We start from the raw sequence: 72,089 nt of genomic DNA on the forward strand, positions 1-72,089 counted from the left end.
TCGATGTTATTGTATAGATCTAGGTATTGGTTTATATTGTTGCTATGTTATTTGTATTGATAAACTTAGACGATACGGGGCTAATATTGGAATTATTTGGTTCTTTGTTTTAAAATGTGGTTAGTTTGAAGCTTTGAGCAAAATCCAATTCTTAATTGAACCATTTGTTTTGGATTTCGATGCTGGGGCTTAGTGAGTTCATGGCGGGCATTATGCAGCGTAAGCAGATTTATGTTTATGGTAGAGGAGCGGGCTCATTATCCCAGAGGTCTGAAGGCTGCTGTTTTGTCCTAAGGCTTGGCCCTAGACTGAAAAAAGAAAAACAAAAAACGAAAGTAGATTTAGGTTTAATCGGCATTTGATCTCTTGGTCATCTCAGATATTGCTAATGTGTTATATGTAGCATTTAAATACCAATGAAGAGCTCATACCCTCAAATTGTGCTGACGGTACAATAGAACCCACAAGCCATAACAGTTGGATGGAACCTTTGATTGTGGAGTTCGAGATTGCTTGTGGTTGGTCTAACTCTGGAGTTAATGTTTAAATTGTATTGTAAGCAGAAAACTTTCTGCAAAAGATTTTGAGCATTCTCACAACTGTAAACATCAATTTTTGCTTAAAGTACAAGTTTGCATAAATAACATGGCCAAATCATTAGTTAGTAATCGGTCTTTACTGTAGAAAGAAACATTCTTTCTAATGTCATTGTCTTAGAAAAGCTTTTGTCGAACCAAGGGAAGAGTCTACACTATTACTTCTTTGATGAGGGAAAGCGCACCACCATGCATATCATCATTTATAACTCCTCTGGTGTCTGTTGTTGCTTCAGAAGCATCTCCTTTTCTGTGCTCACATCACAAAAAGAAGTCTCCTTGCACTTATCCTATTTCTTGAAATTCCTGTACTGGATCTTGGAAGCAGCACTGTTCAGGTTATTGCACTGCTCTAGTGTTAATATGTCCCTAGAAATCTATGCTTAAGTGAATTTACAGTTTCTCCTCATGAAAGGCCTTTGATGCCTTGGTATTCCTTCACAATTTATGACCTTACATTGATCAGACTTGATAACTTCTCCTGGTTGGGACTTGATGAGCAGTCATCTATTGCCTGGGGTAATTAATATGAACTGTAAAAGCACTTGGGCATCGGTCAAGCTCAAACTGTGATGTCAAAGAGATCATCTCCCATGGGCTTACACTTGAGAGTTGATATCTTCCTTCTGTTGTAGAGAAAAAATGACATCTCCAGTGATTGTTTTAGGCGCTTTACCAGACTTTGAATGTTATCTTTTGTCTATTTGACATACCCTTCTGCACAACAACCTCCAACACCTTCTACTCTTGCACAACCTTCTCAACCTTACACCGCAAGCACCTATTTTTCGAGTTAATGGTCTCATCCATACCCTTATCTTCATTACAAGCCCTTAACTCATTACAAGGGTGCTACATCTGGTGGATCAGGGATGGAGCGATGTCTCTGGTAGAATGATTCAATTGAAATAGCCAGAAAAACTCACTAAAGCACCTTTATATGAATCTTCTGCCTTTGGCATATGGGCACAAGGCATTGCGAGAAAGTGAGAGCTTCTGCGGGGAACCTCGAAAGGGTGAATATCATCCTATTTCACTTTTTATCTTCTTCCGCTTCTACTTCCACCGATACCAAACAGGTTAATATTAGGTCAGGTGCACCACCTCCACCACTCATTCCTTGAGAACATCTTTCACTGCATAGATCATATATCTCATGCTTCTACAGGTCACTCAAAACCTCATTCTCTTAGGCTAGCTCTTTAAGCTATTATGGGTTGCCCTTATTGAAATTGGTTCTTGATGACAGTGTAACAGAAGCATTTGCTTGGACTCTGCCATAGTACTCGGTGTGTTGTTCTTCTTTTACCCGTCCAAAACATGCCATAGTACTCGGTGTGTTGTTCTTCTTTTACCCGTCCAAAACATCTTTTGATCGCTTAACTAGTCAAAATGACCTGCAAATGATAGAATGTGAAACCAGCAATGAAAGGAGTAACACTCTTGATACCTGGCGTTAGGTGTTCGGAATGGAGGTGAGATATATATTACACATCATTTATTGAGGTTATGCGACATGTTCGAAGTTCTATGTGATTATGCAAAATGCTTGCCGGTTTTCCTTTGGAAGTTAGTAAAGCCTCTTATTTTAGTCAGAATGAGTCCTTGAGACCAGAGCTGCTCATAACATTGTATAAAAAGAAGAAAGCTAGAAATTCATGCTATCCCAGATTCGACTATAGCTCGTAAGCAACGTAAGATCTATTTGAAGTTTCCCTGTGTATAGAGCTTCGCTGCTGTTTCATGCCTGCATGGAGAGCCTTTCAGCTATTTTACTGCTCATGCCTAAAGAGTGCGGAATTTATTCTGTATCTGAAATTGAGACATCAACTTGCTTGGTTTATCCCTAATGGGGATTGTTGACCCTTTTTCACTTTATCAGGTTGGGTACATGGCTATTGTTGGGTCCTTCCCATTCAACTCTTTTCTCTCTGGGGTACTCTCTTGTGTAGGCACTGCAGTCCTTGCTGGTGAGCTTATTGTTCTCTGTCATACACTTCTTCGTGGGAAAATGTTGAGTTTAACCGATTTTATCTATCTTTGGTCGCAGTTTGTCTCCGAATCCAAGTAAACAAAGAAAACAAGGAATTCAAGGTAAGCTTTTTCTTGGGAAAGATCTTCTCTCATAGTTTCCAGCTCATTGTTCCATCTTACTTTCACTGAAATGCAAGGAGAAACTGAAGTTTTACATGAGCAACGACTGCATGGCGTTCTCATCCTAATCCTCTAATAACTTGCTCATTTCCTCATAGAAGCAGAGAACTATTACCTATTGCTATTTCCTTATTTATTGCCACTACTGCAGGATTTGCCACCAGAACGTGCTTATGCAGATTTTGTTCTCTGCAATTTGGTGCTCCATTTGGTGATCATGAATTTCCTTGGATAGATTGACGTTCTTAATCTCGAGTGAATGCTGCTTATCCAAATATTCTTGTCTGTAAGGATGCTGTTAAGGCAAGCACTTTAGCAATATGAGAGTTCTGTTTCCCCTTTTCCATCTTCATTTATGAACCTGATAATTTGTCAATTAGACAGTGTTACTTTGGATATCTGGTCTTTGCAGTTTTAGAAGTATGAACTTTACCTCATGAAATATACGTACCTGTCCTCCCTTGGATTTTTGTTTGCGCTCATCATTTTTAATAATTTAGCTGTTCAAGCCTATAGTTTTCTTGCATTATTGTTTCTATAATAGTTATTTCTGACTCTGCCTTGTAATCTCTCTTGTAGAGCTGGTAAATTATCTTTCTGGGTTTTTTTCCAAATACCGTAAATAGTCAAATTTAGAGTGATAGGGGACTAAATACTAACTAAACTGAATTAGCTAACCATTGTCTAGTCAACCGCTAAAAATATACATTTCTCTAAAATATCAAATTCGTCCAAATATTGCTAAACAAGCAGTACCGAATTGCACCGAAACTAACCAGAAAATTGCATGGGATATTTGGTCGCCCCCATTTAACATATACCCACTTTTTAAACAACTTTAGACCTTTTTTCTCCTCTTTCTTCTTCTTCGGGTGATAATGATTTTATATGGTATTTGTGAACATAGTTTAAGGTAGTTTATAATATTTTACAGCGGTAAGCTGTTATGGCACTTTATTTTTTACTATTGCTTAGGATTTCTTCTTCTTTTTCTTAATTGCAAAATGGGTTTGTTAGATTTATTATTGTTTTGACAAATTGATGATTGGAGTTTGTTCTTGATGATATTTGGAGGTTATATTTCAAATTTAAGCTCATTTGGAGAAGATTTAGGTATTAAATCATATTGGATTGTTATAATTCGAAAAAAAAATTCTCTGGGCAATTTGCACTTTAGGCCTATTTGGCCTTAAGTGCATGAAAACGATTGTTGCACCTCAGACCTTTTGGCTGTAATTGCATCTGAAGTGCAAATTTTCGCTTCAGACTTATTGGCCTTAAGTGCATGAAACCATTGGTTACACTTCAGATCTATTTGGCCTTAAGTGCATTTGAAGTGCAATTTTTCACTTCAGACTTATTGGCCTTAAGTGTAGGAAAACGCTTGTTGCACTTCAAACCTTTTGGTCTTAAGTGCATCTGAAGTGCAATTTTTCACTTCAGACTTATTGGCATTAAGTGCATGAAACCATTGGTTGCACTTCAGACCTATTTGGCCTTAAGTACATCTGAAGTGCAATTTTTTCCCTTCAGACTAATTTTTTATAACTTCTGACGCGATAAGTCTGAAGTTGATCGCAAAATGGGTAGGCGTGCAAACTTATTTGTAAAGTGGGTATAGATTCAATTGTGACCCAAAAACTGGGTATAGATGCAAAAACCCCGAAACTAACAATACAAAAAGGAGAAAAGAAGAACAAATGAGGCCACTAAAAATCAAGGTAAAAAAGCAAGTAAACGGTCATGAACCCTAAATGTCAAAATTACACGGGGGGCGCCCTATTTGGTCGCCATTTAACCTATACCCATATTTTTAAATTTTTTTAATTTATACCCTAATTTTGACAATTTCACCTCCTCTTCTTCCTCCTGACCTATGCGCTCCTTTCTTCCCCTCTTTTTTTCCTCTTCTTCCTTTCTCTTTCAATCCCACAATAAGAACAGCAAAAGAAAAAAAAAGGAATAACAGTGGAACAAGATATTTTCATTTTCTTGCCTTTTACTTCGAGATGGATCTTAATTTTCCTATCAAGATTTGAAGGTAGTGAGTTCTTGAATGAGCTGAAGATTGAGCTAAAGGACAAATATAGGTTTTGATTGTTTCAGATGAAGAAAGGAAAGTGTTCCATCAGAAAAAGAAAAGAAGAGCTCCTTCGATATTGCGTATGTTTGTAAAAGGAAAGGGGCTGGATTGTATTGGGCCTTCGGATCAGACTTCAATCAGTTTCTAGAATGCTGAAGTTCAGCAAATGCAAAATAAACTTTAGCTCCTAAAATGCTGAAGTTCAGCAATTACAAAACAAACTTCAGCTCCTAGAATGCTGAAGTTCAGCAATTACAAAACAAACTTCAGCTCCTAGAATGCTGAAGTTCAACAATTACAAAACAAAAACTTCAGCTCCTGAAATGTGTTGTAGTTTTATTGAACTGAAGTTTGCCATTGCACTATGAAACTGAAGTTTGTGTGATTGTCTTTGCAAGTCGGGCCAAACTTCAGGCAAAAATATATGAAGTTTTGGTTTGATAAGGCTACACTTCAGGCAAAAAATTCTGAAGTTCAAACTTCAGACATAAATTTTTGCTACTTCAGACCCGTATGTCTGAAATTACGCGAAAAGTGAGTACGCTTGTAATTTTTGTGCAAAGCGGGTATAAGTTAAAAGGTGATCTAAAAATTGTGTATAGATGCAAATCCCCCACCCTAAATTGGGTTGGGCTACTTTTGGATCATATTTGTTGTGGATTTACGGATTGACTCCAAACACAAACAAAATAAGGGCCCTAAGGAGTTAGGAGTTAGTATTTGATATGTGAACAGACGACAAAATTTATCTCAAAGGAGATAGAGGTAAGGTTTACCTACCTCCCATCTTACCCAGACCCCACTTGTGAGATCGCACTGAATATGTTATTGTTATATGTCGACAGACGACAAAATAAAAAGAACCCCAATTCAGTGTGTGGCAAGAATGTTCTTACCTGGAAGTATCATAGGTATCAACTGCTTTTTGGCAAAAGTATCATCTGAAAAAGTGTATATATAAACAAAAAACATAGAATAGATAAATATCTAAATGTTAGATAACCATATGTATAAAAAAATTACACGACCAAGTCTCTTCTTTTACTAATTTTTCTTCTACATAGAAATGCAAATGAATGAGAGAGTAGTAGGAGTAGAACAGCAGTATTGATCAGAAGCGGAGGAATTCGAACCAACCAAGAGTCATATTTTGAGTGTGTGATGCCGACACCCTGATCTAGACATCCATGTAAGAATATTTACATTATTTATGATCTTACGGCCATCATGTTATTTTCTAATTAATCATGCTATTTATGCTAAAAATAGCTTTTCATGGAACTCTACGAATAACCTTAGATTGGTGTACTGATAGTAACTGCTACCCATACTGCTGATGGTCGCTTACCTAGACCTATCTATGTGTATAGGCTTAGAGCTCACCTCCTTACCCTTATGACTCGATAGTAGAAGAGAAAGGAACATATCCAAATGAGTATGATTGCAAAGGTTAAAGTAGGTTTGTTGGTGGCAAAATCGATATGCCATTTCAGTTGTAGTTGACTTTAAGCTCACCTGAACTACCCATAATCGTCTTTTACCTATAATATTAATTGAGCTTTACGTCTTTCTTTCTCTGGGAATAATTTCGTAGGCTATGTGCAAAGGCATTGTTCTTCAAACTTGTAAATAGAGAGTGTTGGTGTCACAATGTTTTCTTCATGTCTGTTGAAGGCGAGGGTCTTGAACAACTTATGAATTTCACAAAATATTTAACAAAAGATAAAAACTCATAGCTTTAAAAATATAATTGGTTCAATACAAAAATTTTAAAGGTTAAACACATAAATTTAAATTCTGAATCCGCCTATACGCCTCTAGCCTCTTCCCAGACCTTTTACGGGGGAGCTTTGTTTGTGCCTTGAAATTGATCAACATTAGTCAATGACCATCTGGTTATCAACAAAGAGGAATCTAACAACATACAACATTTGTTGGTACGTAGAGATTTTCTACGAATAATAATTGACAATAATAAAGATGCACATGTTGTGTTTGTGGAGATCATGATTTTAACCCATGTTGCTTCAATCCATTGACCACTGTTTTCTGGTCCCACAATCGAATAAATAGGAATTTCATGTTATAAGTTAGTATTATTATTATTATTATTATATCAAAAGAGAACGGAGCAACCAAAAAAAAAATAGTAGAAACCAAAGAAATGCTAGAAGGCACATGCTATAAGTTAGTGTTTCTTTGAATTTTTTCCTTTTATTTTCTGATATTCGTTTTTCAAACGGTGGAGTTTGCATCGTGTTATGGCATCTGTTGCTCGAATTTCTGATGATATATTAGGCCAATAGATTTTTTTTAAATTATATAATAACCGATAAATTTGTTCGCGTTTCACGCAATTATCAAGGACATAATGTAGCACTATTGCGCCAATATAAGCATAAATACTATTTCATTTTTTGCCAAATTTGAAGTTTAGTATTTGAACTACAAGTGTGAAATATTGAAATATTGATTCGATAAAAGTGTTCATGTGAAGTGCTGATTTTCAACTTGCAAAACCTTCAATGATCATAAGTTTTTTTCTTTTCTAGATGAACTTCATGGCCAAACCAAACTTCAATATCGAAAAATTTATTTTAACTTTTATTTAAAATACTTCTTTTTTTTCAACATTAACTTAAGCTAGTGTTTGGACATAAATTTGGTTGAAATTTGAAAAAAAAGATTTTTGGAGTTGTATTGAAAATCATTTTTAGAAGTTGAATTTGTGTTTGGATGTGTATTTTATTTGGAAAAAAACTTGAAGTTTTGTGAATGGAAGAAAAAAATCCATCCATAAACTGTCCTAAACTAGTTTTTGGGAACTTGAAAAAAAAAATTAATCTGTTTCAAAAACTGATTATATTCCATGAACAAATAACATTTTCAATTTCTTTTTGAAATATATACCCAAAATCTATGGCCAAACGGACACTGTACTTCAAACTTCTCCATTCGGAAAAAATTCTTTAAAAAATTAAGGGGTCAAAACAGGCAAAAGCAAAAGATTGGGGGCGTGAAAAAGCGCAAATCATGGGCTGGGGAAGGCCCACATGGTGTCGGCCCACGAAAAAAAAAAGCTTTTTAAGACATGCACGCACGAATTGGAAAGGGAATCAGAGATCCCTACACGTGGCTAACGGTCACGCAATATTCCTCCGCATGTTTTGGCGCCTAACTCTGCAATAGATTCTACAGCTCAGCAGATTTGGTTTTGGAATTCATGACCTTTTGCACCTCATAGATAGACCAATGGGCCCCCATGTGACTGGTTGTGGCTTTGTAAAAATTAGGCAAAATACATAAGTTGTATGACCCAAATCCCCCTTACACACTTTCTGTGGACGATAATAATATTACACACGTAATACTTTTAAAGTGTATCTAGTACACACCATCTTTTTGTTGATCAACTTTTCAAAATATGTGTAATATCACGCACCAATAATATCGTGACACGTGTCAAAACAAAAAAATACACTAAAATACCTAATTTACACCATAATTAAAATTTCTTCTTTAAAAAAAGAAAAAATAAATAAAAAAGATCCCCCTTTCCCGCTTTTAGTAATTCCTTCCCCCCTCCCCCAACCCACTTAATCATCTTCTCCACAATCTTTCCACCATTAACGCCATAGTTAGTAGCATCGTGTCTCATTTTCTCAATATTGTCAATGAAGCTTGACTCTTAGAGATGAATAAGAGCTAAAGATGTCCATCTTCTTCTACAAAAAAAAGTTTTTTTTTATTAAAATCACCATTGTCATAATAGTACCACTACCGCCATTAATTTTTAGAGCAAAATCCACAAACACTATAAACCCCCTTTTCAAACTCATTCAATTAAAAAAAATTGAAGTCAAAGAAAGAATCAACAGTTCTGAAAATAAAATTATGAAAAAATATAGAGAAACAAGTCATTGATTTTATTAGCAGATCTGAAAAGGTTAAATCTTGGAGGAGATGATTAATAATTTAGAACTTGGATCTAGCTCTATAATTATTGTTGTGTTTTAGAGTTTAATCTATGGAGAAGACAAAGTGGGTGGCCAAGGGAAGAGGAAAACGTGTGGGGTGGTAGGGTGTGGAAAAAGGACCAAATTATCTGGAGATGAAATAGTTAAAAATAGAAAAAGAAGAATTGACTCAAAAAAAGTTTAAAAGTAAAAAAGGTTGGATATATGGCATTTAAGTAATGATTAAGACTCAAAAGTTTTACATCCACCCGCCTCTTTTACGTGTAAAATACGCGCGCGCCATCTGTCAAATGTGGTATGTACTAGATACACTTTAGAAAGGTTGCGTGTGTAATATTATTATCGTCCACAGAAAGTGTGTAAGGGGGATTTGGGCCATAGATCAGGTGGCAACTTATGTATTTTGCCTAAAAATTAAAATTAATTTAGGCTGACGATACGTATAATTTAAATTCAATTCATATGAGGGTGCGGAGGTCGAGAATATTAATAATTAGTCGAGCTTATTTCGTAAAAATAGCACGGGCTAGCCAGTTTTCGAACTGGTCATTCAAAAATAGCCAACGTTTGTCAAGTCATTAAAAAATAGCTACTATTTTGCTGCAACAGAGAATGGTCCAGCATAATATACTGGAGTTCGGTGCACCTGTGTTATGCTGGAAGTTCAACACGCGGAAAGTTCCAGCATAATATACTGGAGATTTGAGCACCTGTGTATGAACTTTCAGCATAGTATACTGGACCGGTATACTTTGTTGGAACTCTAGTATATTATGCTGGAGGCTAGAGTTCTAGTATATTTATGCTGGAACTCCAGTATAATATACTGGAGTATTTTTCGGATTTTGAACAGTGTTTTCGTTCAGATTTATCTTTACATGAAAAGTGGCTAAATTTCGATTACTTTTTAAAGTGTAACTGTTTTTGAATGGCCACTTGTAAATCTGGCTATTTTTTAATTTCTCCCGCTTATTTCTTTTTTATATCAGCAGTAGTAATACCGTTTGCGTATTTCCTCATTGTTAGATTTTTATTACTACATGTTGTTTTTTTTGTTTCGATTATTTTATTATCTTGCTATTGTTTATGTGTTTTTTTTTCTCGTGGCGGTCACACTATCGTTTTTTTCCTAATAATATTGTGACTATGTTTTCTTTGAACTAAGGGTCTATCAAAAAGAACCTCTTTATCTTCACAAGGTCAAATAAAGTCTGCGTACATACTACTCAGGGGCAAACATACGTTGAGGGGAGGAGGGAGTCACCGAAATCTGTTAAGTTCAGCAAAAAAACTGTATATATTCCATGAGAAATATAATATATATATATATATATATATATATATATATATATATATATATATATATATATATATATATATACACTAGCTTTAGGGTACGTGTGTTGCACGTGTATTTTGCGTCAATCAGTATAAAATATATACAAAAAAAATAAATTATTGTATACATTGAAACAATATCTTCTTAACATACAAAGATGATGAATTTAGTTGAATTAGTTATACAACAACAACAACAACAACAACAACAACAACAACAACAACAACAACCCAGTATAATTCCACTTAATGGGGTCTGGGGAGGGTAGTGTGTACGCAAACCTTACCCCTACCCTGGGGTAGAGAGGTTGTTTCCAAATAGACCACCCGCATCCTTCCCTCCAAGAATGTCCCACCTTGCTCTTGGGGAGACTCGAACTCACAACCTCTTGGTTGGAAGTGGAGGTTGCTTACCATCAGAGCAACTCCTTTTGCCTCTGTACAATATTTGTAATTATAATATCTTGCGAAATAAGATATAAATATGTCATATTGTTGTATCTCGTCTAACATCTCTTTGAAATACAAGTAATACAAATTTCGACTATCAATTAGACCAATGACAGTATTATATTATCTCAGAATTTGTCAAAATGACTATTTCATCAAAATATTATAAACTTTAACTACTAAATATATATTTATTAAAATTCTAATTTACTGAATAATGCAATTTTTCATAAAACTTCAGTCACCTAATTAGGCCAGTTTTGAGGAAGTTGTTCTTTAAATAAATTTTCTTGCATCTTTTTCTAATGATATTAATTAAGTAGTCATTATTTTTCTTAAATGTCAAAAGCTTGAAAAATTAAATAATTACTTAAATTTTTGAAAAGGAAATCTAGTGCATTCCTAAGATCACCCTACAAGGAAATAATAATATTATCTATTAATTATCAAATAATGAATACAAAAAATAATGAAGCTTTCAAATTAATGGTAACTTTTTCACAATTAATGTATCATTAAGATTCTAACACAAATATTTTAGGTAGAAAAATGAAGGTAAGCTACTTTTTATAACAAAAGAGATTAAAAATTTTAAAATTTGTTCAACATAAAAAATATGTGGTATATGGTAGAGAATTATATATTTAAAGATTGATTTTTCTAATTTAGAGGAAGATTTAGTAAACAATATTTATTATGACTACAGATTATATGTAAGTACAATCAGTTTTCCATTTTTATGAAGAATAATAAATAGAATCTAATTTAATTTGTCAAGATTCTAAAATAAATATTTTAGGTAGGAAATAAATTAAAGTTATTTTTTTTATATAACAAAGAGACTAAAAGTTTTAAAACATGTTATGATTTTTCTTTTCTCGGGTTGAATCTTTTTCCCCTTGATATCTATATGTCTATTTTTTACATGGTGATAAAATTTATTTTTTGTAACCAAGGTACATAATATTAGTTCATACAAACTCAGAACCTTTCCAACTTTGTATCAAAATTAAAAGACAACAGAAACAATTATCTTGTCTTAAAAGATATGGCGTTGGTAAATAAAATATGGTTATATGGTATTGATAAATAGAATATGGTACTTGGATGTATTTTCGTTGGACAATTAAATCAACGTATAATGGTTGATTTTAAATTCGTAAATTTTTTAGTTAATTTAAAGGTCCTAAATATTAGGGAGATATTAAATGACTTTTTTTTATCTAGTGTGATCTCTAATTTTAAAAGGATAAAAAAGACGAACACATTTCACTAAGGGTCTTCGTGCTTTTAATATAGTATAGATTTTTAAGTATGAGATTTACATACAATAAACTCTTAATATTTTTAATGGTTTTGGACTTTTTACATAATTTAAATAAGAAAAAATTTAATAAGTAAAATTTTAATTAATTTTAAACTCATAAACGTAGATTTGTATAAAGTAAACTTTTAACAGTTTTAAAGTTCTAAATGGCAGGACTTTCTGCACAAGTCAAATAAGAAAGATTTTAATGCGTACAATTTTAATTCATTTAAACTGTTAAATATAAAAAAATAATTAATTGATTATTCAATAAATTATTACTTGCAGTACTTGACACACAAAAAACCGTTAGTTTAAGTTCTAATCTTCTATTCTAGGTAAATATTAATTCATTGTAGAAATGTATCTAATGTTAATGAAGAAAACGTGGTAAACGTATGTTAAGTTGTTTTTTTTTTTTTTTGGAAGTGATTGATATAAGGTAAAAGTTTAATTAATTTTAAAGTTCTAAATATTAGGACTTTCTACCTAGTTTAAATAAAGAAGGATTTAATACATAAAATATATTAATTAATTTTCAAGTCCTAAATATTAGAAAAATAATTTAAATGACTATTTTGTCTAGTGCAAAACTAATTTTTAAAGGGTAAAAAAGGCGAACGACATTTCGCTAAGGGCCTTCGTACTTTTAATATTGTACTAATCTTATGTTACGCGCGTTGCGCGTGTACCTTATCTAAATAATAAAATCTGGATAGAGGAGCTAGTTTGTAGAAGTGCTTAAAGTACCTTCACTCTCTTGATGACCCAGGTTCAAATCTAAGCTCCTACAATGCATAATTTTTATAATTTTATTTTTAAAGTGGTGCCCTCGTGATGCTCAAAATCCTGGGTCCGCCTCTGATATCCAATATATTTTTGAAATTATACTGGATTTATTATTGTTGTTATTGTTATTGTATTTGCATTGCTACGAAGATTAAGGAAAAAAACATTTGATGTATCTTAACTGTATCATTAGAAAACTTGTAGTCTTTAAACACGAATAATATTCCGTTATTAGAGGTAAAAGTTTGAAGTTAAAGAATTTTTCAGCTATACAATTATGTCGTTCTTTTGACAACAAACTAAAAATGAATATGAGTGTTATAAAATAGAAATAACCGTAGTTTTGAGGTGACCTTAGTTTGCACCTCAATTTCAAGAGTTTGAATTTTACTATAGTGACTTACTATTTAATCCAGCCTGTTTTGACTAACTTTTCAACTATTACTAATATATTTTTTAGTTTAGTAAAAAAAAAGAATGCTTAAAAAGCTTATGTAACAGTTTAGAAAAGCCATACAAAAAGGAGATAAAAAATAAAATTTAACAGACAAAATTGCACATTTAAAATGCTTATGCTCTTGTTGAGAGTTGAACTCAAGACCTCCCGCTTACTAAACGGGTGCTCTAACCAACTGAGCTACAAGAGCTTGACGTTAGCATTTTTTCATGTTATATATATGTACCTGTGACATATTTTCCCTTAAGAACTTGACATTTTATATTTAACCGTCTCTTTTAATCAAAATAGAGCTGCAAATCCTACTATTTTTTTTTGTTTTATCAATGTGCTTGGGATGGAATCAAATTCTCAAGTTTTAGAAGAAATGATAGCTATACTACCAGTTGAACGATACTTTTTGGGAAGTTAGAAAAAGATGCTCCCGCTAAGTTTGGAACCCTTACCCTTTCCAACGAAAATCAAAGCATCAAAGACATCCACTACTTAGTAAAAACCCGACAATCAACAACAACAACAACAACAACAACAACCCAGTGTAATCCCACAAGTGGAGTCTGGGGAGGGTAATATGTACGCAGACCTTACCTCTACCCCGAGGGGCAGAGAGGCTGTTTCCAGGAGACCCTCGGCTCAAAGAGGCAACAAGAGACACTATATTAGTACTATCAATAGACTCATAATAAAACAACATAAAGTACCATAAAATCCATAACATAACATAAATACCATAAAAACAAAGTAACAACAATATAAGAGATATAGGAAATACGAGAAAGATGTAAGGTATTAATACACAGGAGATAAAGCCCATCATCAGTAGTTGATCAATAGCATCCTAAGACTACTTCCTAACTGGCTAGTCTCACTCTAGTGCGCTGTAACAAAGACATCACAATTTCCCTAACCTACCACCTTAATGCTCGATCTCCACAATTCCCTGTTTAGGGCCGTGTCCTCAGTAACCCTAAGTCGCGTCATATCCTGCCTGATCACCTCTCCCCAATACTTCTTAGGTCTCCCCCTACCTCTCCTCGTACCCACCACTGCCAGTCGTTCACACCTTCTCACCGGTGCATCAGTGTTCCTCCTCTGAATGTGCCCGAACCATCTGAGTCTTGCTTCCCGCATCTTGTCCTCCATGGGGGCCACACCCACCTTCTCTCGAATATCTTCATTTCTAATCTTATCCTTCCTTGTATGCCCGCACATCCACCTCAACATCCTCATCTCTGCAACTTTCATCCTCTGGATGTGTGAGATCTTCACCGGCCAACACTCGGTCCCATACAACATAGCAGGCCTAACCACTGCCCTATAAAATTTACCTTTCAGTAACAGTGGCACTTTCTTGTCACACAGGACTCCCGTCGCTAACCTCCATTTCATCCACCCCACCCCTATACGGTGTGTGACATCCTCGTCGATCTCCCCGGACCCCTGAATAAACGACCCCAGGTACTTGAAACTACCCCTCTTAGGGATGACTTGAGAATCAAGCCTCACTTCCACTCCCGCTTCCGTCGGCTCTGCCCCAAATTTGCACTCAAGGTATTCCGTCTTCGTCCTGCTCAACCTGAAACCTTTGGACTCAAGGGTGTGTCTCCAAACCTCTAACCTCTCGCTGACGCCGCGTCGTGTCTCGTCGATTAGAACTATGTCATCAGCAAATAGCATGCACCATGGCACCTCCCCCTGAATATGATGTGTTATAGCATCCATCACCAGGGCAAATAGGAAAGGGCTGAACGCAGACCCTTGATGCAATCCTGTAATAATCGGAAAATAATCTGAATCGCCTCCTGCTGTCCTAACCCGAGTCTTAGCTCCATCATACATGTCCTTAATCGCCCTAATGTAGGCAATCGGGACCCCTTTAGCCTCTAAGCATCTCCATAAGACCTCCCTAGGAACCTTGTCGTACGCTTTCTCTAGATCGATAAACACCATGTGGAGATCCTTCTTCTTATCCCTGTATTGTTCCATCGTCCTCCTAATAAGGTGGATAGCTTCTGTGGTAGATCGCCCCGGCATGAACCCGAACTGGTTGTCTGAAATAGACACCGTCCTTCGCACTCTCATTTCTACCACTCTCTCCCAGACTTTCATGGTATGACTTAGTAATTTAATACCCCTATAGTTGTTACAGATCTGGATATCGCCTTTGTTCTTATACAACGGGACCATAGTACTCCACCTCCACTCTTCGGGCATCCTATTAGTCTTGGATATCACATTAAGCAACTTAATAAGCCATTCCACGCCTGCTCTACCCACACACCTCCAAAGCTCAACCGGAATTTCATCTGGTCCGGTAGCTCTGCCCCTTCTCATCTTACGCATTGCCTCCATGACCTCATCGACCTCAATGTCCCGATAATCACTTAGTTCATGGGGGCTGTCGGCGTTCCTCAATTCACCTAGTACAATATCCTGATCCCCTTCCTCATTTAGAAGCTTATGAAAGTAGGTCTGCCATCTCCTCTTTATCTGGTCATCCCCCAACAAAACTTTGCCGTCCTCATCTTTTATGCACCTCACTTGGTCCAAATCCCGAGCCGTCCTCTCTCTCACCTTAGCGAGTCGGAGTAACTTCTTCTCCCCGCCTTTGTTCCCTAGTTCCTCATACAAACGAGCAAAAGCTGCCGTCTTTGCCTCCGTCACTGCCATCTTTGCCTCCTTCCTAGCTACCTTATATCTTGCAATGTTCGCTCTCTTCTCCTCCTCTCCAGTGCTCCCCACTAACCGCAGGTAAGCCACCTTCTTCGCTTCCACTTTACCTTGTACAACTGCATTCCACCACCAGTCTCCTTTGTGACCACAAGTGCGGCCTGAAGATACCCCTAACACCTCTCTTGCCGCCTTCCTTATATAGTCCGCCGTCGTCGACCACATAGTGTTTGCGTCCCCACTACTTCTCCAAGCTCCCATTGCCGACAACCTTCCTTCCAACTCCTGGGCTTTAACCTTAGTCAAGGCGCCCCACCTAATCCTCGGGCAGCCTCGTACTGACCTCTGTTTCCTTCTTATCATAATACTAACGTCCATCACCAAGAGCCTATGTTGCGTTGCAAGGGTCTCACCTGGGATAACTTTGCAATCCTCGCACAACCTTCTGTCGCATCTCCTTAGGAGGAGATAGTCAATTTGAGTCTTCGCCACCGAACTTTGGTAAGTAACCAAATGCTCCTCTCGCTTCGGAAAACTCGAGTTTGCAATCACTAGATCGAATGCCTTGGCAAAATCCAGCAGTGATATGCCCCCTCCGTTTCGTTCCCCGAAACCAAAGCCGCCATGCACCTCAGTATAACCACCTGCCGACGACCCAATATGACCATTGAAATCCCCTCCTATGAATAACCTCTCGGAAGGCGGAATACTACGAACAATGTCATCTAACCCTTCCCAAAAACGCCTTTTAATCTCCTCATCACAACCTACTTGCGGTGCGTACGCGCTAACGACGTTTAAAGGACACTCACCCACCACCAATTTAATAGTCATTAGTCTATCATTCACACGCCTGACCTCTACCACCGACTCCCTAAGATGGCTATCTACTAGGATACCCACTCCATTCTTACCCCTCACGACTCCGGAGTACCACAACTTATACCCATCCGCGTTTCTCGCCCTCGATCCGACCCACCTAGTCTCCTGGACACACGCTATATTAATCTTCCTCTTCTGAAGGATCTTCGCCAACTCTATAGACTTACTCGTTAGCGAACCTATGTTCCATGACCCGATTCTCAACCTATAGGCTCCCTTGCCCACTCTACCTCCCCTACCTCCCGACCCACCCCCTGACCCCGAGCCCACTCTTTGCCCCTCCCTCTGCCCCACCTGAGGACATGCCTTTAATCTATCATCCCAGACTGCCGCCACTACACCTACGACAACTCTACAAAAGACTCGCTAGTGCACCACGGACAACGAATCAAACTAGAAGGAAAGAAGTGACTACCTGTACACCTATTGAATGATTCAACTATTGTGAACTAAAGTAACATCAATTTAGCTAACACCAAAAGGAAAACAGTAGAACGGGAGGTACCAATTCCCGAGAACTAAACCTGTGTTGATTTGCAGCCCTCGATATACTTGCAAGCTCACGCAATGCTTCCCACCGCCCTTTGCTGATGCTCGTCCAGGTTGCTCTCCTTTGCTAGTGCTCGTCCAGGTAAAAACCCGACAATCGATGAAGAAAAATTACGGTTGAGAGGTCGAGTTCTACCCCAAAAGCAAGGGTGTGACTTTTAGGTCGACTAACACACACAAAAAAAAATTACAATTCACTCAACGATTGGATTTTGATTTCGAGCATTGTTGAAAGATCTTGATACATTTACATGGATCCTTCTTAAACCATATTTATGTCTAATTTCTCTTACTTTGCCTGATTGTTTCAACTGCATATATATATATATATATATATATATATATATATATATATTCACATAATTATTTGGATCTTTGATTAATTAACATCTCTTTTATATTCAATCTAGAATATAAATCGTGTCACCTCTCTCAGAAGCTGATAAAAACACGAAATAAGATTCCATCGACCTTTTACCGATAAAATAAAAAATGGTGTGAATCACCCTATATACTAGCTCCAAAAAAAACTTATATGAGTTAATTATTAGGAAGGAAAGAGTTTTTTCAAGAGTTGTCATACATCTAGATTTCATGACCAGATTAAGGGAACAAGTAAAGGGAACGGTTGGTTTTACGTGTGAAACATTGAGTATTAGGTTGAAGTATAACTAACCATTATTTTTGTCAACATTTATGGATTATGTGCTGATTCAAATTTTACTTCAAATGTTACATTCATGAATCCTGCATGAGTTCGGGCTTAGGGTCCTTAGTATCTATTCAAGCAACATATATACCAGCGACGATTTGACCTACTCTGCTTCTACTACAATATTTTCACATTTAGAGCTCGTCTAGTACGAGGAATAAGGAATAATTAAATTTCGGGACTAAATTTAAGAAGAGTTTATCCCATGTTTGGCTGGTAGAAAATTGCACTATAATTAATCTCGGGATTACTTATCCCGAGATTGTAGTATTTTTTTATCCCCATAAAAAGGTGAAATAACTAATTCCGGTAATTAATCCTGGAATAACTTCTTTCCAACCAAACGACCCCTTAGATGCTATTGCTGAGGATACAGTGAACTACAGAGGTTTAAGGTAAGGGGCACTCCTAGCATAGATTACCATTCTAACCTGTGTTTGTTGGTAGATAGATGCGCTTAATTAGTTACCTGAATTAAAGAGGTCTCTTGAATAAGTATAGCCCTTTTTTGCTCGGGGGTCTATATTTTAGTTCAACTGTTCAAGATCCTTTTTAATAACTAGAACCAAAGAATTGTTAGATCTATTTTGCTCAAAATGAGAATGAGCTAGGGTTATGAACTTATAATATGATGATCGAGTCAACTCCATGATTTATATAAGTTCATTCAATTTCAGACCAGACCGGAATAAGATTATATGCACTCTCATTATGAGAAGGGTCATTCGGGCCTATCTAAATAACATAAGTATGTAATATATATACAAGTAAATTGTTTCTTTTAAGACTTTTTACACGTTGGATTTATATTATTATATACATTAAGAGTGTAAATTCTTTTTTTTTTTTCATTTTCTACCTTTTTCCATATTTTTGGTTGTTATGCTTCTGTTACTATTACGGTTTCTACTGGACTTACTAATGAATTGTCTTTTCTTTTTTGAGCCGAGGGTCTATCGGAAACAGCCTCTCTGCCCTATCGGGATAGGGGTAACGTCTGCGTACACGTTACCATCCCCAGCAGGGGTGACCCGACGAGTTTTGTATAAGGGGCCTTAACCTTTTTTAAAAAAATTATTTATTTTTTATTTAAAGTCTATTTTTCTAGCGTTTCTTAGATACAAAATTATAATTTTCTTATAACCAATAACTTCTAATAAGTCTTTTTTAGTTGACAATATAGATAATCTTTTAACCTTTATTGAGACATTGTTGATCTTAGGTGAGATTTTATCAATTTTAGTTTTGAATTTTTTTTGCTGAAACGACGGAAACAAGAATTATTAACATTATTCCATAAGTATTATAGACATTGGAAAAAGAATCATTTTTTTATTTGACCGAGTGTATCAATTAAAGTTTTATCTTCTAATTATACTATTTTTCTTAATATTTTTAACTCAAAAATAAATCTAAACCATCAACATCGAATTGATTATTTTGCTTTAAGGAACATTCAACATTAAGGCAATATTTTTTTCAAATTTTCATCATCTAATGATCTTAATTTTTACCGCTAAATAGAAAACCAAAAATATTTTCATGTGCTTCGAATTGTTCAAATTTATTTTGAAGTGAAAAAAATAGTCTTGTCTACTATGTATAAAATAATCAACTCCAAAGTACTCTTCGAAAGATTTTGAAATTTTATTATCAACATTCTCATCAAATTGTTATTTCCTATATATCACACGTTTCATGCAAAATTCGGGTTCGATATTCATTTCAAGTGCAATATTCTTGACAGAAATCATAGCAGTTGCAAATCCTTCTTCTCTATACTTGTTAAAGAAAGAAATAAAAAAATTTCATTTCACAAAATCTTTTTTAAAACTTATACACATCCTATTAGGTGTAACAAAAAATAGGGCCCCAAAAAATGTGAGCCTAAAGTAATTGCTTTACTTGGTTTATGGAAGGGCCGCCATTGCTCTCTAGACCCCACTTTGTGGGATTTTATTGGGTAATTGTCGTTGTTGTTGTTTTTTTAGTACTTTTCTCCGTTTTACTGGTTCCAGTTGTAACTTGTAAAGATTGTGAAAGTATCCCACCAAAAAGATTTCACCGCGTAAAGCGTGTTTCAGACCGACCCCCTAAATTCCCGAAAATTACTTTTAGATCCCCTATATTTCCGCTTTCTATATCTCTACCCCTCAAAAATATTATTTCTTCCCCTTACTCGGCAAGAAAATAAAGCAGCAGTAAAAGCTATACATACATCTTCTATAGCTAGCATTAAATTCACATTCTCTTTCTCTAAATAAATTACCTAATAAAATCTTAATAATAATAACTACATACATGTAAGGTAAAAAAAATCCATCAAATCTCCATTTCCATATTTTTCTTAAGATTTTCAAACAACCAAAAAGAAGACTGTTTCTTTTTCCTGTCACATAAAAGGTGACTCATTTATTCAGTCTGTCACTTTCCTTTCTAACTTCACACACACACACACACACACATATAAATATACTCTATATATTTTACACACACATTCACACATAGTATATTATATGTATACATATTTCTTACATATATAGACGTATTCTTGGAACATATGGATACTTAGATGTTGCTTTTTTTGGGTGTCAATAGCCGGCTGCTATTTGCTACTATTTACATTGGAAGGTGTCAAAAATCGAGTCTTTAAATTATTTTCTTTATAAAGTTTGAATCTTTCTCATCTGGGGTTCATTTTTTTTTTCAATTCTGAGGTTGGTAACTGTTAATTAAAGTTTTCTTCTTCTTTTCCTATAGCTAATACCAAGTCATAAAGATGGTTAATATAGGATATTTATTTTGATGTGGAATATTAACTATTTAATTAAGAATAGTTAAGTTTATTGGATAATTTATAGACTAAGTCTAGTTGTAACATTTTGATGGGACCCCATTAAAGCTTTTTTGTTACAGTTGTAAAATTTGTAATGTTTGTATACATGTATGTATGTGCTGCTGCATGTTGTTGAGAATCTGGAATTTTTTAATTAGCATTTGCTTTGAATGTTTCTTACACGCCTTTGGTAGGCAGATAGTTTAATATTATATGTTAAAATTTGTTGTAGTTGTTTATATGTATTGGACAAGGAGTGGAGGTCACATATCTCACTACTTATGCATGTCAATATAGTTCATATGTATATCATTTGGTTTGTATTGAAAGAAGCATCTGAATTTCCATTCTTTCTTTGGTTTTGGGGCAAAAAAATTGTTTTTTTGGAAAGTTTAGACTTTCTTGGAGATGGTGTAGGAAAATCTTGATCCTTTGTTCTTGCTGTACCTCATCAAGATTATAGGTACTTTTTTTTTTGTCTGATTTTGGTTGTAATGTGAACTTTTTCTTGTGTTTTGGACTGAAAAATGCAATCTTTTAATCAAATAAAAAGATGGATGGCTTGAGAAACTGAGGAAGAGGAAGAGGGTTGGGTCTATGTTGCTCGGACTCTAAAATACTCCAAAAATATTGCATTTATGAAGGATCCGGCGGGGGTACAGTATTATTTTTGGAGAGTTTGAGAAATAAAGGGTTGGGTCATAATTTTTTTTAATTGTCCTATTGGAAACAGCCTCTTGCAGAAATGCAATACGATAGACCCTTGTAGTCCGATCCTTTCCGCATAGCGAGAGCTTAGTGCATGGGCTTCCCTTTCCATTCGAAGATTTTTCTTTGTTTTGTCCCTTTCCAGCTCTTTTTTCATGCTGTTTCAAATGGAACTGTTGTGTGTGAAATCTAGAGTACATGAGTCTCTATATATATAGCTAGCTAAACTTGTCTGTTTACTTCATTGCCTTTGTGCAGATTCAGGTTCTTGTGAAATCTTGTTGCAGAAATTATAGCAAAATGGCTGGAAGATCCTTCAAACCTTCAGACTCACAGCAAGCTAAGCCTCCGGGTGTGACCTTTGCGAGGAGAACTTCATCGGGCCGATATGTGAACTTATCTAGGGACTCCCTGGATAGTGAGATTAGCGCTCTTGAGTTTGCGAACTATACAGTGCATATGCCTCCGACACCTGATAATCAACCTTTTGATCCTTCCATTTCACGGAGGGTTGAAGAACAGTACGTGTCGAATTCCTTGTTTAGTGGTGGTTATAACAGTGCGACTCGTGCACATATGATGGATAAGGTGATTGACTCGGAAACCAATCATCCTCAGATGGCTGGTACTAAAGGGTCATCTTGCGCTATACAAGGTTGTGATGGAAAAGTCATGAGTGATGGGAGGGGTGAAGATATTCTTCCTTGCGAATGTGATTTTAAAATTTGCCAAGATTGTTATGTTGATGCTGTGAAAACTGGTGACGGGATTTGTCCCGGTTGTAAAGAGCCATACAAGAACACTGATTTGACTGAAAATGATGTTGATCCCTCTAGACAACCTTTGTCTTTACCTTCAAATGTTGGGATGTCTAAAATGGATAGGAGGTTGTCAGTGATGAGATCAGCTAATAAGTCAGCCCTTGTAAGGAGCGAGTCGGGGTTGATGAGGAGTCATACCGGGGATTTTGATCATAATAGATGGTTATTTGAGACGAAAGGAACATATGGATATGGGAATGCTATATGGCCACAGGATGAGGGATTTGGAAATGAGAAAGATGATGACATTGGTGAGCATTCTGAACTTCTCAACAAGCCGTGGAGGCCACTTACACGTAAGCTGAACATACCTGCTGCAGTTCTCAGCCCATACCGGTAATTTCTAGTTCCAAGTAGTTTCAACAACTATTTATTTGTCTTCTCTGCTACATGTATTTTAAGCACTAATATTGAATGAATGACTTTAATCGAATTGCATAGTGCTTTATTCTTTTAACTTGTTTGGCTCTGCTCTCTGATGTTTCACTATTGCGCCTTCACTCAATGACTAAAGCTAAACGTACCAATATTTCCTTCTAGTATGCTTTGATCAATCTAGAATAACTTGTAGGGGGACTTCATCATATACGTTGTCAACTTTTGTTAATGTGCTTACCCCTTACCGTGTTTGAAAGACATGATCCAATTATTTTTCCGTTGTTGAATACATTTGAATACTCCTATGTTGTAGGTTGACATAGCCAGTGGCGGAACCACCTTGTGCTAAGGGGTCCTACTGACACCCCGTCACCGAAACATTTCACTGTTTAGCTAGGTTAAAATTTTTATATTTATGTGTATATACTATATGTTTACTCCCCTTATTTTCTTCGTGTTTTTACTTTTTTATATTTTGAGACCCCAGCTCTGCCGCTGGACATAGTGTGATTGTCCAAAGCATAGTGAACTTTTACTAGGTTAGCGATTGCTTTACTAATATAGTATTGAAGGACATTGATGTCTTTTCTGTTTATGTGTTTATATGTAGAATATACACATTCAGATGGTGGGATAAGTATCTTATTTTTTTGATTTTTCAAGTTGTTTGAGAAACTGTCTTGTCATATTTTCTTCGTTTACAGGCTTTTGATTTTAATTCGTATTGTTGTACTCGGACTTTTTCTTCAATGGAGGGTCAGTCATCCCAACAATGATGCTATATGGCTGTGGTATATGTCCATAATCTGTGAGATATGGTTTGCATTTTCGTGGCTACTCGACCAGCTTCCAAAGTTATGCCCCGTCAATCGTGCTACTGATCTCAGTGTTTTAAAAGAGAAGTTTGAAACTCCGTCTCCCGCCAATCCCACTGGAAAATCTGATCTTCCAGGAATGGATGTATTTGTTTCTACAGCAGATCCAGAGAAAGAGCCACCACTAGTTACATCAAATACAATACTGTCTATTCTTGCAACGGATTACCCTGTGGAAAAACTTTCTTGTTATGTATCCGATGATGGAGGTGCTCTTTTGACTTTTGAAGCAATGGCGGAAGCTGCAAGTTTTGCTAACATTTGGGTCCCTTTTTGTCGTAAACATGATATCGAACCAAGGAATCCAGAGAGTTACTTCAGCTTGAAGAGAGACCCTTACAAGAACAAAGTACGTCAAGATTTTGTCAAGGACCGTAGACGTGTTAAGCGTGAATACGATGAATTTAAGGTTCGTATCAATGGCCTTCCTGATTCAATTCGTCGGCGTTCTGATGCCTATAATGCTCGAGAGGAAATCAAGGCTTTGAAGCTTCAAAGAGAAAGAGCTGGTGACGAACCTTTGGAACCCATCAAGATAACTAAGGCCACTTGGATGGCAGATGGAACTCACTGGCCCGGAACTTGGATGGCAGCTGCTCCCGAGCACTCTAAGGGTGATCATGCTGGAATCATACAGGTATTGATCATGCTTGTTTACAGCGTCTAATAATACGCTGTCATCCCATTGTCTTTAAGAGTTTGGGGGGTTGTCGATTTTGTTGCCTAATGTCTTTTATTCGAAGGGGAGTTGGAAAAATGGTAAGGTTGTCTCCATGTAACTTATAGGTCACGGGTTTGAGCCGTGGAATCAGCCACTAATGCTTGCGTTAGGGTAGGCTGTCTACATCACACCCTTTAGGGTGTGACCCTTTCCCCAACCCTGCATAAATGCGGGATGCTTTATGCATCAGATTGCCCTTTAAAAGTCTTTGATTCACAATTATTAGACCGCTTTATCATTTTGGTTTCCTTGCTAATTGTAGGTGATGTTAAAACCTCCAAGTGACGAATCGTTGCACGGTGGTACAACTGCTGACGGCAGTATGATTGATTTTACAGAAGTTGATATTCGGCTCCCCATGCTGGTATATGTTTCTCGTGAGAAGCGTCCTGGTTATGATCACAACAAGAAGGCTGGAGCCATGAACGCATTGGTCCGAGCATCAGCTGTCATGTCCAATGGCCCTTTTATTCTAAACCTTGACTGTGACCACTACATCTACAACTCACAAGCAATAAGGGAAGGCATGTGTTTTATGATGGACCGAGGAGGGGATCGTATTTGTTATGTCCAATTTCCTCAGCGGTTTGAGGGGATTGATCCTTCTGATCGCTACGCAAATCACAATACTGTTTTCTTTGATGTGAATATGCGTGCCCTGGACGGCCTTCAAGGTCCAGTTTATGTGGGGACCGGTTGCCTCTTCCGTAGGATTGCTCTTTATGGTTTTGACCCACCACGAGCAAAGGACTACCACCCTGGTTGCTGCAGCTGTTGCTTTGGTCGGCGCAAGAATAAAGCCAGCGTCGCTGATGAAAAGAGGGCGCTTAGAATGGGTGATGATGATGAGGAAATGGATCTTGCTTTGTTTCCTAAAAGATTTGGTAACTCCAATGTCCTCGTTGAATCGATCCCAGTGGCCGAATTCCAAGGTAGACCACTGGCCGATCACCCTGCTGTAAAGAACGGAAGACCTCCTGGTGCACTAACTATTCCAAGAGAGCTCCTTGATGCTTCCACTGTTGCCGAAGCAATCAGTGTCATTTCGTGTTGGTACGAAGACAAAACCGAATGGGGAAACAGAGTTGGATGGATTTATGGCTCAGTCACTGAAGATGTGGTAACAGGTTATAGGATGCACAATAGGGGTTGGAGATCTATATATTGTGTGACGAAAAGAGATGCATTCCGCGGCACTGCACCAATCAATCTGACTGACAGGCTTCACCAGGTCCTACGATGGGCTACTGGTTCTGTCGAAATCTTCTTCTCAAGGAATAATGCGTTTCTGGCTAGTCCGAAGATGAAGATTTTACAACGGATCGCCTACCTCAACGTTGGCATCTACCCCTTCACCTCAATATTCCTGATTGTCTACTGCTTCCTCCCGGCACTCTCACTTTTCTCGGGTCAATTCATCGTCCAGAGCCTTAATATCACCTTTCTCGTGTATCTCCTTGTCATCTCATTAACTCTCTGCATGCTTGCTATTCTTGAGATCAAGTGGTCCGGCATTGCTTTGGAAGAGTGGTGGCGTAATGAGCAATTTTGGTTAATCGGAGGGACAAGTGCTCATCTTGCTGCTGTACTTCAGGGGCTGCTAAAAGTGGTTGCTGGCATAGAGATTTCATTCACTCTAACGTCGAAATCTGCTGGTGATGAAAACGACGATGAGTTTGCTGATCTCTATATCATCAAATGGACATCCTTGATGATTCCACCTATTACAATCATGATGGTAAACTTGGTCGCGATAGCAGTTGGTTTCAGCCGGACAATATATAGCACGATACCACAATGGAGTCGTTTGCTAGGTGGCGTTTTCTTCAGCTTTTGGGTGTTGGCGCATCTCTATCCTTTCGCGAAAGGACTGATGGGACGAAGAGGAAGAACGCCAACGATTGTTTTCGTCTGGTCTGGACTTATTGCCATCACCATTTCACTTCTTTGGGTTGCAATCAATCCCCCAGCAGGTACAACTGAAATTGGAGGTTCATTTCAGTTCCCTTAAACTTTTTTTACACAAGAACAACAACAAACCCGCAGACCTTACCCCTACCCGGGGAGGTAGAGAGACTGTTTCTGACAGACACTCGAGTTAACTTTTATTACACAATCAATTCAAATTATTCTTTTAGTTCTATTTTCTTTCTATTCTTGATATGTAAGGAAAGTGAACAAGGGAATTGATTTTTTGGTGAATTTTTCATCACATTTGTCCTTGAAGTTTTTATTGTTGGCTCAATGTTCATAAGAAAGAACAGCAAATACAATACATTCTTTGTAATCAGAACCTCAAAATACAATAGTGAAATTGATTCTCTTAATAGTCTTTTCTATATTTTTTTTGCTTCTTTGAAGTTTTTCAACTTTGCTGCATGTTTCATGAGAAAATTTGATGGTAAATACCTAATCGCGTTCGATGTTTACACCAAACCAAGAGATATCTCAGCAATTGCAAATTGAAGTCGGAATACATATTCCTTAACCATGGTTAAATGATAAATGTGTGAATGAAAAATACGTCTTCTTCATTGATTTGGTGTAAACAACAAGTGCTTATATTACCTTAACAATTATTAATTTTATTTTTTTGTTTCTCATCCAGTGTTTGATACCCACATTGGGGCCCGACTAAATCAGGATTCGCGCGGAAAAGTCTCACATTGGGGGTAGCATGATCCCTAATAAAGGCGATTTCGTACCTAAAGCTTGAACTCGAGACCTCTAGTTAAGGATGAAGTACTCCTTACCAATCCACCACAACCGTTATTGATAACAATTATAAATTGAAATCAGAATAAAAATCATTTGGCATGGTTAAATGAAAATACGTGAAAAATAGACACATTTAGATTTGATACCGTAGACCTTACTTCACATCTACATGTTGGTGGCCATGTTCCGAATAATACTTGTTTTCACGTTCGCGCGTCAGAATTATCTTTTATTTTGACTCAGCAATGTTATCATGTTCTTGAGTCATCTGTTAAGTATTACCAAACTCTTTGAAAAAAATCAATTCTTTTTTTCTGATTTCTAACTAACTCCACTACTTTTTCAAATCTTAGCACCATGATTACCTAATATGCATTGTGAAAATTCTAAATGTAATCCATATACTCCAAGTCAACCAATCAAAATTATATCAAATTGTTCAACTTTCTGGATATTAGGACTTAATGAATAAAAAGGAAAAAGAAAATGAGAGTGAGGATATTGATGCATATGTGAGAGGAAGGGAAGAAGAAAGAGTGGTTGGATCCAGTTCGCCTACTCTTGTTGGTTATAATGAAGAAACATGTGCAATGGTGGTCTGGAGTGAAGAGATTAGTGATAATGAGGAGATAATGAATGAAAATATGAGAATAGAATCACAGAAAATATGTGATGGTTCTGATAATAGAAGTGCAACGAATGGGCTGGTTAGGTTAAGCAAACGATTTCATGAACCAGTTCCTTATCTTGCTAAAATAGACAAAAGTCTCAATCTGCTGTAAAAGGTGTCAGATAGTTATAATCAAAAGAAGAAGAGCAAAGTTAGAAAAACTGTAGAAAAGGGCATGGGTGGCACTAAGAGAAAGAGTGCTTCTTCTATCCCTGTAGCAACTCCTCCCACAAGAGGATGAACTATAAGGAGCCAGAAGAAATAGAGTAAGGCCAATGTAAAAAGGTCTTAGCTGAGAGTGCCAAGAAAATCGCTTCGAAACAAAAAGCCGGTAAGCCAAGTGGAGTAGTCCAGATTGAGGGGATGAACCTGGTTTATGAGGATGAAGATAAAGATGTAGAAGTAACCATACCTAGTGCCAAAAAGTGAAAGAATTCTCAAGAAACAAAGGTTGTGGCAGAGGGTTCAGATGTGACTAAAATAACCATGTCTACCAAAAAGAGCAAATAGACTTAAATAGTGGGAAAAAATAGTTAAGGATGTTGAGATTGAACGATTGAAGACTAAATTGGCTGATGTAGAGGATGAGAGAGACAATCTCAAGTGTGAGCTTGCAAATTAAAAGGAAAAGAATGGTGGTATTCTTCAACATATGTTGAAACTGCTTCAAGCCAAGAACTAAGAACCTGGTTCTTCTCAGTCCTAAATTCTTCCTAGCCCAATTGTAACCAGTGACCCAAGTGAGATTTCTCTATTTTTTTCTCATGGTTCTATTGGTTTTATTTCTTTTTATGCCTTGTGGTAGTATCTTATCAATCAATGAAGTTTACTGCTTTTGCTCTAAATGTTTGTTGATATTTCTTAGATGGCTAATATCTTTAGATTGAAAAAGAAAAAATTTAATCCATGATTGCATTTGGACCTCGTAGGTCTTAGCACGCCTACAAATCACTCATCAATATAATTGAAGGATACTAGCTTGGTCCAAAATGTTAGGCGATTTGGCGTCAAAACAGCACGGGCTAGCCAGTTTTCGGTCTGATCATTCAAAAACAGCGAGCGTTTGTCAAGTCATTGAAAAATAGCCACTATTTTGCTGCAACAAAGACCGGTCCAGTAAAATATACTGGAGTTCCAGCAGTATACTGGAATTCCAGTATATTATGTTGGAGTATTTTCTGGATTTTGAACAGTGCTTTCGTTCAGATTTATCTTTACATAAAAAGTGGCTAAATTTCAATATTTTTTGAAACTGTGGCTATTTTTGAATGACCACTTATAAATCTGGCTATTTTTTAACTTCTCCCAGATTTGGCAAACTGAATTTGTTTCAAAATATTGATCGTATTATTTTTAGAAAGAAACAAAAAGTCATTTTTTTTTCCAAATATATCCTTACTGCCTTAGTTAGAAGTGCGTTAATTAAATGAGATGTTTAAGAAGAAATAAAGGCGGTTCAGACAAATACTCTTCGGATTAAGGCATTAAAATATTTTTTTCAATAGGCGTGCAAGAACCTTAAAAGATTATTTAAAATGCATTAGGAGACAATAATAACAATAACAACGGTCCAGTAAAATTTCACTTGTAGGGTCTACGGAGGGTAGTGTGTACGCAGACCTTACCCGTACCCCGAGGGGATAGAGAAGCTGTTTCCGATAGGCCCACGGCTCAAGAAGACGAAAAAAAACAATATATCAATACCATCAATAGAAACCATAAAAAAAAAATAATAGTATCAACAGAACCAGAAAATAGATGAAAAGCAAAACAATAACCAGTAGATAAAGCCCGTCACTAAGAGTAACGAAAGAGTAATGTTTACTCAACATAAACTACTAACAGTCTTAACACTCTGGTGCGCTATAAAAATATGCATAAAATGCATTAGGAGAGTGTATAGCATTTTCTATCTTTTGCTCTTGGTTTGGCCAGATATCAACCATCTGTGCTATTTGAAGTTTCAAATACATTATTTGGGATCATTAAAATGTCATTATCAACAAATTTATGAGTTATACTGCTTTCTGGGAGAAGGAAAGATTCAAGCTATGGCTGCCCCTCATTAGTTCCCAGCTCGGGAAAAATGTTTCATAATTCAATTAAACAATCCTCAAACAAGGACATGCAGAAGAGAGATTCCTAGGGAAGGGGGAACTGAAAATACTAAAAGGGTTGAAATACACACAAATTGTATCAGTAGTTATTACTACAAATATTTTTTGACCTAACAAGAGGCTGAATAAAAAATACACCCATAATCCACAAGAATCTATGGAGCGCGGCAAAGAACCTTGGATTCAGCTTTCGTCACCTCAGTGAATCCTACTGCCAAAACCCGAGTCAGAGGCACTGCCAGCGAGCAAAGAAGCACTTTTAGTAACCAAAACAAAAACCCCATGGATCAGCATTTGGATCAGTACTGGTCAACCATATTAGTAGATACAAATTTGAGGAAAAAATAGACATTTCCCTGCACACTGCTGGAACAGAACCACTGCGACGATCACATTCTCTACATATTATCCAGGTTTCTCGACCATAAAAGATTGGTTCAACAGAGAAACGATGGACAGTGTTGGACATACAGATCCTGATAACACTAGCATGGTGACCTTTCGCGAGTTATAAACTACTACTCAATGCAGATCAAACCCTTGCTATTACAAAGTTTGTTAGGTTAAGCTCCTAATCATTAATCCACATTACTGCAGCCAGAACGTCATTAGCTACCCTGCTCGGACTCCTTTTGTGAAGAATGCTGGGCTTTTTTGCCCAGAAGTTGGTCATCTCGACTAGTTCTTGGATCATCTTCCCCTGGAACTTCCCCAAGTCTCTCCTGCAAAGTCAAATCCAATGACTTAAATAGCATAAAACTTAGGGATAATTACCTTATTGGGCCGCCCTCCAAAATAGTAGCCGGAAAATGTAAATGTTTTGTATATTAAGTATAATTATACATATTATATACATATCAGTGGCTAGCGGCTGTAATTAATTTCACCCAATGGGACAAAAATGAAAAAAGGCCCAAAAAATTACTGCCTCCGATTCAAATATAAGTAATTTTTGCAAACTGAATTTGTTTCAAATATTTGACGGGATTAGAAAAAAAAGTCAATTTATTAATTTTTCCAGATCTGCTCATATTGTTCCACCAGTGGAGTATTAATTAAGTGAGACGCTTACGGAGAGATAAAGGATTAGATGTACTCCGTCCTGATAAACATTTATAATTTGATCTTTCATCCTTGGCTTAACTATTTACTATGTCCTGAACTTCATTATTTATTAGTGTGTATTGGGCGAACCGAAGAAGGGTAGAGAGAGAAACCTTAAGAGATGCATTCTGAGCAAGAAGTTGCTCATACTCACTCCTGATACGACTCACTTCAGCTCTAAGAGAGGAATTTTCTTCCCTTAGAACTTCAGCACGCTGCGCAAGTTCATCACACTCTGCCTGGCTCACAAAAGGCGAAGTGGAGTCAGGGTTAATTATGATTGAAAAAGGAAAAAACTGAAGGATTATTTGTACCTGCTTTCGTAACCTAGATCGACGAGCAGATTCCCTGTTGGACTGTTTTCTTCTCTGCCGCTTAAGCTCCCTTTCGTCCTGAATTCAATCGCAAAGAAAAGATCGTCAGTGACAATGCATTAACTATCCAGAAAGAGAAGAAACACTATGTTAAAAGAGACATCCTCAGTTAAAAAGGAAGAAAAGCAGAAAATTAATATGACAAAAATGGTTGCGGAGAAATCAGATGATCTTCTAGGTGCTCAACACTGAGCGAACGGCAAGGATGACACCTCATTAGAAGCCCATTTACTTCGCAATTTGATCAAAAAATGGAGTTGTGACGCTGGGATCTTGGGTAGAGGCAGGGTGATATTTTAGTAGTAAAGCTTATGCTTCTGTTCAACACATAATGACTGAAGTAAAATAATAGAATTCATGGAGATCTTGGACTCTGGTGTTCTCCTCCAACTCCGTATCCTAACTCAGATCAAACCATCCCATGCACATATATGTGCATTAAGTCATCAACAAAGCCTATATCAGTGTGAATATTTTAGTCCATACTTCACTCATGTAACTAAAACACGTGCTCTTTTAAGTGTGTTTTATGTGGACATAAATCATAGTTATCTACATATGTGAATCTAGCTGCAATAGACTCGCTTACAATTCAACATACAGAATCATGAGTTCTTAACAAATGGAGAGACAAAAAGGATACCTGAATCCAAATATGTGATTGAGCGCTATCTCGTGATCCAGCAGCAACCAACCCTCCAGCAACTGAAGCAGAAGGTACATTTCCGTGTATTGCAGGAATAGATGATGCGGTGGCAGCACCCCAGTAATCCATACCAATATTCAAGTTGGTTGTGGGTCCAGGAATACCTCCCGCCGCAGCAGCTGATATCGGGGCGATTGCCATAGTTTGGTTAATCATTGAATGAGGAGCGCCGCCAGTCCCTCCATTCTGGGAACCATGTGCAGCATTGCCATTTTGAGATGTGTCAGCTGTAGCAGAGACATCATACTACTTTTCCATCAAATATATTCATCGCCAAAATAGTTACCACATATTCAAAGCAAATTCATATCACCAGACCTGAATCTTGCCCGCCTCCTGAATTCATTGGTGACTCCTACAAAATCAATATGACAAACAATCAGATACTGGCTCGACGAACCAAAGGACATACTGAAATAACAATGAGTTAGCTTTTCCCTGTAATACACACACGCACACGCACACACGCATAACTGACTATGAGGGTGTTTGGCTAGGCTTATAAGCTGGTCAAACTGGCTTATAAACACTTTTTTGGCTTATCTACGCGTTTGGCAAATACCTAAAGTGCTTATGAGCCAAGTGCTTATAAGCTAAAATCGGCCATAGGTCATAAGTTGGTCACCCCCAACTTATAGTTTTTTAGCTTATAAGCATTTTTAGTTTGACCAAGAATTTTACTAGTTTATCCTTAATAATATTTTTTAATTCACAAAATATTTTCCCTAAATAAATTTTCTAACTTTCTTTTCATTCCATATTCGTTGTTCATCCTTTTCTTTACAAAGAAACTTTTTAATTTATAATATTTTGTAACTTTTTTAAGGATATTTTAGTCATTTTAATAAAAGAACAACTTATTAGTAGTTTTCTACCAAACACATCAATTGATTATTATCGGCTTCAGCACATCTTTCCAAACACTTAGAGCCCGTTTGGATTAGCTGATTTGAAGTAGCTGATAAGCATTAGGTGCTGAAAAACACTTTTAAGTGCTGAAATTGATCTAATAAATAAGCAGTTACGTGTTTCGATACAAGTGCTTAAATTGACAATAAGTTGTTGCAGTATTTGATTAAAAAGTGCTGATAAGCTCTTTTTCTGTTAAAATGACTTAAATAACCTTAGAACTGTTTACACTTGTAAGGGCGTAATTTCTTCAAAATTTTAGATTCCAGATCGATTCAAATACAAAATATTCTATTTGTCATTTTATTTTAAATACAACCGTGCTTAGCTAAGATAATTTTTATGATAAATATAATTTATTTTATGATAATCATATAATCATAAGTTATAATAATTAATAAATTGACAAAAGTTTCTCAATAAAAAATAAACCTAATAGGACAAATTATTTGAAGAGAAACAAACACTATCTTCATCACCACAACACTTGGAAAGCAATACACCAAAAATTTGATATGTCCTCATTTATTACATACAGTTCAAAGATTAATAAACAATCACATAGATACAAATATGCAAAGGAATAGAGAATTTGCTTCTATTAAATAGTCAATGAGAATTGCAAACTTGAAGGGAGGGAGGGGGGGTTAGGTTGAAAAAATACTTGAGGCAGTGAGCATTGATGTAGGAGTTTTGTTCTAAAAGGGAATATTTTAAGGATACAACAACAACAACAACAACCCAGTATAATCCCACTTAGTGGGGTCTGGGGAGGGTAGTGTGTACGCAGACCTTACCCCTATCCTAGGGTAGAGAGACTGTTTCCAAATAGACCCCCGGCATCCTTCCCTCCAAGAACTTCCCACCTTGCTCTTGGGAAGACTCGAACTCACAACCTCTAGGTTGGAAGTGGGGGTTGCTTACCATCAGAGCAACCCCTCTTGTCATATTTTAAGGATAAAATAATAAAAATCTTGGTCAAACTTAAAGTGCTTATAAGCTAAAAATTCATAAGTTGGAGGTGACCAACTTATGGCTTTTGGCGTATTTTTGACTTATAAGCACTTTTAACTTACCAAACAACTAAATAAGCCGAAAAGTGCTTATAAGCTTAGCCAAACACCCTCTATGTTGAATTGTACAAAGCACAGACAAGCCTGAAGCCATTGCTTTAAGATGGAAAGCATGTTTATCATACTTCCCATAAACAGGAAATAAAAAACTACCTTCTACCATATAATAATTGAAATAAAACAAAATACATCATACAATACCCACATTCTGAGAATTTGCGTCACTTCCTTCACTTGACCCTTCACTTCCACTCTCGGCACTACAAGTCCAACATTGGCACAGGTCATAAGTCTCATGAACTGATAGGGAAGTATTTAGGCTTGACAACTCGAAATACTTTAAGCAAAAAAGCATTCTCACATGGATAGAAAATATCATGATTAGCAACAAATATATTAATATATCTGATACTCCAAAATATTTCTGTATTCAACCTAACCAATAAGTATATTTTAGATTCCTGGACAGCAATTATCTTGCTCAGCAAAAGCTAAAAAGATTGCAAAACAGTATGTATCAGAAAACCATACATGAGAAGAACACATCATTCCAACCGGAAGCAGAGGCGGCGCTTACGCCTTCAACCCCGAAAGGATCCAGGATTTAAACACTATGGATTCAACTTTTAAGGTTTTTAGCATTGAACTCATTATATTTTTAAAGTTATGGATTCATATCTACTATTTTTGCAATTTTAGTGAATTTTTACAAATAAATTTTTACTCCGCATCGAAAGTTATGGGTTCAATTGAACCCGTCGGTAGAACACTACATCCACCTCTGACCGTGACAACTGTAGATAAAGAGGCTTGTTTACAACACTGCTTATTCCAGCCAACCCTTACGGCATTCAGGAAGTGCTAACAATAGCTAAACTGGGAAATATGGAGCATGACTTACAACCATCTGATGACTAGAATCCGCTCAATCGGAAATGCATACTAAGTAGAGTCCACAAAACCAAGAAGTCACATTTGGCTTGATTTACATTATTCAATTTATAAAAGTCTCAGACGAGAAGATAAGCTGAAGTTGATCGACGAGAAAAAATTAATAAGGCAATTTGGACTGTAAGTGCCCAATTAATCTACTTTCGCTGTAAGTGCCCAATCGGAAATGCATACTAAGTAGAGCCCACAAAACCAAGAAGTCACATTTGGCTTGATTTACATTATTCAATTTATAAAAGTCTCAGACGAGAAGATAAGCTGAAGTTGATCGACCAGAAAAAATTAATAAGGCAATTTGGACTGTAAGTGCCCAATTAATCTACTTTCGCTGTAAGTGCCCATTTAATAACCATTCTAAATTCTTCTGCTTATATTATAATTTCCAATATTCTGAGAACTTTCATATTATGCATCATACCTTTTAGAATAGACTCCATTGGCAGATGCTCCAGATGTCTTACCAGGTCCATTGTTCTTCCCGGTGATCATATTCAAACTACCCAAGCTTCCCTTAGATCTCTTAATGGGCAATTTTTCCTTTCCCTCGGATGACTTACCATCTACTTCAGCATTACCAGGGTTGCTAACCTGCATAAGGAAAAATGAAGGAAGCAATATGAGAACTGGAAACTTAAAACATTGATTACGTGGACAAAGTTATTCAACACATTCAGCGTAGGTACTCACTGCAGCTTCAGTGACACCATTTGGGGAAGCCATCGCAAAAGGGCTGAAAGGGTAAGATCCCTGATTAATTTGGAAAATATCAGTTTCAAGTTAGCAAAATCAGAACTGAGATGCATATAGTTAGTAAGACAGTAAACATCAGGCAACAAGATTATACCGGAGGCATTGATGGATGAGCATATATGCCGCCATGGGGATACATTGCAACGTATGGATGTGGTGGAGTTCCATAGGGTGGCATAAATTGCTGAAAAACCAGCCGCCAAAATTGTTAAAGAAATATTTTTGTTTTTTTGACAAGGTCAAATTTTATTAAAACAGTATCGGGCTGCTACTGTGAAAATACAGAGATAAAATAGAACCACAAACTGCGTAGCAACTTGTAAAATAGAACCACAGACAAAAGCAAGGAAATATAAACCACAAAAATCAGATTAAAAGATAATCCATACAAAAGAAATACTAAATTTTGGCACTATTATCCACATGCTTGAAGATTCATCAGAATAATCTTTACACTTTCACAATCCATGGAGATGGAGTAAAAAGAAACCAGCAGAATTGTTGTACAGAAGCATCATTAACTTATTCATCAAGATTTCAGAAGAAAAATTGAGAGGCTTTGATGATGACTTGAAATAAAAGCCTCAATTGCTCTTGTTCTCGGTAATCCTGTAATACGAAATATGCAGTCTGGAATAAATTTTCATCCTTTCAGTTAACCATATTAACACTTGTGAAACGGTGAATGCTATCCAAAGAACTGCTTGAGCGAGACCACAGAATTTATACCAAGTCTTTTTCTTCTTGACAATTTAGGATCAGTACAAGTCATTGGCAACTTAGCAAAGAAAGCTATGTACATTCCACACATGAAATTTTCAGGAGGCACACATCTGCACAAGGTGGTAGCAAATTGACACATCATATTCTTCAAAATGCACGAAGCCAGCAAGTTTTGCCGCTTGAGACTCGAGATTAGTCATACTCTAGAAAATCATGCAAGTAGAAATGTGCATAAAGCAAACAACATAATTACATATTTTCATGATATCCAGATCCAAATGCAGAAGCGTATGATGAAAGCATCGCTTGCAAAACACACAGATGCAACAGAAGAACCACCTTACCTGTACTTATTTCTTTTGATAGTACCATAATTATGCTAATTTCACAATAAAAAGATAATAACATAATGAAAGAACGCCATAGAGATCTATCATCAGTCACTTTTTCCCCTATAAAAAGCATTAGACAAGCTATTACATCGTAACAACCTGCTTTATTCAATTTGTGCCAGCTATGCTGTAGTAGCAAAGGTTAAAAAAACGCAGTCTGAGCACTTTAAATTGCTTTACTGCTCTTCTCTATGTAAGTGACAATTTGGTACCACTACAATACCTTTGAACTCAAATTAGAAGAAGAGGCGGAGGGGAAAAAGAGATTTAGCTTGAACAACAAGCCATATAGCTCGTTTTAAAGCATTTAAAAGAGAAAGACAAGCTGCTTTATTCAGGTTGTGAAGCAATCGCTCCAAGCGAACTCAAGAAGCTGCTTTACAACCCTTTTCTAAGTGAAAGGTATCTCCTGCTAATTTGACACAATTTAAACATATAATCTATCCAAAAGGGATAATTGTACTTTTGGTCCCTCATTAACAAATTTCAGTCTAGGTCTCAGTGAAATCTGAATATTTGACATTTGATCGATAGTATTATATGCTTTTTTAATGAAAAGTTTTCTTAAAATCAGCTTTTTTTACTCTGAGGAAACAAGTTTACTGATTTTGGACTTAAAATAAAGAGTCAAGGGACAAAACTAATTCTCTCTTAACATAAAAGATAAGTCATCTCATGGTTAAGTTTAAAAATACAATAAATTTTAGAAAACATATTAGAGGAAGGGCCAAATGCACAATCCTATTAATTGAACAGTAGATGTGTTTATTTGCATGCCACAAAGACCAAAATTGGAAATTACCAACATCGAATACTAAAACCACAATCTAATACATCTTTGACCCTATTTAACAGGTTCGAACCTCAAAGCTCAAACCTTTCCCATAATTTTAATCAAGTTTATGAACCACTTCGATATATTATCTATAAGCACGCCGATTAAAAGACAACTGAAGCATACCGCAGTCTTTCTCGCTTAAATTAATTCAACGCACCAAAAAATAGCTTAAGCTAAGAATGCTTCTATAACTAAATTCATAAGCGATCAGCCAAGTAAAGAGAATGCTGATAAAAAACGGGATTTATAATGTCCATAATAGATTCCTTCCTCACCAAAAAAGGGTATCATCTCGCAAATATTTATTACTCCCTCCATTTCAATTTATGTGTCTTACTTTCCTTTTCAGTAAAAAAAAAAAAAGGCAGCCCGGTGCATTAAGCTCCCGCTATGCATGGGGTCTGGGGATTTTGATGCCACTTTCTATATTTAGTAACTCTTCAATTCCAACATCCTACATGGCATGTTTAAGACCACACGATTAAACGGCATTTTGATACATCGTAAGGCCATAAGATTCAAAAGTCTTCCTTACTTTCTTAAACTCCGTGTTCGGTCAAACTACGACACAAAATGAAACAGAGGAAGTAGAAAGCATAGTATCCAAGCCCATAAACGAATCACTAGCAGACAAGATGAAACCCCAAGAATGAGTTATCAGATCATCATAGAGCCACACTCATCATAAACAAATCATGAAAGAGTGAAATATAACGAACTTAAATCATCTCTTTCTTTTTTAACTCTTGCAGACCAGGGGGTATGTAATTGAATCAATACGCATTCTAACTAGCTTAATGTAATGCTTCTTGATTCAAAAGTCAGAACCTATCCTGAAATCCGTGTGCTGATACTAGCTTATTGTAATGCTAATTAGATCGGACTTTTGAAAGAAATTCAAAACAGCATGTGAATCAGAGCCACGTCATATGTGAAATTTCCATACCTGAACTCCCCACATATAAGGGTGTGCTTGAGGACTTGATGCCATAAACCCATGTGGAGGCATAGGAGAATATGCCTGCATTTTGATCATCAATGTCCTTAGACTACCAACAAAGAAATGCCAATAAATGAGGCAAAAGGCTGAGAAAATATGCTACAGAGAAACCATACCTGAAAGCCAGACCAATCTGGATTGACTGAGCCGGCGGTAGTAGTAGAAGCCTGCTCCTATATAGTGCCAAGAAGCAAAACACATTAATTGGTGGGATGATTAAAAGAACTCACACAAAAATACTTGTTCAGGGAAAAAAATGGTTTTTTGTTTTTGGTACAAAAGTTCTATTACTGAACACCAAGCCAGTACCAAAAGTATGTCAAAGTTGTTTATATGTCTCAACCCGCGTCATCCACTAACATCTATCAACTTTACCAGTTATCTATAGAACACACAGTATTCTCTCTTAGCACCAACCAGTTACCTGTGAATTGGGAGTCTTCGGCTCTTTTGCTTCCTTTGCCTCCTTTGAGGATTTATCCATCTCACTGCTACCCATGGCTCGACTGCACTACTACGTCAAAAATTCCTCAAACCATTCTGTCGTGCACATACACATATATGCATCAAAAATTAGTTTTAAATCACTTTCTACCTGATAAATATTCTACACATGAAATTGTCAAAAGTAACCGAATAGACCAAAAGTACCACAGATCAACATAGACAAACACAGACAACAACAAGTCAACAACAGCAACAACTACACCTCAGTCCCAAACTAGTTGGGGTTGTCTATATGAATCCTTGCTGACAACTTTTCTAACATTTAAACTCATCTAACGTGAGGATTCATCATGAAACTGGTTAGTTTAACGCTGGCTGCCCGCCTACCGTAACCCGGGCTCCATAAAATTGTCAAACATCACCGGATAATTGGAATTAATCGGCGATATTCACCAAGCTCGAGTATCCATTCAAACAAATTCCCTATTAACTTATAACAATCTCCCAACTTTCAAAAGGAAAACTAACTCGCAAAAGCATAAAGTTCAAGTCAATCAACTAAGCCTCAATCCAAATCCTCCACTCCATTGTACCCATTTTTGAATACTAGAAAGTCCTTCATCACATAGAAAGACCTTGGTTTCACATAGATAAAGTAAAACCCTAAAAGGGTTGCAGTATGTCAACAGCCAGTATAAACATAGTCCATTTTATGAATCCACATACAGAACAACATTATGTAAAATGGAGTCTTTCCGCTGCTTCATAACAATAGATTTAATAATACAATACAATTAAATTAAGTAACAATCACAACCAACATTGTATTTAAAATAACAATACAATACAAAAATGGACTCCACATACAGAACAACATAATGATCCAATCACACCAAATCCATCATTACATAAAATGGGATCCTTCAGCTGTGTCACAACAATGGATTTAATAATACAATTTAAGTAACAATCAAAACCAACATTGTATATAAAATAACAATACAATACAAGCTGTAACACGGTTGCAGTAGGTCTACAGCTAGTGTAAATATAGTTCATTTTATGAATTCACATACAGAATTATGCAAACATAAAGAGAAAAAAGCAACCCAAAACACCCAATAACAAATTAAACATGAAAAATAATCCAAAAGCCACAGAATCTAAAAAATGGTGAATTTGTTAGTTACCGTGGAAATTAAACAAAGACTAGTGAATCTTGAAGAACTGGGTCAGCTTTAACTGCAGTAAAACTCCAATTACAGCCAATCCCAGTTTAAATTACAGTACCCAGCTGGTAAACCTCAAAATTAGAAGGAAAAAAATAAAGATTGAATATAAATTGGGGTTAAAAACGACCAAATAAGAAATCCCCAAATTTTGGGAAATTAAGGAGGTAAATTTGGAGAGAGAAAAATTGGGGACAAAAGTGTGTCGCTGTTCCGAGGATTTGCAGTAAGAGAAGGTGAAGTTTCGATGGCTTTGTCTTCTTCTGTTCGATTGTGTTGATGATTAATTTTGTTGATTGTTTTCCGTGGACTTGTTTCAACGGCTCAGATTTCTCTTTAATAAAAAAAGATGAATTAGTTTTACAAAGATATTAGAGATTTTTTTTTAATTATACTAACCAAATATTATTAGGAGAATAGTTTTTTTATAGTATTTTGTTAGAACTGAAAAAATGGTGTGGATTTCAAGTATTTGCAAAAAAATTCAAAACTTTCTTTAATTGAGTTGTAAAAAAAAAAAAAAAAGGTAACAACAGTATGATCACGAGTTTACATCAATAAGATCAATCGAGAGTCAATCAAGTTTGACTGATATTGTTTATGAATTTGACTAGCGTTGACTACAAATTAATCATTACTTTCGAATTTTAGGGAGATTCAAGCATGAATTCTGTCATGGGCTGCTTTCCACACATGCCCCATGACCCCTTGGCCGCGCCCCATGGCGGCCTAGCAAGCCTCACAATGCCTAGCGCCATGGTCGGCCCCGTGGTCTTGGCTGCGCCAATGACAAGCGCGCATGTGCCTCTGTCGCCCCACCGATGCATCTCGCCAGCGCCCAAGGGCTGGCCAATGACAACAGCGTCGCGCGCCCTGACAATGCCGCGCGCGCAGATCCTGATGCCTCGCCAGCGCCCAGCTGCAGGCCCATTCCAGCAGCGCCTCGCGCACAGACCCTGATGCCAAGCACCAGCGCCCAGCCTCATGCCAGCACATCAAGTGTCGCGCGCGCCCACAGCAACGCGCGCGCAGACCCTGACCCGCAAGACAAAGATGCTGCCATCGGACTTAGTTTTTCCTTGTAATAATCTAAGTCCTTTTCATTGTAATCATAGACTAGTTTTCATCATTTTCATTTCAGTGTGCTTCTACAGCTTTATTAGGACTAGTCTTGTAATGTTGGTTTATTTTTTTTAAGCATTATTAAGGGGGACCAAACAATCAAACATTTCAATCAGCATTTTCTGGTGTCTCTCCCCTCGACACCACATCATTGTAATCATCATTTTCAGTCATCAATAAAATCATCATCAGCATTCAAAACCCAATTCTCTCTCAGCTTCCGCAATTGCTCACGACATTGGTTTTCCCGCACGGCACTGACAATCTAGTCTAGCGTGCGGCGAGGACCTCATTGGCGGACAACAACCGACTGACATCGGTTGCTTAGCCTTACGTTGCCCTTCCAAAGATCATCAGGAAGACGTTGCGTAACAATTCACACGCCCTACTAACTTTGCAACTCCTTTATTTATAAAAGGGCGGTTTTAAAATTACTTCATCTTTGGGTTCAAACCTATTATTTAGCTAATAGTATAATATAATTCCTTTTTACCTAGTTAATGATGAATTATTAATGAAAAACCCTCTTGAAAGAGCATTCCTTTGCCAGCCAAAGCTATAGGCCGTAATTATTACGGCATGATCCACTGATGTTTATACATATATTCCGGCAATAATTTTTGGTACTAAATATAATTGGAATTTTTTTCGTTCCTATACAATATTTGAAAATTATTTACCAAAATTATTTTAATTTTGTATATTACTCTTTCTAAATAGGGATTATTTACAAATTATATACATTCCACCTTAAAGGGCTCTCAATTCATTATTAGTGCATTCAATCAAGATATTTAGTTACATTTTTTTCTTTTTATCTCTCCTTTCTCTCATCTTCTCTCCATATCTAACTTATATTTAGGGATTTCTGTTTGATAATTATTTCAAAATACATCCGTCAAAGCCATGAGATATTGCTGAAGTTGTCATCTTTCTTTTTTAGGTCTTCTTTCTTTTGCTGGTGGATTTAATCTGCGTCCTCAGCTTGCTTAAGGCTTTCCAGTTGACTGAAACCTGAAATTAAAACCCTGATCACAGTAGGAAACCATCAGAAATGGTGTCGTTTATTCAGAAATTCTCATTAAAACGAAGAACATTGGGAAAAGGGATACAAAGAAGTACTTAGAAGATGGACTTTACAACCAGGAGAAGGTAATGTCTCCAAAAGCAGGCGACGAAAAACCTACATCGAATGTTCCAGCTGAACAAAATTTACTATCTCCTCGGACTTCAGATAAGATAAAATCAACTGGGAAAAGAACAATATATGGTACATCAACATGCAAATTAAAAATAAATTTCGTACAAATTTAATGCAAAATTGATTATCTACAACATACATAGTAAAAGCAAATTTCATACAACTAATTATATATTATACGACTTATTTACAACTTATCTACAGCTTTCATACATTATTTCTACCCGGTTAAATATAACTACAATATAAATACAACTATAATATCATACAACTTAAATACAATTATTATACAAAATATCTTTTGTATATTTTGTATCTGATTTGTATATATTTTGTGTGTAGTGTGTGCTTCTTCCTCTCTAAAATTCCAATCAAAACTTACTTTCTTAATACAATTTTGATACATATCAACAACTTTATGTAAAAAGATAGTATTGATAACTTAAATACAAATTTTATACAACGATTAATACATATACAACTATTTTTCAACTTTCATACAATATTCAAATAATAATAAAAAAATATATATATATATATATATATATATATATATCCATCAAATCATCCACTAAAGGTACTGTAAGCACGTGTTTTTTCCCCTATATGAGAATTACTCCCAAAAATTCAAAAAATAAAATAATTTTTTGTTTGTTTGCAATTGTTGTGAGTTTTGTGTTATTTTTCTTGTATTGTTTGCATTTGTCTGTGCATGTTTATTTTGTAAATTAATAAAAAATATAAAAATACATTGCATTTGCGTTTAGGATTTAAGTTTACAACTATTAGTAATTAAGTTTGTTTTACAAGAATAAAAATTACAAAAATAGGCATCTTTTGCATTTTTAGCATTTAATGTCCAAAATGTGTAATTTTATTTTATTGATGTTTAATTTTGGGTGATAATTATTATTAGAAGTTAATTAGTATTTTAAGATAATTTTGGTTTTTATAATTTAATTTTAACATTTTAGTTTTATCAATAAGTAAAAGAGAGAACAAAAAATAGACGAAAATCGGATTGGGCCTCTTCTTCAATTTTAAACCACAGGCCCAAAGATACCCAGCCTTCCACTACGACCCGGTCCATTTCGACCTGGGTCGACCCAGTCCGTCCCATAACCAAACCACCCGCCCAACCCCTTTTCTTCATTTTCATATCCCCCCCCCCCCAAACCCTAAAACCTATCCCCCCCCTTTCTCTCCTTCTTCTCCAACTCCCCAAGCTCCCCAACCATGGCTACCCCTTCACAACCTCCATTGTCCACCAGCAGTCCACCATCGTCCTCCAACACCCACGAAGCCCAAGCCATGAACGACCTCCCCTTCAGCTTCGTCTTCTCCATCGCACGAGCTGCCCAGCCTCCATCGTCGTCCTCCTACTCCAACGACCACCCCCTTCTCGAGCTCCCATGGCAGCCTCCATCTTCGTCAACACACTCACACACACAACAACACACACACACAACAACAACAACAACGCATACACACACACAGCCCTAGTCATCAACACCGCTCGAACCCCAATCCGCCATGGCTGCTGCCATCTTCTTCGTCTTCTCCATGTCTAGCTCAAGCTCGACAATGGCTGCCCCTTCACCTCCATCTTCCTTCAACCAATGACCAGCCATGAACGACCCCGCTGCCACTGCTTCGTCTTTGCCACCCAGCAGCACCATGAACGACCACTGCCATCTCCAAGCTCCAGTCACGAGCGCAGCCTCATTCGTCACAGCAGCTCGCCGCTGCTTCACCTCCATGGCTAACCCCAGCTCCACCACGACAGTATGTCATCGTCCAGTAGCGTCGCCGTAGCCCGTCGCCTCCAGTCCAAAACGAGACTCAATCATCTCGTTTGTTCGAGCTTTGGTCGGGGTCACACATACAGGTCATGCTCAGTCGAGTTCGTCGAGTTGCAGTGCGTCGAGGTTTCGTTCGAATCCGGGCTTCAAACTAGTAGGTTTCCGTTCTTTTTCTTTTAGTTTTCGTTTAGCAAGTTCATCTTCCGCTCTTTTTCTTCGTTCTCTGATTGTGTTTGTGTTTCGATGGTTTAGTTTGAATTCGAACCCGGGTCTTTGTTTGTATTGGAGATAATTTGTGTTCATTTTGTTTGAAGTTTGTTAGTTTTTCGTCAAGTGATTTAATGTCGAGTGTTTATGTGTTGGTCCTAAGTTTTTGATTTAGTTTGAATCATTCATCTTTGTTATGATATTGTTTGATTTAGTTTGAGTTTAACTGATGATTGAGTTTAGTGATTTGAATCTGTTTAGTTGTTCCGCTTAAGATTTATTCGAATTTGAATAAATTTGTTTGTTATTGTTGTTGAATCTGAAAGTAGGTTTGTTGTTAAAAAATATTGTTTAGTCAAAATAATTCCAGTTGTTTCTTTGTTGTTCATCATTTAGTTTGAATTTGTTGATTGAATTTGATTAAAAATTGGTTATAGTTGCTATATTTTGGTTAATTGATTTAGGTGAATTGGTTATAGCTGATGGGGGTAGAACGGTAATTTTACTAATTTCAGAGGGGTATTTTTGGAATTGAAAATTTGAGCAATTGTTTATTTTGAGTGCTCCGCCCACTAAGCATTAATAATATTAAAATAGTACATGGTGGGGACAAGACATAATGTAGTAGAGGAATAATATAATTGTTTAAGTTAGGCATGGGGGACAAGATATAATGGAGGTGATAATGTATTTGTTTAATCAGTAATGGGGAACAAGACTATGGTAGTGGATTAAAAGGGGATGAATGGAAGATAGTGGGATTTAATTTAAATAAGGAGAGTTTGGCTATAAAATAGGGGGCTGGACACAAAATAGGCGGGCTGGATATTGAGAAAAGGAAAAGAAAAATTCCGAAAATAGAGAGAGAATTCCGAAAAATATTGAAAGGGGATAGGGGATTGGCTGAATATTGAGAAAACATTTCGAAGGAGATTCGAAAGAGAGAGTAGTATACACCCGATATACAATCTGCATACACTAGATATACAGAGAGGTCAAGATTTAAGAGTTAAACATTAACTGGTCTTTCAATCTAAAAATGATTCACTTTGTTTCTGCCCATTGATTGTTTTTGGTGTTTCGGGATTTTCATTTGATTTGTTTCCTTGAGTTCAGTTGGTTATTTGCTACTACTTCACTGGTTGTTGCTGGATTTTGGCTCGGTTTTTTTAAATTTGTCGTTGGGTGTTGCTGTTGTTGTATGCTACTGCATTTCTGCTGATCTCCTTTTCTTTTGCTTCCAATATCAGGTACACAACTGACACGCTGGTTATTATAAACTGAAACATGAAGCATGAATATGAAATGAAGAGTTGAAGTTCTGAATTTATCTTAGTTATATTCTGGATTTTATTTTTATATGTACATTATTTAGCTTCCTAATATCAGAACCATGTAGTTGTTTAATATATATAATGGAACATCTGACAGTAGCTTAGTGGACGAATTGTCTATGTATTGCTAAAAAATAAATAAATGGTGTAGTAACTTTGTCCAGTTAGTTCGTTATTGTTGGATGGTTATCATGTCTCAAAAAGCATGTTAGCTGATTTAGACTATTTTTAAACATTCAACAGTTAGCTCATTAAACGAATAAACCGTTTCGGAACTTGTATGAATATTCTTTAGCTAGATACTATTGGTTAATTTCAGCATGTAAATGGTTTAGGATTAAAATTAGATTGCCAAGTTTTTTTTTAATTTGACAAACTGTGAGCATGCCTAGTATAATGTAACTAGGTAGTAACATGTGAATGAGATGGCCCAGGTCCAGTTTTGTGCCATACACGTTGGGCCTGGGTCCACGTTGTCCAATGGACTGTCCATATTATGTTTACATTTTGATTTAACAAATTGCGTTCGGAACCCGACTATAACAACTCGTAAGCATGTAAATAAATTAGGACTTTTTCTCTTTCATTTTTTAGAGACAAATTTAATAGAAAAGGTGTGGGCACTTTAAGATTATCCTTTTAAAATAAATGAGATGAGCCTTGCCCAATAAAACGCACAAATTGCGGGGCCCTCGATAAATGTTTAATTGAATACTTAGACTTCGGAATGGGCCGTTTAGCAAATTTCATGGCATTCCCAAAGTAATAAAACGTTAGACTCTTTAGGCACGGTTTTAATAATATTACATCCCTAAACTCGGGTGCGCGTTTATGCGACCCAAATCCAAATCTCAACGGAGTCAAAATGTGTCAACAACCACGGATGCATTGATTGTGACGTGGTTCGAAATGCATTTTCACGACTTTGCAATTTTATTAAAAATAATAATAAAAGCGGTTTATAGTTGATAAAAGCACATAAATTATAATATGTATCAAAATCAGATACCTAGCCATTACAATAGTTTAAGCGACCGTGCTAGAACCACGGGATTCGGGGGTGCCTAACACCTTCCCTCGGGTCAACAGAATTCCTTACTTAGAATTTCTGGTTCGCAGACTTCATTTGGAAAGTCGAATATTTTCCTCGATTCGGTATTCAATCGATGACTTGGGACACCATAAATCTCCCAAGTGGAGACTCTGAAATAAATAAATAAATCCCGTTTCGATTGTCTTTTAATTGGAAAAAACTCCCTGCCGCGTCCCTTTGCGGCGGCGCGGGCGAAAAAGGAGGTATGATAGCTCTGGCGACTCTGCTGGAGAACTTGACCCAGAACTACTGGTTCAGGGTTAGAAATTCGAGCTTAGATAAATTGTTATATTTGGTTTTATCTGATTTTGTTACATGTTTGGGCCCAATGTGCTAAATGTTGCTTTTACCGCTTTGATATTATCTGAATTGTATATAAACTGTGCTGAAACCCTTCTCTTCTTACCTCCGGGGATGTGCTTACTGGTTGAGGCTCCCTATTCTGTTACTGTCATACCCTGAAATAAAAGAGGCTCGGAAAGTTTCTAAGCCGGCTGGCCTTTTGGTTCCCGAAAAGGAGCTCCTTCCTCAACTCGAGTTGTCCGCTCGGGTACACTGTCTAGAACATATACTGAGGTTGAACCTATAATAACTTGACTTCATGTCGGATCCCTAGTAGGAAAGTTTATTTGCATCATGTTGCATTTGACTTAGGGGACTGAATATCTACTGGGGAGGTAACCTAGAATCTCTGGTTCAGGGTCAAAAAATTCGAGCTTAGAATAATTGTTATTATTTGGCTTTATTTATTATCTGATTTTATTACATGTTTTAGCCTAAATGTGCAAAATGTTACTCTTACCGCTTTGATATTATCTGAACTATATATAAAAACTGCTACGAAATCTCTCTCTTCTCTCTCTTGAGGAGTGCACGCTGGTCGTGACTTCTTTCTGTTAGTGTCCTATTCCAAAATAGAACGAGGATTCGGAGGAGTTGCAAAATCGGATGATCTTTTGGTTACCGGTACGCAGTTCCCATCTTCGGCTCGAGTTGTCCGCTCGGGTAAGCCAGGTCTAGAACAAACACCCAGGATAAACCTAGTATAACAAAACCTCATGCCGGGTCCCTAGTAGGAATGTTTATGTGCATCATGTTGCATTTGACTTAGGGGACTCAACACAGGGGTTGGGTCCGTCTAGGACAAGCAACCTGAAATGAAAAAAGATCATCCTGCTACATCCTGTTTATTTTGCACATTTATTTGCTTCAGATCTGCATGCTGACCGGCTGCTGAAATCGGGAATTTTTTGAAAAATTGTGAAAAAATATATATAGCGGTATAGGGAGATAACTACTTATTTTTAGAAAAATAAAACCAATGTCCAAGTAGTGTCAAAACCCTGCCGAAATTTTGAAAAATTGTCATTTTTAGTTTGATTTATTTGAAGAAAAAAAAGAGTCTTGTTTACAAGATTCAAAAATATTTTTCTTTTCTTTTGTAGTATTCCTTTCATAAATTTAAAGTAATAGTCCAAAAATATTTCCTTTCTTCTTTAGAAGTTTTTTTTTTCGAAATTCCCAAAAAAAAGGAAAAGAAGTTAAAATTCAAAAAAATATTTATTTAGTTGTTTTCTTTTCAAAAAAAAAAGCAAATCGAAATCCAAAAATATTTTCTCTCTTCTTTGTAAGTATTTTATTCAAAAAAAAAAGAGTTAGTTTATTTATTCCTAATGGGCGAACTACGCTGGTTTGATTCTCACCGGATGTGAGATACGTAGGCAGCCCTAATTAGGTCCAACCTCCCCTTTTGCTAAAATAACCAAAAAAATATGTCAAATTTTAATTTCATCATAAAGAAGTCGGGTGACGCTGTTTTGTCAAAACATAGCCGAATGTTCCCGAAAGGGACGCCGGAAGGCTGACTTTGCATAAACAGCCACCTTTGGGTCATTTTTTAGATTTGGTCCAGTTGACCCACACAACCTTAAAAATCTTCGTAGAGGCGCTAAAATGCCGTGTTTGCAATATTGAGTTTTCTATTTTGAAAAACAAGAAAAGGTCATAAATATGTCGGGTGACGCTGTTTTGTCAAAACATAGCCGAATGTTCCCGAAAGGGACGCCGAAAGGCTGACTTTGCATAAACAGCCACTTTTGGGGTCATTTTTTTTAGATTTTGACCGATTGACCCACACAGCCTTAAAAATTTACGTCCCCGATGCGTTGAAAGGTCGTGTTTGCTATATCAGGTTTCCTATTTTGAAAAACAAGAGAAAGAGTCATAAATAAGTTTGGTGATGCTATTTTTGTCAAAAATAGCCAAATGTTCCCGAAAGGGACGCCGGAAGAAACTGGGCGTGCTACGCCCGGTCTGATTCATGCGGGGACATGATACGTAGGCAATCCACAAAAGATTCGACCACCATTAAAAAGGAAAATGAAAATTAAAAAAAAAAGAGAAAAAAGGGGGAGCACAATTACAAGAAGCTGGAATGACACACGAAACTGAAGCAAATGCATGATAGAAAGTGTTAATTTCCTAGTTGCATTGCATCCTTAATGTGTGCTTTCTTATCTGTTGAAATCCCTAACGCTAACAGGTTGCTTCCATTTTGTCCTCTTTCAATAATCAGAAAGGTGGTTGGTTGTGGTTCTGAAAGTAACGCTTCCCTGCAACACAAAGGCAAAAGACAATGGCAGAGAACAACAGAGCTAAGTGGGTTGGTACCGATGCCCGAAAACGGTTGGTTGAAAAGGACTACGGGTTGGTAGAAGAGGTAAAAATGTTGAGACAGCATGTGGCAGACATGTATCAGGCATGGATGACTGGGAAAGCACCACCCCCGCCACCGCCTAGCTTCTTGAACTTTGTCCTTACCCAAGCACCCAACACCATAATGGATGATCCCCCATACTCTCCATCTCAACCCACTTATGATAGCTTTCCCAGCCACCCGAGTAGCTCCATCACTCGTCAACGCTACTCCCCTCCCCAACGCTATTTCTCTCCACGGGACTCCCAAAAACATGCTTCACTTTCCCAGTACCCAGCACCACAAAATACTTATCCACCCTCACGAGCCTACCGAAAGCCCTCTAGATCAGGTTTCCGGCCCAATCAACCATTTAAGAATGAGAGGTTGCTGAAGAAAGAAAAGGCTTTCACCCCTGTTGGAGGATCATATGCCAGTTTGTTCCAAAAGTTGAAGCAATTGGGCATGCTGAAGCCGATTCATATAAAAATGTCAAACCCTCTGTCAGAGAAGTTTGATTTTTCTCGAAGGTGCGCATATTGCTCAGATGCCCCAGGACATGACACAGAGAAGTGTTGGAAGTTAAAGAAAGCAATTCAGAAGCTTATTGATGCAGGTGACATTGTCATACAAAATCCAGATGCAGCAGAGACTAGCCAAAGTCCGTCGCCTATGGGTAATGAGATGCATATGTCGAATATGACTTGTTTTGAATAGGAACATGAGAAGTCTTCTGAGATCCTCGGAGGTCCACGCGTTGCAGATTTCTTAGTGCCATCAGAGGTGGCTCTTAAGAACGAGCCCGCGAAGGGAACCCAAAAGCAATTTGTTAAGAACAACGAGATGGAAGCTGGTGGAGGTCCCAATAATGTTGACGCCGAATTCAGTGGCTAAAATGCCGAGCTTGGCAATTGGAAAGACACTCCTTTCTTGGTTGGTCAGGGAGGAGTTTTGGTGGTTCATTTTGTTATCATTTCTGTTGTCTGGGTTATTTGCAGGGTTGTAATCCGGATATTGTCTTGTGTCAAACCCTCTTATTTCGTCTGGCCCGGTAGCTCTGCCCCTTCTCATCTTACGCATTGCCTCCATGACTTCATCGATCTCAATATCCCTACAATTACTTAATTCATGGTGACTGTCGGCATTCCTCGATTCCCCAAGTATAATATCCTGATCCCCTTCTTCACTTAGAAGTTTATGAAAGTAGGTTTACCACCTCCTCTTAATTTGGTCATCTCCCATCAAAACTTTGCCGTCATCATCTTTTATGCACCTCACTTGGTCCAGATCCCGAGTTGTCCTCTATCTCGCCTTAGCGAGTCGGAATAACTTCTTCTCCCCACCTTTGTTCCTTAGTTCCTCATACAGATGAGCAAAAGCTGTCGTCTTAGCCTCCATCACTGCCATCTTCGCCTCCTTCCTAGCTACCTTATACCTTTGACTGTTCTCTCTCTTCTCCTCCTCGTCAGTGCTCCCTACTAACCTTAGGTAAGCCGCCTTCTTTGCTTCCACTTTACCTTGGACAACTGCATTCCACCACCAATCTCCTTTGTGTCCACCATAGTGGCCCGTAGATATCCCTAACACCTCTCTCGCCGCCTTTCTTATACAGTCCGCCGTCGTCGACCACATTGTGTTTGCGTCCCCACTACTTCTCCAAGCTCCCATTGCCGATAACCTTCCTTCCAACTCTTTAGCTTTATCCTTAGTTAAGGCGCCCCACCTAATCCTGGGGCGTCCTTGTACTGACCTCTTCTTCCTCCTTATCCTAATACAAATGTCCATCACCAAAAGCCTATGCTGCGTTGAGAGGGTCTCACCTGGGATAACCTTGCAGTCCTCGCACAACCTTCTGTCGCATCTCCTGAGGAGGAGATAGTCAATCTGAGTCTTCGCCACCGAACTTTGGTAAGTAACCAAATGTTCATCCCGCTTCGTAAAACTCGAGTTTGCAATGACTAGATCGAAAGCCTTGGCAAAGTCCAACAGCGCAATGCCCCCTCCGTTCCGCTCTCCGAAACCAAATCCGCCATGCACCTCAGTGTACCCACCTGCAGATAACCCAATATGACCATTGAAATCTCCTCCTATGAATAACCTCTCGGAAGGCGGTATACTACGAACAATCTCATCCAACCCCTCCCAAAATTGCCTTTTAATATCCTCATCCAAGCCTGCTTGTGGTGCGTACGCGCTAACGACATTTAAAGTACCCTCACCCACCACCAACTTAATAGTCATTAGCCTATCATTCACCCGCCTGACCTCTACCACGGACTCCCTAAGATGGCTATCTACTAGGATGCTCCCTCTTTATATATATATGGTTACTGGTTTTGATTTGATTATTCTAAGTGATCTCATGGTTTTGTTTTGTGAAAAATTTGAACAATGAAAATAAATGGTGAGCACCTAGGGGCTAGGAACAAGGTTCGAGTCTACTCTTCGTACTTGGACCCATTCAAAGTAGTACAATCAGGTCATATAGAAACACGGTTTAAGTCTATTCGTCGTAGTTAGACATGCCTCACGAATTACATCCATCCAAAGTAGTACAATAACAAAAAAGGAAATAAAAAGATAAAGGAAGTATTTTACGTATTCCCTCCGTCCCAATTTTTGTAGTGATTTGAAGATTTCAAGAGTCAAATGAGTTATTTTTTGCTCTGAATCTGAATATTAATTTTTTTATTTTTTTAAAAATAAAATTGACACCATTAATTGAAACTTGTTAGCCCATTGTCTTTTTTCCCTCCCGCGAATGTAAATATTACTATTACTGCTTTAAAGAAAGAAATTGAGCAAAGGTGCCCAAGATATTTCCTTCAACAAAGTTACACGAAGTTGAAATTTAAAATCTAGTTAATACGCTCTATTCAATTTTTCATGTTTCTGGCCCTTTTTAATTTGGTTATTAATTATTTTAAAATATTTCAATTTCATCATATAGGAAAAAACGGTCCCCGAATATTAACTGAAATATAAATATAAATATAAATATAAGAATTAAGCTAATTATGAGAAAAAAATGATATTTGTCTAAAAATAGAAAAAGTTAATACTCGGTTTATTTTGTCTCATGGAAAAAAAGAACTATGCTAAAACATGACTTAGGCCTCATTTGTTTGCTCTCAATGAATGTCTGACTTTTAATTAGAGCTGTCAATATGGGCCGGGTCAGGCTAGCCCAGCCTAGCCCATGTGGGCTTAAATAAATAATCCCATTTTCGAATATTGTCACTTAAATTGGAAAAACTCCCTCGTGCATTTATCCTTCGGGGTAAGCGCACAAAAAGGAGGTGTGACACTCATTATTCATTTTGGATTTAGTTATCTTGAATTTTGCTATGAAATGCATGGTCTGCTTGTATTTAATAATGACGTTTAAAGCTACACCATCATCTCCCATATCGTTTTCCTACAGTGACTTATTTATCTTTATATGTGGACATGAGAAAGTACTCTATCGCCGAGCCTTGTAACGTGGGCTTGTGACCCAAGTGGGGGCAACAATGTGGTGGAATGTTGGGCTTATCCTGAAGGCTGGGCTTTGGATGGCTAATGTCTGGCCTGCCCTATCCAAGCATGGAGTTGAGTCACGTAGCCCAAACCTAAGTATGGGCTGCTTGGCTACTAGAGTGGGGCGGACTGCGTGAGGCTGGTTTCACAGAGCAACGAATAGTTCCCGCTCTATGCAGTGGAAGGATAACGGGCCGGTGCTATCCAAGTCCAATAAAAACCTAATGGGCTTCTTCAATCAAACCACCACTTTTTTTGGGCCTAAATACAGCTCCAGTTTTCTTCTCATTTCTTGAGAGCATTACTTCAATACCTAATTCTTTTTTTATTTCACATTTTGTATTTGATGCAAAACATTTTGTATCTTTCTTTCTTCTTTTCATAACAACAACTTGTCTAATTATTTTTGTCTCTTACTCATCATGTTTGCTTCTGGTGAAGGGATTGTTTCGATTAAATTATGCATTTGATGAAATTTGAATCACCGGTTACCCTCTCTCTCTTTTTATAAAGTTGCATGGGAAATGAATGATACCTAACATTTTGTAGTGTCACAAAATGAAAAAAATATAATGTAAATGTAGCTTAGATTGAATGGAGCTACTATTTCCACGAGGAGCAGCTAAGCAAAAGGGAATATAGAAGGGATTCTTTAATCATGTATAGGTGATAGGGTTTTTAATTCGTTTCTCACCTGATGTTCGATATTTGTATTCGGACTCCAACTAATTTTGATTTTCACTGAATAAAACTCATTAACAAAAAAAAAAGTTCTTCTCATAAGATTTTTTTTTCATATTCAAGCTCGAAATCGAGAATTTTAATTAAGGATGAAAGGATCTTATCCATCTCATCGTAACTCTTGACTGTGGTTGATATTAGATCTTGCCTATGTCCATGTGCTTCATGGATATTAGATCTTGCCTACGTAGTTAGAGTTTTTGTACAGATCTTTTATTTAACTACATATTTTAATCCACTTAATTGTTCTTTCTATCATGCAAATTGAATAATGGAGTATATCGGCTTTAGTTAATTTGGCTGCATACGTTGAACTATAGATTCCCTTGTAATTTTTCCAATTTCAAAATGGCGAGAAGATCATGAAATAATCATTAAATTTTAGAATTTTTTAATGTAGACTTAATGGAATTTGATTATTTTCAATTTATAAAATGGACTAAAAAACTAGTTGGTGGGTATGACTTGACAGTTTTAGAAAATTGCAAGAACACCCTGCCCTTATACGAAAAGAAAATTATAGAAATGCTTATATTCCCTATTCAATTTAGGTTTAGTTCCCTCAAATTTTGTTTTAAAATGCATTGTCTGCTTGAATTTGGAATTATATTATCTCCAAGTAAGAAAAATTCTCATGCCGAAAATGAAAAAAAGACAGGATTAAAGAGAAAAGTTATAAAATAGAGTTTGATAACCATTACTCGTGTCACCAAACAGGTCTTCATTTCGTACTTTGTTTTCACACAGCAACTTATTTACGTTTATATCTGGACATGAGAGAACATTCTGGGCTTTGGGTAGCTGATGTCTGGCCTGCCCTATCCAAGCATGAAGGCGAGTCACGTGGCCCAAACTTAAAGTATGGGCTCCTAAAGTGGGCTGGACTGCGTGAGGCTGGTTTCACAAAGCAACAAATAGCTCCCGCTTTATGCAGCGGAAGGATAACGGACTGGTGCTCTCCAAGTCCAATAAAAACCTGATGGGCTTTCTAATTAAACCACCACTTTTTGGTAAAAATTGAACAGGGCGTTCTATTTGGTCGCCCCCATTTAACCTATATCCACTTTTTAAAAAAGTTTTAACTTATACCCACTTTTTAAACAACTTTAGGCATCTTTCTCCTCTCCTTCTCCCCCTTCGTTTTCTTCTTCTTTTTCTTCTTCTTCGGATGACAATGATATTATATGGTGGTTGTGAACATATTTTAATGTAGTTTATGATGTTTTACAATGATGAGCTGTTGTGATGCTTTATTTTTTACTGTTGCTTATTCTTATTTTTCTTAATTGCAAAATGTGTTCATTAGATTTATTGTTGTTTTGAAAAATTGATGATTGAGGTTTGTTCCTGATGATATTTGAAGATTATGTTTCAAATGTGAGCTCATTTGGACTAGATTTAGGTATTAAATCATATATTGGATTGTTATAATTCAAAGAACAAATTTCTATTTTTAGGCAATTTGCACTTCAGGCCTATTTGGCCTTAAGTGCATACAAACGTTGGCTGCACTTCAGATCTTTTGGGCCTTAAGTGCATCTGAAGTGAAAAATAATCTGAAGTTGCAATTTTTCACTTCAAACTATTGGTTTTAAGTGTAGCAAAACGTTTGTTGCACTTCAGGCCTTTTGGCCTTAAGTCCATCTAAAGTGCAATTTTTCACTTCAGATTTATTAGCCTTAAGTGAATGAAACCATTGGTTACACTTCAAACCTATTTTGGCCTTAAGTGCATTTGAAGTTGTCACGCCCCAAGCTCGGGGAGCGCGACCGGTACTCAACCGAATGAACCTGGCCGAGCAAGCCTGTTAGACGCTTTCTACCCGATTCACTTACGATCAAGAGAAGACATGATTTCATCAATTAGACAATAGGAGATCATACAAGTACATTACTAAGCCAATTCATTAGGTATGTCATTGTTAAGTTTTAAAGTACATACACCTTATGATTTAGTGGAATAGGAATCCAAAGTACAACATAATCCATTGACCTTCCCAACACCCATATACAACCCACATAAATATCTATGGAGCCTCTAAGTAGATACAAAAGAAAGTGCTACAAAAATGCCGGCAACAAGGCATCGACTATACCTCAAAATATGGTAAGAAAGTGAACATAAGATATAAAAGATATATGACCCTGAAATAATGTGGGGCTCACTAAGTCAGCTGAAAGAGGACGCGCCACTAGCTGTAATCAATATTATCTGATGTGGAACCACCTACATCCATTTAAAGATGTACCGCTCCAGGCAAAAGGGACGTTAGTATTGTCGAATAGTACTAATATGTAGAGCTAAACATCAATCTTAATATAATGAACAACGAAACTTAGAGGAAGGAGTCATGATGTACAATAAGAACTTCAAACAAATACGAAAAACATCAAGTAAGCATCACATAGTTTCCGGTTAAATTTCCATCTTATTAGGTTGATAATCTCAGTGTCCATGTGCCACAATCCACAATATCACCGTATTCTACATGGTGCCCGTATTCGACCCGATCGGCTAGGTCATCTCATTTGAGATATCAACCATATCCACAATTTCAATCAATCAATCCAACATAATTATTACAATGTATGTAGCATGGTATCCGCTCACGGCCCGATCGGCTAGGTCATCTCACTTGAGACATCATCCTTTCAATCGTTCATCTCAATTCACATTTCCGTCCCATCTTTCATTACATGGCACGAGTAGCCTCATTTTATTAAATTGTTCTTGCCACTTGGCCGTATCTTACAATTCAAATTTTCCCTTTTATACATTCAAATAATATTATCATCCATATCAATAATACCTATCATATAAGGTATTGCACATATAAAGGAAAAGCTTGGAAAATCTTAATCACACGAAGGCTCTTCATACAAATTAGCATAGTAAGCTTTATTCGATTCTTGACATGAATTCTTGACATTTCTCAACACATATATTACACATTTTAAACACATTCCCAAATAGCATGATGACATGATAAACATTTAGAATAATTATTGAACATGAATCTTTCAACACAACACATTAGGGCAAACGATCCTCGGATGATCAATTTAGAGACTTGCACCAATTACGCGAATACTAGGGGTTCGATCTAAGAAGAAGGGGGTTTAGCCATACATACCTCAATTGAGCTTTCCTTAATTCTTACAATGTTCCGGAATGTTCGCAACTTCAATCTATTTTAGCAATGTAGCACAATTAAACCCATAATTAGGAAAATGATCATAATCCTAGCTCGCTTGAGCATTTTATCAAACATTATGTGTTCAGTAAGGTTTTATGCTCCTTTTATGGAATATTACACCAACCCATTCCCCATTCTTCTATATCTTTGATTTACAATTTCCCCATATCTTCTAAGAACACATGCATGCAATGTAATTACTCTCATCCCCGTGAATTATCTCACTAATGACCCATTATAGCTATGTTAGGAATTAAGAGCTGGGGTGATGAAGTCTTACCTCTTAGGATGAAGACTTAGGTGCTTCACTTGAATATCTTCAAAGTTTTAAGTGATAATTTAAGAACAATTTGATGATGATTAGGCCCTCCCTCTAGGACTCTCTCTCTCTCACTCTAGAAATATCAGAAAATGTGCTTAATATTAGGAGCCCCGACACAGATTTGCGACCGCATAATTCTTCTGCGGTCCGCAAATGGGCCGCATAATTGGCCTCAACCCCGGGCATTTTTCTACCTCAGTCTGCGACTAGTCTGCGGTCCGCAGACCTGTTCTGCGGCCGCATACTGCGCCGCAGAACTCCCACATACAAATCTCAAAGGCAAATATGCAATCAATGTGCTGCCCGCGAAATGGGTATGCGATCACATAATGGGGCCGCGAAATGACATCAAATTTTAGCCCAAAATACTGCCTCATATTGCGGCCATTATGCGGCACGCAGAGTGATTATGCGGCCGCATAATGGGCCGCATAAATGCATACTTATGCGAACATTTTCCTTTAACTTTTTAATGTACGGTTCAATCCAAAAGTCTGATTTCAACAATCTCTAACACATAATCCTAACTTGGCACCACGATATTCCGATTTTCAGGAAGAATTTTACGGGGCCATACAGAAGTGCAAATTTTCAGTTCAGACTTATTGGCCTTAAGTGAATGAAAACGTTTTTTGCATTTTAGACTTTTTGGCCTTAAGTGCATCTGAAGTGTAATTTTTCACTTCAAACTTATTGGCCTTAAGTGCATCTGAAGTACAATTTTCACTTCAGACTTATTAGCCTTAAGTGCATGAAACTATTGATTGTACTTCAGATCTATTTGGCTTTAAGTGTATTTGAAGTGTAATTTTTTCACTTCAGGTATTTTTTTTTAACTTCAGACCCGATAAGTCTGAAGTTGATCGTAAAGTGGGTATGCTTGCAAACTTTTTTGCAAAGTGAGTATACGTTCAATTGTGATCCCAAAACCTGGTATAAATGCAAAAGACTTTTTGCCTATATAAATTGGGCTTTTGGCCCAGTTGCAGTATATTTCACTTGCATAATTCACTTTTTATTTTCCATTTTGTATTTAACAAATGATTTTTAACTGAAAACGAATAAGCCACAATTTCTTAGTGCTTCATAAGTAATTAAGCAGGACCAGATTGTTAGAAGACAAATGTCAAGTTAAGATCATATAATAAATTGGTTTAGTAGCATTAGTTTATAAGACAAATGCCAACAATAGGTTTTCAGCCTTTTTTTTTTGTGAACAAAATAGGGAAGGAAACTGATGCTCAAGTTCTATATAGAAGTTTTTAAAGAAGTTTTTAAAAGAAAGTTTTACCTCATACTGCGCTCTTTGGTTTGGCCAATCTTGGGTATTAAGGAACGTGTTGTATTCATTGAAGTTATTAAATGAGAAAACAGGTAAAGCAAGAAGATAGATGACATATTTCCTATTGGAAATTTAATGGAGATTGAGCTGCAACTAATTTTTAAGTATTTGCTCACAATATTCTCAGAATTTATTTCTTGGCTATTTACTCCCCTAAGGGACTCTTCCTATTTTCTATGATAAAGAAACTACTTGTAATGACATAAAAATATAACATAGTACAGAAAAAATTCCAACACTAGAATTGGATCAGCATAAGAAGAGTATATATTAGTAGTACTTTTTAGACCTTCACTGTGTTTGGTACGAACGAAAATGTTTTTCTTGGAAAATGTTTCTTTGAAATATAAGTGGGGTTTTAAAATGGGTAATGCGAGAGAGGATGGTAGGTCAGAGACTCGGGGTTTAGCAGAGACGTACACAGGAATTTTTGTAAGTAGTGTCGAAATTTATAAAAGAACATGAATAATAACTTTAATTATTATACTTTTAAACAAGAAATAGTCTTAGTCAATTGGTTATGTTGAGTTTTAAGTTAAAAAGGTCCTAATTTCAATTCTACTACATCATAATTTTTAACCATACATGCTCTCAAATATTTGCAAAAAAAAATATGCACGTTGAGTTTGAACCTCTGAACTCTTAGAAAAAAATCAAGCACATAACTAATGCACCAAGATAAAATTTATATCATGTGGAGCACGTGAGTGGATGTGAATCGACCAAGGTTACTACGACAGCGGCTTTGACATTCACGATGAATCGCCCAAGTTTCTCAATATCGAGAGTTGGTACCTGTGAGCACGTGATTTTTGCCCTATGTGAAATACTCCTACAAATTAAAGAAATAATTTTTTTTTCAATTGTTTGCAATTTTATAGAATTTTTGTAGGAATTTGTGTTAATTATTTGCATTTCTGTGCATGTTTACTTTTATTAAAATCATGAAAAAATACCAGACATACCATGCATTACATTTAAATTTTGTTTCCATGTTTTTAGGATTAATTATTTTACTAAAATGAAAATCACAAAAATACCTCGCTTTTACATTTTTTCGCTTTTAATTCTAAATCAATCGTTTTTCTCTTTTAATTTAGGATCAATTAATTTTTATAAAATTTACAATTTGATAATTAGTTTGATTTTACAACTTAGATTAATTTAAAATTTAATTTAGGATTGTTATTAATTAAGAAAAAGAAAAAGGAATTTTGAAAAAGGTTTGATTTAGCTTTGAATTTGGGCCAAATCTCTGCACCAAACCCGTCCAAATCAGGCCCAAAACCAAGCCACCCGGTCCGCCCGCCCCCTCCCCATTTAGCCAAACGACGCCATTTCACTTCAGTGGATCCCAACCGTTGATCTCGTGTGATCCAACGGCTGGGAACTGGCCATTGATTTTGTATTTAACTATCCTAACACAGCCTCCCCCCAGGACCCCTTTAGTTACACTCCCATCTCTAACCCATCAAACCCTAGCCGCCATACTTCTCTCTCAAATCCTTACAACCTGAAATCCTAAACCGCCGCCCACCAGAAATTGCCTCACGGCGGTTCCGGTGCTCCAAAACCGCCCAAAGTCATCCTCCACAACCCTGAGCCTGTCCTCAACACCATTCCACCATCAATTTCCTCAAAAAACACCCTCTAATTCACCGAATTTCAGATCTAAAATTCAACCCCAAAGCCTTAGTTCGCCCAAATCACCCCAAAACCTCACTAGGCCATCTCCCCACTCCCCTCACCCTCTAATATCCCATTGGTTTGCCCAAAAGACTTCTTAAATTTGAGCAATTTTAGATCAAAATTCTGAAAAGAAAGAAAAAGAAAAAAAAGCCTAAAAGCCTCTACTGAGTGATTCTGGAAGTTCAAATGGTTCAGACCTACATGAGTCATTTGATCTTAACAGGAGCAATTGATTCACGTGGGTTTGACTTTTTTTTTCAAACCTGCACTAACCAGTCCGAGCTCCAGCTAGGTTCTCCGAGTCCAACTTGTTTCTTACATTAGTATAGGTAATTTCTTGCTTGGTTTCTATTTTTTTTTCTTGGCCATTTTCTTTTCTTTGATTGATTCTTCGTGTGGTTGTTCTGTTTGTAGTGGCATGATTTAGATTCTTATTTTTCATTCAGAATTGTTTGTTTACTTCTGCGTTTAATTATTAAGACTAGTCAGTAGTTTTAGGGTTGATTTGTGCATATTTTTCAATTACTAGTTGGTCAGTTTTTTTGGCTAGGGTTTGTCTAAATTGGTTTATCTTGTGTCCAGCTGATTTCATTTAAAATCAGCATATTAGTTTTTTGTTATTATTTGATTCCCTGATACAATGATGTTAGTTGGTACAATAGGTTTAATTCTTAGAAAATGGCTCGTTAATTAGGAATTCTGAATTCATGTTAGGTTCAGATGTTTCTGTTTTGTGTTGTTTTGATCTCAAGTTCAATGATAAAAGAATTTAGGTTCAGTTAAAGCTTAATTGAATTACGATTTGTCCCATTTGATCTTCTTTGTTTTTAATTCAGATTTTTGTGTTGTTTGCTGTAATTTGTAATTGTTAAACACTCCTAGGGTCTTAATTGAATAGATGAAACTTAGGAGGTTAATTTGGGAATAGGAGATCAGATTTTTAGAAGGGAAACTTCTAGAATCTGGGGTAGATGGCCCAATTTTGGCCAGCACAAATGCTGGAGCCAATCAGAGGCTGCCAGCTGTCCCAATTCTATTAGGAAAGATGCCTTGTGAGGGAATACTTCCCATTCTGTTTTTCAGCAGCACGTGGCACCCCAAAAGGGCTATATATAGACCTTTGTTTGACTCAAAAATTAGAGATCCAGACCATAAAAAATACTAAAAAAGTTTCTGCATTATTTTGATTAGAAATTGGTCGAAATTGTTCCTTGGTTTCTCTAGTAGCAAGAACTTAAGAGCTTTCATGGAAAATCCGTTTTTCTGGGTTTAAAAAGGATTTAAAGAAGCTGAAACCTGTTGTTGATTGCTACTGTTTCATCATCCTTTTTCTGCTGAAGCTTTATTTCTATTTTTCTTTACTGTTTCAGGTGTATCCTGAACTTTGAAAGTACAGAAAAAATGAAGTTGTAGCTCATTGCTTGTTAAATAGGATGCATGTTCTTCATTTTGAATTGCTGCCTAAAAATGTTCATCTTGTAATGTTTTATGCAGTTTTTTTTTATTATTAAGCATGTTATTATTGTTAGTATAGTATTCATAACCTAGAAGTTCAAATCAAGAGGTACATTGTATTGATCATTTCATTAAACACTTGAATGTATAAGTGGATCGTACAGGCTGTGTTTGTAAATTCCATCGTATACTTTGTGTAATATTCTGATGCTGAATCGCAATTAATGCATTTAATTAGTTGTTTAAATGTATATGTTCATTAGACTGATCTCATCACAACATGATTTAGTATGTGTTAAAATTTGAAGTTCAGTTCCTATTAGCAGTGTGTCTTAAATTAGGTGCTTTTCTGTGAATTTTGATGTTTTCGCATAAGCTATAAGACGGGAATTTGAGAATTTTGGTTTGGGCCTGGTGATCGCTTCAAACTCCGCACTACTACAAAGTAGGAAGAGAGAGTCTCAATAACTTTTACCCGATATGAGGGTCGGGATCGAATTCCTCAAAGAGCTAGGAAGGGAGTTGAGTATCTATCTAGACTAGAGTCGTGTAATTGTTCCAAATGTCACTTCCAAACATCTTTTGATTTTTCTTTAACAAACTAATATTATCAACTACTAATTAGAACTAAATTATGCTAATGAGAAAATTGCTAGAGTTGTATCTAATGGGTAGAAAGGCACTAGGATAGTGACTTTCACCAAGGCGGCTAATTGACGGGTAAATGCTTCTAAAGTTCGATTGACATGATTGGGGAAATATGCTATAACTGTTGCACAATTTTACCCACTCTCACACCTCTCGGTAGAGAGAGTGATTTTGCCCAATTGACTCTCTCGAGACCAAATAGGTAGGCAAATTAGCTCAAGCAACTAGGGTTCAAGTTGGGTAATTACTCTCTCGAGATTTAACCCTTTAATTGGGACTATCAATTCTCTTGAGTCCATCCCAATTTCTTATTGGGTCAATTTTTGAGACTTAGGCTCTCTTTCTCAAGAAGAGCCAAGTCAACTTAGCACAAACCAGTGTTTGCAACCATCAATTCATAGATTAAACAATAAAATTGACCCAAATAGCAAACACCCATAGTCAATCTGACCCTAGATGGCAACACCCATCAATTATCCACACTAGGGTTGAGCCACAACCCTAGCTAATGGGTTTAACTACGCATGCTTGAAGAAGAAAATAGAGAAATAGATGAAGAACAAGACATAATAATTAATTGCTAAAGTAAATACAAAGATTCAATGATAAAAACTAAGTAAAAATGCCCAAAGTGGCTACAGATGGTCTTCTCACAAGCACAACTTCGTTTTGGAAGTAACTGATACCCTAAAATGGAAAAATATTCTATTTATACTAAGTTGAAAAAACTAGACAAAAATGCCCCTGCGGGATCAGTGCGGACCGCACAGAATGGACTGCGGCCGCACTAGGCTCTTGGACTTGAAGTTTTGGCTTTCTGAACTCAGGCTCCGCGGACCGCGCAAAATGGACCGCGGCCGTGGAGGCAACTAGCGCGGTCCGCACAAATATGACCGCGGACCGCATGGGTTTGAAGTTGGCATTGGACATCTCTTTGATCTTCTCCTCCGCGGATCGCACAAAATGGTAGTGCGGCCGAGGAGCCTTCAGTGCAGACCACGCAAGATCGAATGCGGCCACACTGCCTTGAAGCTCGATTTGCCAGCTCTTTGAATCCCCTAGTGCGGACCGCACAAAGTGTAGTGCGACCGCACTAGGCCTTTTTTTCCTGAATTTGCCTTGTCTTTGATATTTGAGTAGGTTTCACTCCTTTTGAGCCGATCTTTGACATTTCATCACTTTGTCGATCAAACCTGCAATCAAGCACAACTTATGAGCCTTTTGGGACTATTTTGTAAGAATTTATAATCAAAGCGTAAGCATGAAGGAGCATGAAACGCGTCAAAATTCCTAGTTATCAACTCACCCAAACTTAAGCTTTTTCTTGTCCTCAAGAAAACAAAATAAGACCCACCCCTTAAGGGAAAGTCCAAGTATTTTCAGCTATTCTAAAGTAACCTCAACAAGTATCAATTGGGACTAACAATTTCCCTCAATGCGAATGAATCATTAACAATATTTAACCTTTGATAAACCATGGATCAAGTGTGACACAAGAACATCAAGAGTTGAATTATTGCATCAAAGAACCCTCTCAATTACTTTGGTCATTGTGGAACCCAAACTCACATATCCTCAACTCTCCCTAACCAAACCTCACCTTTTAGAGTATTATCACACAAACCGAGGTCAATAGGAATTCACTCATCTTTCTCAAGGAAAGTTCACAAGTCCGGCTCTAAGTATCATATGTTTGCTCCTCATGTAAGTATCCACTAATGCAAACTTCATTCAACTCAAGATCATATAGGGCTTTTGTGGAGTCATTGTGAAGGCTTTTGGTTCAGGGTAGGACATGTTTAGATCTAAGTGGGTTTCATCTTCCCTTAAGCACTTCTTTTAATTTATTTAGCACAATTCTCTTGACTCTTTGAGTCATCTTACTTATTTCTAAGGGGTTAGAGAGACACACTGTCACTTTTTCTCATGCAATTCAAAACGTTTCTCCTTTTTCAACTTTTCACACCTTTTTCTCTTTTGCTTTTCTTGAATCCCTTTTTATTCTTTTTCACATTGGGCTTTCTTTTCGTCTTTTTCTTTTCTTTCTTTTTCATTGCCTTTCCTTTTCTTCGCTTTTGTACCTTTTACCACTTTGTTCCCTTCCTCGTCTCTCCCTCCAAACTTATACTTTTGCCATATACTCAAGGAAAGATCGAGTTCCAAGAGAGGGTATCTTTTAGAACAGGTATAGGCTTGTATCATGGTTTCTGAAAGAAAAAAAGGTTTAAGGCTCAAAAGGGTTTACTAGAGATAATGTCATTGGTAGGCAATGGAACTGTTTGACTATCATTTGGATCAAGAAGAGCCTATAATCACTTCTCAAGTCAAATTTCACCTAAGATTTCGCCTCAACAAACATTCAGGGCAAATTATAGACCAATGGCTCGGGACTTGGACTCGCAATTCGATTTCTCACCACACAAGCTAAAGGATTGCTAAAGACATAGTGTCGGGTCCCATAGCAACCTTAGACACGATTTGAGCACACAATGGTCCCGAAAGACCACTTAAGGATTGCTGGTCAACACAAGAGTCTCACGGTCATGACTTTCACCATCCTAAACACAACATTTTGTCTTTGACCATGGGATCAAAGACAAATGTGCTAGGCCCAAGTGAAGCTTTGCTTGAGGTACCCTTAACTATAACTACCAAAAAAACAAAACAAAAACGGACTCAAACCCTTAAAAAGGTTGTCACGCCATCCATCCTCGGGAAGAGTCACCCGGTTCACACAATACTCCACCTTTGAAAAGAACTGTGGCATTAAGAAAACCAATGGTTTATTGAAAGCGCCAAAAACGAAATAGACAAAAAAATAAACATAAACAAGAAGCTAAAAACGAAAATTTTTGTGAAAATAGAAAGAATATATACAATAGAGAATTTGAATATACAACGGGGAATGAATATATACAATGATGTAACTTTATATACAGACCAAATGAAAGATAAAAAGTGCGATAAAAATAACTAAGTGTCAGACCAAACGAAAATCAAGAAAGCATAAACTAAATCAGTATATATATACTCATCCAAAGAGAAAGGGCACACCCCCTCAAATAAAAGCTGGCATTGTCCCTAATGCCAACTAAATCAACTAAGCACCAAAAATAAAATAGAGGAAGGATATGAAGACTCCCTAAGCTGTGTCCGTCTGCATCAGATCATGGACGGTCCCTAGGTCCTCTATATGCTCGGGAACCTCAAACTGGTTCCCAGTATCCTGCTGCTCAGCTGCTGGGACCTGGGCCTGGACCTGGACAGGCTGTGTATCAGATACATCCTGTGGCTGACTGGAGGAAGCCTCCGGTGGGTCCGCCAACTGGATGATGTCATCATCTGCGCTCGGGATCATCCTCCTCCTCTTCGGAGGTCGCTGTGACTGCTCCGACTGTGTATCTGCTGCTGGAGCTGGGTCCTCAAATAATAAGTCTAAAGGTAGCTGGTCTGCCTTCAGTTTATCCATATCCGCCCGTAGCTCCTTCACGGACTCCTTGGAAGCCCGTGTCTTGCGCAACTTCTTGTGCTCTTTGGCAAGCTCCTTTAGAACCTTGCCATGTGAGTCCACTGCCTTTGCCAAATCAGCCTGGGTACTGAGGATCTTCTCATGGTTTGCAATGATCTTCTTCAAGGCATCCTCTATAGACTATGGGACCTGTGCTGGCTGAGGGGCCGATTGAGCTGCAATGATGGAGGTCAAGGTAGACAACTTGGATGATGCAAATATACATCCAGTTGTTTAAACTCTAAAGCGTCTGGCTCAGCCGGTAGGCAGTGATAGGATGAGACCGAGTAGATGGAATCTCTGGGCCTGCTGTTGTGGAAGGGCCTGGAGGAATATCTAAAGTGGAGGGCCCGGGAGGCATCTCAGTAGAGGTAGAGGCAGGCTCAATGGGGGCCTCTACCACAACTGGCTCTTCAGAATGGCTAGTTGGGGCAGAAGCGGGTGCCTTGTAGCTCTTGTCCTTGGGGTTGTCTGGTCCCCTCAGACTATACCATGAGAATGGGGCTGTAGCCTTCACCTTGATGTCAAACCACCTCTTTTCTACCTTCAAATCTCTGAAATACATGGTCAGGGTGTTGGGAAAGGGTAGTTCCTGTTAGTCTCAGTACCCATAAGAGAGATGATGCGGGGCATCACATTCCCGCGACTAGCCCCTCGGTTTGATTATAACTCTGCTTTAGTTCGTAATTCCGCCGCTAAGCTTCACATATCTAGCAGCAACTGCTATAACAACTAGCATAAAAGTAGATCACGTATTTTTAGAATCCCATCAACAAATTTAATAGTTATTAACATTTTCACGGTAAATAGTTTGGTGCCCACCATGGGGCTAAAAATAATAATGATTATTTTCTTGCTGGTTTCATTACACAACGCAAGCTATCTTTCACACTTTTTCTTGTCCCAGATCTTCAATTTCAGGTCAAAATGTCTGGCTCAGTGAACAAAGTTGAGAACGACAACCTTGAAAACAATGGAGAAAATGGTGTGGACATTCCAGCTATTGGCACGCCACCACAAAACCCCGATAACGCACCTAGATCGATCCCAATGGATGCGGGTTCGCAAGATGCACAACAGGCCGACGAAACCTCACACACCGACAGGAGCGTACGACATGGCAACCAACAGGAAGCTAGACCCCAGCTCGGGAAGAACAGAAAGTTAGTCTTCATGTTATTTTCGAAATGTTGCAGGACAACAACTGGCTATCGCTCAGCTGCAAAGCCACCCGAAGACTCCCAGCACAGTAGCACCGGAAACTATTCCCCCGGCCGAATAAGTACCGGAGAGATCGAGCAACAACGGATCAATAGCCGACCCTCCATCGTGAAAATGCTCGAGTACCTCACCAAAGGGATCGAATCGGGCGAGAAAATGATAGCATCCAATGATAAGAAGGTTGATACCTACAACTCCAGGGTCGACCAGATCCTGGGCGCGCCCCCGGTATTGAAAGATGTAGATTCGAAGAAGTTCATACAAAGGTCGATCCCCTGAAGAAGTTGCCCCGAAACCCATTCCTAAGAAATTCAGAATGCCGGAGCTCCCAAAGTACAATAGGACATTAGACCCCAATGAACACGTTACCGCCTACACTTGCGCAGTAAAGGGTAACGACATAAAGAACGATGAGATCGAATCTGTATTACTGAAAAATTTCGGGAAAACACTCTCGAAGGGGGCCATGATGTGGTATCACAACTTGGGTCCTAACTCCATAGATTCATTCGCCATGCTAGCAGACTCCTTTGTGAAGGCACACGGCGGTGCCATCAAAGTAGCAACGAGGAAGTTCGACGTTTTCAAAATTAAGTAAAGAGAGAACGAAATGTTGCGGGAATTCGTGTCCCACTTTCAAATGGAACGGATGGAGCTACCACCAGTCTTTGACGACTGGGCAGTACAGGCTTTCACTCAAGGTCTGAATGAACGAAGCTTGGTGTCTTAAAAACAACCGAAACAAAACTTGTTCGAGTACCCAAATGTAACCTGGTCAGACGTCCACAATCGGTACCAATCAAAAATCAGGTCTGAGGATGACCAGTTGGGAGCCCCCTCAGTATACCCAAGCAGGCTCCTGGCAAAGGAACCAAAACCAAACAAAGATAGGTATCAGCCATATATCGAGGATAGAAGAAACGCCCCGAGGCGCAGCCCACATCGCAACGATCGGAGAATAGACCGAGGAAGGGATCCTCGGGGACTCATCAATAGAGACAGATTTGATAGGAACGCATGGACAACGGGTGCACCTCACATGTTGGAATACAACTTCAACGTCGATGTATCGGACATCATGTTCGCTATCAGTAAAATCAAAAACGCCAAGTGGCCCAGGCCTATACAATTGGATCCTTCACAAAGAAATCACAACTTAGTGTGTGAATTTCACAACACGCACGTCCACAGGATCGAGGATTGTTATCAACTACGAGAAAAGGTAGCTCGACTACTTAACAAAGGGCATCTCCGGGAATTCCTTAGCGATCGAGCCAAAAATTAGTTCCGAGAAAGAGAGGCAACCAAGAAGAACTAGGCAAACGAGCCACAACATGTCATCCACATGACTATGGGAGGCATCGATGGGCGTCGATGCCCCATAAGAACCCGTAATGAGAAGAACGAAAATATCCATAACTAGAGAACGGACCCAGGGATATATTCCCGAGGACGCCCTCACATTCACCTAAGAGGACACCGAGACCTTGTCTCAACCTCACAATGACGCATTGGTAATCTCTTTCCTTGTAAATTCTTTTCAAATGAAACATGTACTCGTGGATCTAGGTAGCTCGGCCAATATTATCAGGTCGAGGGTAATAGAGCAGCTCGGATTGCTCAACCAAATCATGCTCTCCACTCGAGTCCTTAACGAATTCAACATGGCAAGTGAAACAACAAAAGGAGAAATCATCCTTCCAATCACCGTGGCCGGCACAACCCAAGATGCCAAATTCCATATCATTGAAGGAGGCATGAGGTATAATGCTTTATTCGGACGGCCGTGGATACACTGCATGAGAGCGGTACCGTCCACTCTTCACCAGATGATGAAATTCCTAACAAAGGACGGAATTAAAACCGTCTACGGGGAACAACATGTGGCGAGAAAAATGTTCGCATTGTACGACATGGCACCAGCGCTCGCACCTCCGCCCTCAAATGAGCTAAAGTATAATCGAGCCTCACCCTCGATCAAACTTGATTAATCGAAATAAAGGTCCATACCGCGTCCTCTTCTCGAATGATTGTAACATATCAATCCTCATGATTGGAACATATCGATCCTCAAGGCATCACCGACATATCTCACTTTAAGGTATGACCATCTCCTTTTTCATTTCGTATTTCAGACTAACTCATATGCAGGCACCCGATCAGAGCGGTCAGAATGCTAACCCTACTCGAAGACCTTAAGGTTTTAAAGCATCCGTTGCACTCTTTTCCTTTGATCGAATTTTATCCCGAAAGAAGGGTTTTACCAACAAGGGTTTTAACGAGGCAACATCTGCATGCTACCTAAGGGAAACTCAATAAATGCTCGAGACTTCTTTTGCAGTCAACCTTGAACGTTGGGGGGCATTTCCCCAGGAATCCACCCGCTCGAAAAAGTTATGAAACGCCAAATGGGGTCCTTGTAGGAAAGTAATGTACCAGGATAAATGGTAAAATGAACCGTGTCCATATAGTCGGGCTCCCATCGGCGAATACATGTACTTTTGTACCAAATAATCGAAGAATATCTTTTGTCAAGACACCTTTGCAAGATAAGGCAACAATTCCTCCACCGTAAACGTCCCGAACACTCGAGGACTGGCATCAACAATTCAACACTTAGATGACCTCCGGGTCGGGACTCTGAAATCATAAGCCCTCAGGTAAGGCAATGCGGAAATCACTAAACATCTCCAATATCAATGGTACCTCGAGTGCTTGGGGGCTGATGTCAAAATCTCAAAAGAAAAATGCACGGCCTCAGGGTCGGGATCTCTAAAATCACAAGACCTCGACGAGGCAATGCAAAGTTTACGAAGAATGGCTCCCGAGTCAAGAAACTCTCGATGAATCGGGGACTGCCGTCAAAACGCCATCTCCGTTAACTCACCAAAATACAAGTCCATAAGTCCCTGAGCAGGCAGACTCGGTCCCGTAAGACCTACATAAGGCAACAACTACATTTGTAAGACCTCCATGGCATGAAAAATCTGTAAGACCTTAACGACATGAAAAATCTGTAAGACCTCAGTGGCATGAAAAATCTGTAAGACCTCAGCGACATGAAAAATCTGTAAGACCTCAGCGACATGAAAAATCTGTAAGACCTCGACGACATGAAAAATCTGTAAGCCCTCGATGGTATCAAAAATCTATAAGACCTTGATGACATGAAAAATCTATAGGACCTCAACGGCATGAAAAATCTGTAAGACCTCAATGGCATGAAAAATCTGTAAGACCTCAGTGGCATGAAAAATCTGTAAGGCCTCAACGACATGAAAAATCTGTAAGACATCGACAACATAAACTGTAAGACCTCAAGCAAGGCATGAATCACACTCGTACCGAGTATCGACAGCATAAACTGTAAGACCTCAAGCAAGGCATGAACCATACTTGTACCAAGTATCAACAAAACTATAAGTCCTCAAAAGGCATGAAAATTTTGTAAGCCTTACTATAGGCATAAACTCAATCCTGAAGTTTAGGCTATATGTCGCATTTGTAAGACTCCGGAAAGGGCATACCCTCGATGTATACGCCTAAACTACTACACTTGGGGATCAAAAATGGCTCCGACCAAACGCAAATGACTACGGTCACACAGCTGTACCATCTAAATTAACGCAACTCGGGGACGCCTGACCGTCACTATAAAATAATAGGCCATTACTTCGAAAAGAACTGGTTAAACAAGCTACTCTCGATAGGCAAAAGAGCTTCGACCATGTCAGCTCTAAATCATAAGGCTTCAAACTACTCAGCCTATGAGCTAAACCTTTTGAGGTGCTTGAATATCGATGCAAACGACTTGAAATTGAGGTTCTTCCCGAACTGACGACGGGTCAGGCAAAGTCATTTCAAAAAGTCCTTAACGAGAGGAAAACAAAGCCTACATATGCCTAAGGGCAAAGCATAAGAGCCATTGTCACTAGCCTAATGAGCCTCAGGGCCACACACACTAAAAGGTCATATCGACCAAAAGTGTAAGAGCCACTGTAGCCAGCATAAGAATTTGAAAGCTTGAGGGTCAAAGTGAGCTCGAGTCGTAATCCGATTCAGAGACCGGATACAATAGTTAACTATACATGCCCAAGGGCAAAATGTAAGAGCCATCGTTGCCAGCATCATGAGCCTCAAGGCCACGCACATAAAAGGTCACTTTGACCCAAGGCGTAAGAGCCGTTATCGCCAGCCCACGCAAATACAAAACTTGAGGGTCGATCGAGCTCTAGTCGAAACCCGACTCGGAGACTGAACCCAAAATATTTAACTATACATGCCCAAGGGCAAAAGGTAAGAGCCGTTGTCGCCAGTATAACGAACCTCAGAGCCGTACCACGGGTTCGAAGATTCCTACTAGCTTAAATATCGAATAGACCTGGTCCAAATCTTGACAAACAGAAACACAGAAGACACAAATTATGGGGTTCCTCCTTTTTATATACAGGTGGTAAAATACGAACTCCATTTACAACATACTATGAAAGCTATGTACACAAGAACAAGGCAGAAAATAAACGTCCCCCTTGGTGACTATGGCCCGACGACCCCTTCCTCGCCATCTTCAGCATCGGACAGAAGGAACTTGGCATCATACTCCTCCCCTTTGGCTTGCTCGATCTCTTTCGAGAGATCAAATCCCCTAGCATAAATCTCCTTGAGAACTTACCTCCAAGATTTGCACCTCG

The 72,089-nt window shown here is 37.7% G+C and overlaps 3 protein-coding genes and 1 non-coding gene across 5 annotated transcripts in view; 2 read left to right on the plus strand and 2 right to left on the minus strand.

The window, feature by feature from the left end:
- LOC107812492 (dolichyl-diphosphooligosaccharide--protein glycosyltransferase subunit DAD1-like) overlaps nucleotides 1–3,230 on the plus strand; it is a 3,699-nt gene extending 469 nt beyond the window's left edge. The window contains exons 3-5 of the mRNA XM_075253328.1: nucleotides 2,479–2,566; nucleotides 2,647–2,690; nucleotides 2,902–3,230. Of these exons, the coding sequence (XP_075109429.1) occupies nucleotides 2,479–2,566; nucleotides 2,647–2,690; nucleotides 2,902–2,985 (216 nt within the window). The 3' untranslated portion in view covers nucleotides 2,986–3,230. The remainder of the gene's footprint in view (nucleotides 1–2,478; nucleotides 2,567–2,646; nucleotides 2,691–2,901) is intronic.
- Nucleotides 3,231–13,266: 10,036 nt separating this feature from the next.
- Nucleotides 13,267–13,340, minus strand: TRNAT-AGU (transfer RNA threonine (anticodon AGU)). Its single transcript has one exon. It is a non-coding gene; the product is annotated as a tRNA-Thr (tRNA).
- A 7,154-nt stretch (nucleotides 13,341–20,494) lies between these two features.
- LOC107809962 (cellulose synthase-like protein D3) lies at nucleotides 20,495–26,608 on the plus strand. Of its 2 annotated transcripts, none has more exons than XM_075253329.1 (4): nucleotides 20,495–20,680; nucleotides 21,766–22,664; nucleotides 23,411–24,218; nucleotides 24,565–26,608. In XM_075253329.1, exons 2-4 carry the CDS (start codon nucleotides 21,808–21,810, stop codon nucleotides 26,311–26,313), a joined length of 3,414 nt encoding a protein of 1,137 aa, XP_075109430.1. In that variant the 5' UTR covers nucleotides 20,495–20,680; nucleotides 21,766–21,807; the 3' UTR covers nucleotides 26,314–26,608. The 2 variants fall into 2 exon arrangements, with proteins under 2 accessions (XP_075109430.1, XP_016490156.1); XM_016634670.2 differs by lacking the exon at nucleotides 20,495–20,680 and adding an exon at nucleotides 20,823–21,262.
- A 3,147-nt stretch (nucleotides 26,609–29,755) lies between these two features.
- Nucleotides 29,756–40,614, minus strand: LOC107809963 (bZIP transcription factor 16). Its single transcript, XM_016634672.2, has 13 exons — nucleotides 40,265–40,614; nucleotides 39,052–39,167; nucleotides 38,744–38,800; nucleotides 38,574–38,648; nucleotides 35,769–35,858; nucleotides 35,612–35,671; nucleotides 35,343–35,512; nucleotides 34,179–34,233; nucleotides 32,310–32,346; nucleotides 31,929–32,218; nucleotides 31,226–31,303; nucleotides 31,025–31,150; nucleotides 29,756–30,529 (listed from the first exon to the last, which is right to left on the minus strand). Exons 2-13 carry the CDS (start codon nucleotides 39,124–39,126, stop codon nucleotides 30,416–30,418), a joined length of 1,227 nt encoding a protein of 408 aa, XP_016490158.1. The 5' UTR covers nucleotides 39,127–39,167; nucleotides 40,265–40,614; the 3' UTR covers nucleotides 29,756–30,415.
- Between the last annotated feature and the right edge of the window lie 31,475 nt (nucleotides 40,615–72,089).

The sequence above is a fragment of the Nicotiana tabacum genome, chromosome 5, assembly GCF_000715075.1.
Source record: "Nicotiana tabacum cultivar K326 chromosome 5, ASM71507v2, whole genome shotgun sequence".
NCBI classification, from domain to species: domain Eukaryota; kingdom Viridiplantae; phylum Streptophyta; class Magnoliopsida; order Solanales; family Solanaceae; genus Nicotiana; species Nicotiana tabacum.

What these genes read in the sequence shown, in the direction of transcription:
- LOC107809962 (XM_075253329.1), top strand. Translation starts at nt 21,808, where the DNA reads ATGGCTGGAAGATCCTTCAAACCTTCAGACTCACAGCAAGCTAAGCCT. An exon ending in GCAGTTCTCAGCCCATACCG is followed by an intron (nt 22,665 to 23,410) that starts GTAATTTCTAGT and finishes CTTCGTTTACAG; the next exon opens with GCTTTTGATTTTAATTCGTA. An exon ending in ATCATGCTGGAATCATACAG is followed by an intron (nt 24,219 to 24,564) that starts GTATTGATCATG and finishes TGCTAATTGTAG; the next exon opens with GTGATGTTAAAACCTCCAAG.
- LOC107809963 (XM_016634672.2), bottom strand. Translation starts at nt 39,126, where the DNA reads ATGGGTAGCAGTGAGATGGATAAATCCTCAAAGGAGGCAAAGGAAGCA. An exon ending in CTCATCCATCAATGCCTCCG is followed by an intron (nt 35,672 to 35,768) that starts GTATAATCTTGT and finishes CAAATTAATCAG; the next exon opens with GGATCTTACCCTTTCAGCCC. An exon ending in AATGGAGTCTATTCTAAAAG is followed by an intron (nt 34,234 to 35,342) that starts GTATGATGCATA and finishes TTGGACTTGTAG; the next exon opens with TGCCGAGAGTGGAAGTGAAG.